This window comes from Cryptomeria japonica, chromosome 8, assembly GCF_030272615.1.
Source record: "Cryptomeria japonica chromosome 8, Sugi_1.0, whole genome shotgun sequence".
NCBI classification, from domain to species: Eukaryota; Viridiplantae; Streptophyta; class Pinopsida; order Cupressales; family Cupressaceae; genus Cryptomeria; species Cryptomeria japonica.
The window spans coordinates 549,023,287-549,074,521 of NC_081412.1; the positions used below are offsets into that span (position 1 = coordinate 549,023,287).

The 51,235-nt window shown below is 34.3% G+C and overlaps 2 protein-coding genes across 2 annotated transcripts; both read right to left on the reverse strand.

Annotated features, from left to right (window-relative positions):
- Positions 1-35,014: 35,014 nt before the first annotated feature.
- LOC131067032 (ABC transporter B family member 19-like) lies at positions 35,015-37,191 on the reverse strand. The gene is made up of 3 exons (XM_058001966.2): positions 36,780-37,191; positions 36,358-36,596; positions 35,015-36,262 (listed from the first exon to the last, which is right to left on the reverse strand). The coding sequence occupies exons 1-3, from the start codon at positions 37,189-37,191 to the stop codon at positions 35,015-35,017; spliced, it is 1,899 nt and encodes a 632-aa protein (XP_057857949.2).
- A 66-nt stretch (positions 37,192-37,257) lies between these two features.
- Positions 37,258-44,170, reverse strand: LOC131067031 (ABC transporter B family member 19-like). Its single transcript, XM_058001965.1, has 8 exons — positions 43,919-44,170; positions 43,675-43,729; positions 43,421-43,569; positions 42,584-42,784; positions 42,210-42,469; positions 41,689-42,005; positions 41,340-41,563; positions 37,258-37,656 (listed from the first exon to the last, which is right to left on the reverse strand). The coding sequence occupies exons 1-8, from the start codon at positions 44,168-44,170 to the stop codon at positions 37,258-37,260; spliced, it is 1,857 nt and encodes a 618-aa protein (XP_057857948.1).
- Positions 44,171-51,235: the final 7,065 nt, after the last annotated feature.

Sequence of the window (51,235 nt, forward strand, 5' to 3'; positions counted from 1 at the left end):
TGTAAAACTTTGGATAGAGCACTTGCATGAAGACAAAGACTTGACGATCCACTTCAACAAGATACATGGGCATTTGGTGGGAGGCTTCCACGTGTTGATAGAAAGTTGACTGACAATGTGAAGGAAGATATTCAACAATTTTGGCACTCTGATTCTAGAGTGTCACCCAATGTAAAGGACGTTTTGAAATTAAGAATCAGCAACTGAGACCGCACACTGCATCCCAAACATTTCTTGGAATCAAGCCAAACAATGTTGTACAAATTTTTTTGTGAATTACATCCAACTTTGCAAATATCACAAAGGGCTTTTGAATCTTTGAAACCATTTTATTGTGTTCCTCTTAAGATTTGCAATACCTGTTGTTGCAAGTACCATGAACTTTTATGTCATATTCGTTCTACAATGCATACTAATGAGATGTTGCAGGAGTGTGGTGCAATGTTATTTCCGAGATCATCAAGAGACTTGCAAGATATATTTTTATGCCCTAGAGATGATGGCTGCTATTTCTATAGAAATTATTGTTTGAATGAGAAGTGCTCAGAATGAAGTGGGTTGTCAAAGTTTGTTTCATGTTTTCATGAGGGCAACGAACACGAGTTTGGAAATAATTATGTTGAGAAAAAAAGATACGAGACAGTGAAATATACTGTGAAGAGTGGAGGTGAAGGTTCTAGATGCGAATTAGTCTCAAGAGAAGTGAGTATTGCTGATTTTATTTTGGATTTTAAGGAAAATCTTTTCTACAAGTATGCAAGGCACACCCATAGGTCTCAGTGGTTGAATCAACAGTTCAGGATGTGTAAGAACTCTTTCCCGATTGGCACTATTGTATCAGTGGTTGATTTTGCAGAGAACTATACATTGCAACCACAGAATGAGGTACAATCTTAGTACTACAATTTATTCTAGATTTCTATTTTTGTTCACATTACATATAGACATACTCCTGATAGTACAGAAGAGGATAGGAAGATAATCAGGGAGTATCATTTTTATATGAGCGATGATAGATCACACTCCTCTGAGTATGTGCAACATTCTTTCAAGAATTTTTTTTGACTTCTTGCATGAGAAAGATATTGCAATTGACCGACATATAATATGGTCAGATAACTGTACCAGTCAATTCAAGAATGCACATATGTTTTATTGGTTGAGTAGAATGCATGTGGAGAGGCATATACCTCATATTTTGTGTGTTTTTTTTAGGCGGGGCATGTGAAAGGAGAGCATGATGGAGCAGGTGCATGTTTGAAGAGAGCTCTAGTTAAGGAGCAATTGAGGATTTCAGGTGCAAATTTCTCTGATGCATGTTCTATTGTTGATTGGTGTAGTTCAGCATTGTCACATGGAGGTACTCTTGATTCAGCAGTGAGCAAATTCTTTTGGTTGGTTGAGGAGGGAATAGTGGGAGATAGATTGGATTGTCAAACAATTAAAGATTCTTCAAAGATGCATTCATTTCTTAGCTTAGATGCAAGTACATGGACCATTTGGACACGAGCGTTGGCTTGTTTTTGTCAGAGTTGTCTTCGGTATGATTGGGATTAGTGCGAGTCAAGTGAGTGGGTTGATACGTGGGTTCCCCACTATCTAACTCCTTTATCTCAAACAATATCCTTGTCAAATGATGACATGGAAAGTTCACTTGAGTATGATCATCTATCAGATCTTGTACAACCAGGACATGTTTTTGCAGTTGTTGCACCACAAGGGAATGAAGAGAGATCAGAATATTGGTTGGCATGATGTGTACAGGGAAAACAAAAGCTAACACAACCAGTGACAGATGATGATGGGCTCACATATCCTACAGGTTTAGTTGTTGTTGTGGGAATTTGGTTGTGAACATACATGATTAGAAAGAATGGCATAATGTATTCATGTATTCAAAACCATTATAATGTATTCATACCTTATTATAGCTACAAATGTCAAGTTGTTGAAGCATCAAGCAAAACCGAAGACCAAAGAGCTATGGACAGTGACTACTACTGATCATGAAGCAATACTGGATACTCTTAAACAAAGAGATGACCCTTTAGGCACACTTGAGTAGTAGGTCTTTAATGGTGCCCTATTTTTTTATCATGCATTTCATTTCAAACAATGATCATTAAACCTTAATGTTCAAGTTTTTTGCCTGTATATTAAGGATGTGTTCAAAATGCAAGTCTATTGATGAACATTTTTTTTTGGCAACACGATTTTTGCATGCACATAGGGAGTACACTCAATATAATTGGAAGGGACGTATTTTTGCAACACGACTTATTATCATGCATTTGATGAGCTTTACAATTTTTGTTATTAGAGAACACTATTTGATAATTTTTTATGATATAATTATCGCATAACCTTTATGCTCATGAAGATATTTTTTGATGATATACAACATTATCACATTACGATTTTTGCATCAACATAGTGGGTTATGTTGATATAATTCGAAGGGACGTATTTTTATGGTATATGATCCCACCTTTTCATTTATTATCATGCATTTCAGTTGAAGTGATTATCATAAATCTGTTATGTTCATCCATGCATTTTATGTGTAGACTAACAATTCTTAAAAATACAGGTTCATGCTAGATCATTCGTTGTTGACTAGACCCTCTCTTGGCGATGGTACATATTCCTTTGTGCATTAATGAGATTAAATTGTGGGTCTTGTTGTATTTATTATCATGAAGATGATTCAAATGCATGTGGCTAGGACACATCTGCAGTGGATCAAATTGTCATGACAGATGATCTATTGAATCAAACATTTGACATTGATAGTCAGGTAAATAGGTTAATGTTGGGCCTTCAACATCAACACCTACTAGTCAAAGTGGTCATCTAACTTTCACTCAGATAACCTTGTCTATTTTTATTCATTAATGGTTTATAAAATAAAGTCAGTTAGATTTTGGCAATTGAATAACATTGTTTCATTTTCAGATGCTGACATCAGATGCACCTAATATTCTCTCCACAATGGAGCATGGTGTTCTCTAGCAATAGCATCTTTGATGCTTTTGACAGTAGTATGAGTCAAATTAATAAATTTCTAATTTGATGCTTCCCACAGGGCTTTGCAACTTCAGATTGTGAGTGTGCCCCTGTTACAAATGAATTGTACTTTAATCGACATAGATGGTCTATGATGGATTTTTTGTAAGGCTATATGGTTTTATTACATATATTGTACTTTAATCAACATATAACAATATTGAAGTGGTGGTTGGCATGAGCTTGAATATGGTAAGTTGTATGCATCTTGAAGTTGAATATGATATGTTGTATACATCTTGAAGTTGAACTTTGATTAGACTTTGTCAGCATTTGATGAATCATAAATGTCATTTTATTATTAATCTTGTGAGTGTGAGGTGTAGGAATAAATATCAATTACTTTGAAAGTCATGGATGGTTGTCCTCATATGATAACCACCAGATGGTTGTGCCTTATGAAGAAAAGCTGAACAGATAATAACTAATTGAGAACATCAATTCAAATCCATAATCTAGAAGATACTAATAACAAATATTTGTATATTTATTTTTTCTAATAATGAAACAGGTACAACTGTATTGAGATAAAATGAAGCTTTTCTCTCATATGAAGATGTCACATTGGCAAATTGGTCTTTATTATAATACACAAGACATAAGTAAAATCAAAATGCTCTTAGGGTACAGTTTTGGACTTGAACCATATTGCATAAATCTCAAGGCTTCAACTTGATTATCGTTAAAGGTTTCTGATTGTTTACAAAATATCCCTTCATATCCCTTCATGGATGTCACATGCGTAGGGTATGACCCCGAGCATCGGATCGAGTGGGGGGGGGGGCAAAGCAGGAGCATGCGTAGGGTAATTATGCCTAATTGGACATGTCGGAGCTGATGATTCATCATCGCGATGAGCTGAACGAGAAATCAACCAGGCGACAACATTCCATTAAGTGAGACTAACGATTTTTTTGCCAACCAAAAAATTGCTGCCCTAATAAAACCGTAGGGCAACTTGAAATACCGAGATAGGCTTTTGTAGGGACCCCTCTCGTGGTCCTGTAGGTTCAAATGAATCATTTGTAGGTGCCACAGATTCCGAGTTAGGGCATGTAAAAGTTTGACAATTTTGAGCACTTAGGGTGCTCAAGGGACGACGCTGGTAGGGTATGACCCCAAGCGTTCGATCGAGTGGGGGGGCAAAATAGGAGCATGCGTAGGGTAATTATGCCTAACTGGACATGTCAGAGCTGACGGTTCATCATCATGACGAGCTGAACAAGAAATTGACCAGGCGACAACATTCCATTGAGTGAGACTGACGATTTTTTTGCCAACCAAAAAATTGCTGCCCTAATAAAACCGTAGGGCAACTTAAAATACCGAGATAGGCTTTTGTAGGGACCCCTCTCATGGCCCCGTAGGTTAAAACAGATTGTTTGTAGGTGCCACAGATTCTGAGTTAGGGCCCATCAAAGTTTGACAATTTTGAGCACATAGGGTGCTCAAGGGACGACACCCGTAGGGTATGACCCCGAGCGTTCGATCGAGTGGGGGGAAAAATAGCAGCATGCGTAGGGTAATTATACCTAACTAGACATGTCAGAGCTGACGGTTCATCATCGCGATGAGGTGAATGAGAAATCAACCAGGCGACAACATTCCATTGAGTGAGACTGACGATTTTTTCGCCAACCAAAAAATTGCTGCCCTAATAAAACCATAGGGAAACTTGAAATATCAAGATATGCTTTTGTAGGGACCCCTCTCATGGCCCTGTAGGTTCAAACGGATTGTTCACAGGTGCCACAAATTCTGAGTTATGGCCCATCAAAGTTTGACAATTTTGAGCACTTAGGGTGCTCAAGGGATGACACCAGTAGGGTATGACCCTGAGCGTTCGATCGAGTGGGGGGGCAAAACAGGTGCATGCGTACGGTAATTATGCCTAACTGGACATGTCAGAGCTGACGGTTCATCATTGCGACGAGCTGAACGAGAAATCGACCAGGTGACAACATTCCATTGAGTGAGACTGATGATTTTTTTGCCAACCAAAAAATTGCTGCCCTAATAAAACTGTAGGGAAAATTGAAATACCGAGATAGGCTTTTGTAGGGACCCCTCTCATGGCCCCGTAGGTTCAAATGGATCATTTGTAGGTGCCACAGATTCTGAGTTAGGGCCCGTCAAAGTTTGATAATTTTGAGCACTTAGGGCGCTCAAGGGACGACGCCGGTAGGGTATGACCCTGAGCATTCGATCGAGTGGGGGGGCAAAACAAGAGCATGCGTAGGGTAATTATGCCTAACTAGACATGTTGGAGCCGACGGTTCATCATCGCGACAAGTTGAACGAGAAATCGATCAGGCGACAACATTCCATTGAGTGAGACTGATGATTTTTTCGCCAATCAAAAAATTGCTGCCCTAATAAAACCATAGGACAACTTGAAATACCGAGATAGGCTTTTGTAGGGACCCCTCTCATGGCCCCGTAGGTTCAAACAGATCATTTGCAGGTGCCACAGATTCCAAGTTAGGGGCCGTCAAAGTTTGATAATTCTGAGCACTTAGGGCGCTCAAGGGACATCGTCGGTAGGGTATGACCTCGAGTGTTCGATCGAGTGGGGGGGAAAAATAGTAGCATGCATAGGGTAATTATGCCTAATTGGACATGTCAGAGCCAACAGTTCATCATCGCGATGAGCTGAATGAGAAATCGACCAGGCGACAACATTCCATTGAGTGAGACTGACGATTTTTTCGCTAACCAAAAAATTGCTGCCCTAATAAAACGGTAGGGAAACTTGAAATACCAAGATAGGATTTTGTAGGGACCCCTCTCATGGCCCCGTAGGTTCAAATGGATTGTTTACAGGTGCCATAGATTCCGAGTTAGGGCCCGTTAAAGTTTTACAATTTTGAGCACTTAGGGTGCTCAAGGGACAACGCTGGTAGGGTATGACCCCGACCGTTCGATCGAGTGGGGGGGCAAAATAGGAGCATGCGTAGGGTATTGTTCATTAAATGAATTGTATTTTTTATGAATTGTATTGTTCATTGAATGAATTTTATTGTATTGTTGATTAAATGAATTGTATCGTTCATTAAATAAATTGTATTGTATTGTTCATTAAATGAATTATATTGTTCATTAAATGAGTTATATTGTTCATTATAAAAACAACACTTACGATGAAATGAAATGAATTGTATTGTTCATTAAATAGCCATTGTTAACCATTGTTAATTATTGGAATGAAGATTAAATATTTCCATGATAACACCACACACAGATGAGCAACAATTTATATGATCGAATATCAACTTCTATATATATATAAATGTCAAATGATTACAAATGTATGTCCATACACAAATATGGCATAAACACCAACTGAAACAAAATGTATGTCTAAATACGTGAGTGTATGTCCATATACAAAATATACATGCTAACTAGACATGTAAGTATCCCAAAACTATCTATAACATCCTAAGCTGTTGATGGATCATCAAAATCGATCCTCTTCGCCGCACTGCTCGGCTCTGAAGGATCCTGCACAAGAAAAACAAACCACGATTAATATTAGTTATATTATATAATTCACATTCGAAAAGTTAACATAAAAATGAACTATTTAATTGAACTATTCATGTTTACCTCATCTCTACGTTTTCTCTTTAGCTTTGCAGGACTCTTGATGTATGTCTTCGGTAGAGGAGGTATGTTTTGAATATTTTCATAAACAACCTACATATGTTTAGAAACATGACATTGATACAAGTTAGCATATAATTGTCACTGATAATAACAAATTATATCTACTAATCAAAAAATAAAATAAACACACATCTACTCGAGGCATCTCTTCTTCTTCTTCAGGTATACTGGGTGTAATCATTAAGGATGTGAAGCCAAGGATTCTTTGTATATATACACAACAAGTATATGAAACTATCAATCTATGTCTAGACATGTATAATCACTATAAGTTATTTAAACTATTCATTCAATCATATTTGCATTCAATTACCTTTCCCTTGTCTCCAATTGCACTACCAGATCCTAGATCACACTGCACCGTACTCGTGCTGCTTGTTCCCTACAAGAGTAAAATAAGATATACATGCAAGTAACTACATAATCTAATTAATACAAATATAAATGATGAGCATGTATGTACAATTAAACACAAACGACTAGGTGCAATAATATATGTACCGTCAAGCTATCGAGGCCAAATGAAATGGCTAACAAGGTGCTCTCCTGAATCTGTCTCAACTCATCCTCGGTCATCAACTATTAAATAGACCATGTAAATAAAAATTAGTACTTAATATTATCTAATTTATAAATATTTAATTAGAATATAACATGAACTCTGAAAACACAAATCTTACCAATACATCATCAATGTATGATGATAGTACCTCCTTGCCTCTAGCATGTGAGGACTCCCCAGGGTATCCTCCAGTCTATGTAATAACCTCTAGTGCATCATGCATCTCTTGCACCTTGTAATCTGCACTGTCCACAACAGGATCAACGGGCTGTCCAACTGGACCCAAGCATACGTGCCCACACATGACACAACTATGTGGCCCGCATATGTGTGGAGCTGAGGATGACGTGTCAGCACCACCTAATGCACCGCTACCATCAAAAGTAGGCCGAGCTATAGACGCGGCCTGAGAAACCAAAAGGCTACTCAAAGAGTGAATAGTTGATATGGTCCGTGAAGCCACCTCACAAATGATATCAAGATGTTGAACTACAAGTGGGAGATCAATAGGAGGAGGGAGGACATATGGGCCCTGGACTACTCTGACTACCCCAGGTCTATTCTGGGGCATACCTAAACCTACACCCTGGAAAGGTTGGATGTCAAAGTAGTTCACATGTTTCTGTACCACAAACTCAGCATATAATTTTTTTATGAAATAGAAGGGGATATCAAGATTGTTGTTGGGTGGTTTGTCGAAAACCATCCACCAATGATCCCAAAAGTTTTTCACAATCCCATCATTTGTGCACCATTTGATAGAAAGTTTTTTTTTTTTTGGATCTACAGGCTGACCAGTACGGGGATTGACAAACAATGAGGCGATTTTGGCTTTGGATATCTCAAGATCCTTGATATCCTTATACGACAAGCCATCTGCATATTTTTCCTTCATAGAATCTCACCACAAAAGGGCAGCATCGTGCTCCTCAGTCATGGTTTCCATACTTTTTACGATCGACGTGAGAGGATCAAACAATGGGTTTAGACAAGGGATCCTACGATATACTTCTACAATCCCCCTCAATTCATTCAAATTTTGTGCAATCAAATCTTGAATTGAGGGGGGGTTTGGCAAATGAGGGTTTGGTTGTTGCAGTTGTGGTTGGTTAGTGTTTTCATTGTTATCTCCCATTTTTAACCTAATTGAATGTAAACAATTAAATTTAGTTAGCAAATTTAAACAATTAGGTATTTGATTTTAAAAAACCTAGTTCTCATGAAAAAAAACCATATTTTCAATGAAAAATCAAATAAACATTCACAAAAAATACAAAAAATGAATGAAAATGATTCAAAACGACAAAATTCTTACCTCTAAATCAAATTTTTAGCAATTTTTTGTCAAAAAACTAGATATCAGATGGAGCAGATATTGGATTTTGACAAATTCGCGTGACCCATGAGTTAAAAATGACTCATGGGACTGTTGTTGTCTAAATATAAAAGTCTCAGAAAATCAGATATCCGATTTCAACATTTAAATTATTTTTAAATAACATATATAATATAATAATATATTATATAATATAATAATATATTATATAATATATTATTATATTATATAATACGTATTGTATTATATTATATATATTATAATATAATATAATATAATATTATATTATATTATATTATATTATATATAATATAATACAATATTATATAATATATAATATAATACAATATTATATTATATAATATAATATTATGTTATATTATAATATAATATAATATAATATTATATTATATTATATTATAATACAATATTATATAATATATAATATAATTTAATATTATATTATATATTATAATATAATATTATATTATATATAATATAAAAGTGGCGATGTGAAAAAAATAGCCTTCCTCAGTCGCCTAAAAACGAGAAAATTCGTGTTGACTTTTTGCTTGGCCTGGGTGTCAGTACACCTTGGCCTGGTAATTACCTATGCAAATCGGTATTTGATATTTTAATTTAAATAATATATTATATGTTACGTATACACCTTGGCCTGGTAATTACCTATGCAAATCGGTATTTGATATTTTAATTTAAATAATATATTATATGTTACGTATTATATACGTAACATATAATATATTATTTAAATTAAAATATCAAATACCGATTTGCATAGGTAATTACCAGGCCAAGGTGTACTGACACCCAGGCCAAGCAAAAAGTCAACACGAATTTTCTCGTTTTTAGGCGACTGAGGAAGGCTATTTTTTTCACATCGCCACTTTTTGGCCCCCCTTGATCCTGCACTAACCCTGGTTGTTGTTATCTTTGTTTCTTGCATTATTTTTTATTTACCAGTATATAGTATTGATAAACTTTACATGTTTTAAATCTAGTAAATTCAATAACCGGTCAGATATTGATTCACCCCCCGCCCTCTTAGTATCTTTGGGAATCCTAACAACCACATGGTATCGTTATGGGTCATATGGTGTTCTAAGGGGTCATATAGTGTCGTGTAACCCCTTAGGACACCATATGACCCCTTGGGTGTCGAATTTTTTAAGAAGTATTGGCAATGATTTTTATATTGTAATAATGGTTCATCTTGCTACCTCAGGACACTGTATGACCCCTTAGGACATGATATTCTCCTAAAGGGTTATGTTGTGTTATTTGGGGTTCAGAGGGAGGGAGGGAGAGGGAGAGAGAGAGAGAGAGATGGGGGAGGAAGGGACGAAGGGAGAGAAAGTGGTGCATACATTATTAATCTTAATATAAAAAGGTTTTGTCATTTCAAAATATCTTTGAGAAATTCTTATTTGAGGAAAATTTTTCAAGGAATCTTTCATAAATTTTGTTTGAGTCATATCCAAATAATATTTGGCATGTGGCTTATGATTTGTAGACCCAATTGGCCTTCTAACAACATCTCTTTGGTTGGGAAAAACTCTTGTGTTGTCATGCCAAATTTTTTTAATTAATGTTCTTAGTGCATCAAACACAACCTTGTCTTTGCGTGGTAGTCTACCCGAGAATGCCCAGAGAGAATTATTGTTAGGTTCCTCTATTTTTCCCTGCCTTTGTAATGCTTTACTTAATGTTGTTCTACTAACATTTAATGACTTACTTGTTTTTCTTATCAAACGATATTTTTTTATTTTCTTGCTCATTATGTTTGATGTAATGACACGTCGAGTAACTTTAAAATCTTTAGTACATGATTTTGAACCAATAGCTTGATATGCATCAAATAGATTTCTCAAAATAGTTCTTTCGTTGTTACTTTTAGATGTTCTTACGCCTAGAATTTTCATTGACTCTCTAAAATTCAAATTTTTAATCATTTGAACAATTAATTGACATCTTTTGGTTTGATTTAATTTTTGAAAATACTTTTGCCATATTCTCTTAACCATTATCCTACAAGTTCGTTTATTCAATTTATCAGACATTGGAGCTTCAATATATTCTCATCAATGTCAATTAGATACTTTGGTTTCCTATGAATTATTCTAGGAGGTGTTAACATCGGTGCATTGTGTGCATTGTGTACATTCAATTCATAAAATAGAGCAAGTGTATGTTCATCATTTAAATAAATATTCAATGTGGTCTCTTCTTCAATTGCATTAGGTTCATACGGTAAACCAAATGTCTCTTTTTCAATTGCATTAGGTGAATTATGTTCGTTCGGTAAATCAAATTGAGATGTTGAGGGTGACATAACTTCTTGTCCCATTGTTCTTATGTCACGTAATTTCATCATACATTGCCTTTGTCTTTCCTTATCAGCCTCTCATTTTTTCATCGTTCCTCACTTCTTCTTTCCCATGGTTGATATCGGTTGTCCTAAATAAAGTCATATTACATATATATGTAAACAAAAGTTCATAAACAATCGAATAACCATAAATATGCATCTTCACATTATTTTTTTGAATCAAAACTATTGAACAATCACAATAACATTGACAAAACTGTTAAAGAATCACAACAACATTGACAAAACTAATAAGAACAACAATTAAATCATTTGAATTCATGCAAAAACAAAAAAATCACTTATTTCTATATTTAAAATAGTCATAGAATCCCAGACATAGCAGCAAGTGGGGCCTTCAATGACCTAAAAAATTTCTTTTGAGGCCATAAAGATAGTTGGCAAAGTAAAAGTATATGTCCTAGTATCACATATGCGGTCTTTTTAGAACCTCATACGTGTTATTAGGCCCAAAACTATTTGTAGACCAACATTAATATTTTTGGTACCCCGTGCACGCTATTAGGCCTTAAAAATATTTAACAGACTAGCGAATTAATAGTCCCAGTACCTTGTATGTGCTTTTTGTAGTAAATAAAATGTGAAGGAAAAGGTTGGGAGGCAGAGGGAGAGGGTCAGGGAGAGGGAGGGAGAGGGAGAGAGAAAGAGAGGGAGGGTGAGGGGGAGAGAGGGAGAGAGAAGGAGAGGGAGGGAGAGAGATAATAGAAAAGGGAGAGATAGGGCATAAAAGAGAGGGAGGGAGAGAGGGAGAGCAAGGTAGAGTGGGAGAGGGAGAGAGAGAGAGGGATAGAGGAAGAGTTGGAGAGAGGGAGAGGGAGGGTGAGAGAGTATGGAAAAGGGAGAGAGAGAGAAGGTGGAAAAGGGGAGGGAGAGGGGGAGAAAGGAAGAAAGGGAGAGAGGGAGAGAAAGGTAGAGGGGGAGAGAGGAGAGAGAGAGAGAGAGAGAGAGAGAGAGAGAGAGAGAGAGAGAGAGAGAGAGAGAGAGAGAGAGAGAGAGAGAGAGAGAGAGAGAGAGAGAGAGAGAGAATGGAAAGGGAGAAAGAGGGTGGAAATGGGAGGGAGGGAGAGGGGTAGAGAGGGTTGGAGAGAGAGAGAGAGAGAGAGAGAGAGAGAGAGAGAGAGAGAGAGAAGGGAGGGAGGGAGATGGGGAGAGAGGAAATATCACATGATGTGATTAGGGGTCACATGGGGTCCTAATTGAGCCAGACTTATGTTACAACACCATATGACCCCTTGAGACACCATTTGACTTCTTGAGATATCATACATGGTTCAAAGAGGTCATAAGGTGTTATGTGGGGTCTTGAGAGAGAGTGAGAGAGAGAGAGGAATACAATACAATACAATACAATACAATACAATACAATAAGATATCAATATACATAAGTACACATATACGTATAATACAAAATAAAATATCAAAAGGCAATACATATACATACATACATACATACATATGTGTATGTATATATACATACTATATTATAAATTACTATATAATATATAATATATTATATATATTATATACATATATAATATATAATATATATTATATATTATATATATACACACATATTATATATACATATATACATGAAATATCATTTTTTACATATTGTACATGTATACATATATCTATGCACACACCCACATTGTAAACACATGCAGAAGCATGTACGCATTGTTTCTAGCTTTAACAATACATACACACTTCTTATTGTAAAGAAATCATGTACTAGGTTTTTTTTTTAAACTACCCTGTACGCATTGTTTATAGTATAGGGAGCCCATACGCGCTTTTGATAGTTTAGACTTGTGAATAGGCCTAGGTGACAAAGCTGCAGGTTGGAAGTTTGATTTCCCTCCATTTCCCGCCTTTTTGACATGTTTTGTTTTATCAACTTGGTTTCTCAAATTTATCATCATCAGGTTTACACTTCATCAAGTGGGTATTTCTAAAATTGGCACCATATTTTCACCCATCTTCTGAGCTTTCTAACCATATAATTTATTTTAAATTAGAACAACAATAAAATTATTATTGAATTTCTTTTACCGGTGTCTCCATAGCTCTCAGAGACATACGTGTACCATTTTCTTAATAACTTTTAATCTACTTATCGAAATTAAAAAGTTTATATATTATTGTAGTGCACTTGATACTTTACAATTTAAATAAGAAAATTGTATTTTTGATTGTTTTGGTGCAAGTTATGCTTCTTGCACGAACAAGTACATGATTTTTAGGATGTGCTCGATTGGAAAAATCATAACAGAAAAAAAACTCAGCAAGAAATAACAAACGTTACACAACTTTTAGTGCTCACTCGTGACTATCTTTCTACCAAAGGATTTGTAAAAATACTAAATCCAACTATGACTTTTTTGATGCGCATGTCAAACACTATGTTATGTTTTTCAAAAAAAATCAGGGTCTATTTTTCATTCATGAAGGATTTGACCCCCTTAATCTTATCCAATTTTGAAAAAAATTAGTAGTTTGGAAACTAAATTTAGAGTACTAAAATCTTTGTTTTCTTTTATTATCTTCATATCTTGAGTGGATGGCTCTCAACTTTCTCCTCCAAGTTCAGCTTTACTTGATTTTAGAAAACAAGTGTCCACTTATACCCTCTTTTTTGCACACCATCTTGGTGCACTTACCTGAGAGAGAAATGGGAAGAAAGGTAGGTAGATACCTTGAAAGTGGAGGAAGGGAGAAGAAAATAGAAAAAAAGATTAAAGAGATAGTAGGGTAAGAAGGGATGGAGAGAGAGGTAGAAATGGAGGGAGTGAGAGACCTAGTGAAGCAAGAGATAAAGAGGTGAAGAGAGAGAGAGAGAGAGAGAGAGAGAGAGAGAGAGAGAGAGAGAGAGAGAGAGAGAGAGAGAGAGAGAGAGAGATTTTATAAAGGGAGAGGAGTAGGGGTAGATGGAGAGAGAGGTACAGTTAGAGAGAGATAAATAACTAGAGAGGACATATAGAGAGATCTGAGAGACCTAGAGGGGGAGAGATAGAGGGGGATACAGAGGGGTGGGTAATGTGGCATGAATGAAGAGGTAGATAGCTGAAGAGGGAGCTCTATATAAACCTAGAGAGAGAGAGAGAGAGAGAGAGAGAGAGAGAGAGAGAGAGAGAGAGAGAGAGAGAATTGTGAAATAGAGACAAATAGACTAAGAGAGAGGGGGAAGGATGTTGGATATTGTTGTTGCTATGATATGTTGTTCTCATTGACATGTCAATGTATTCATGCTCTGGTGATTGCAGATTAGTTTATTGGGATCATGGTTTTGTGTATGGAGTATTTATAGTATCATTATAGTCTTCTGTATTGGTTTGGGTGATCTGGAAAGATTAATTGATCATATCAGATGATCTGGTTTTGCAATTTGTTTATTCGATCAACGCTTTGCAGAGTTCAGTATTTCCTTTGGTATATTCTGATCTGATTAGATCTTCAGCTATTTTTTTTGAGATATTGTTTGGGATGGTCTTCTTTATCTTCATTTCAGATGGTTCGTGATTTGGTGCTCTGCAAGTTATATTTTATTCGTGACAGTCATTGTTGTTTGCGTATACTTGAGGTGCAGATGTTGATCAATAAAGATTTGATAAGTGGTGTTGGTGCAGCTATTGATGATGACTCTAACATGCTTGTTGTTGTTTCATAATTGTGTCTTTTGTGTTTTTGTGATCCACATTGATTGTTGTGAAGGTTCTTGGTGATTTTCTTGAACCCATGATGTTCTTCATGTTATGTAGTTTTTCTGGTGGTGTAGCATGTTGTGGTTGATCTTGGCCTAATTACCGGTGATGATGAGAATTTAGGAATTTGATTTAGGTCCATGTTATATCATTTATATTATTATATTGGTCCGCTGGTTGATCTTTGTATCATTTGATGTAATTTTGTAATTGTGAGTAGAGGGTTTAGCTGACCTTGTTGTCAAGGTTGATGAATTGTATAAATAGGTGATGTTGTCATGTAAATTAGAAAAAGAGGTTGTGTCTGAATTATGAGAGAGTAGTATATGTACAAACAATGATTCATCTTTCATTATGATGTATTTATCAGAGATTAATGTTGCAGAGAAGACAATCATGCTTAATCGGAACTGTGTTCAAGCATTTGGAGATTCTATTCTTTCAGTTCACTCATTTTGAATTGTAGTCTGAATCTTGTTGTAAGTCAGTGAGACATCCCTAAGAGTTGTAGCCTTCTGAGTCATTATCTTTTGAAAAGTGAGGTCTAGGAAGTGTGCATGAATGCATGTGCATTCCCCATTGTAATATTTTCACATACTACTACAAAGTATTATCTTATTGTGGGTAGGTTCCCACCATGGTTTTTCCCTTAACCAGGATTTCCACGTCAAAATATTGGTGTTTTGTGTTGTGCTTTCAATTTTCTTATCTTGGTTATTGTTATATTTTGTCAGATTTGTTTTGTGGTTAGGTTTGTAGATCCGGTGAATTCTAGTTCACCCCCTCTCTCAGTTTTTCTTCATTGATATTGCCAACAATTAGTATCAGATATAGATCCTCCGAAAGAAGCTTAATCACTTAAGGAGGTCTGAGATGGAAGGTGTTATCTTTAAGAAGGAAAGTCTAAGATTTGATGGTAGTAACTATGGAATTTGGAAAAAATGGATTGAGGTACACTTGAGGTGCCTTGGAGAAGATTACTGGAAGATTACAAAGAATGCCTATTTTTTTCCTCAGAATGGACAAGTTACCCTTGATGAGATAAAGGAAGCCAAAAATAAATCTAGAGAAAAGGAAGCATTGATGAGTGCCCTAAATGATTCAGAGATGAAAAATGTAATATAAATTCAGACCACACATGAGATCTGGGAGAAGCTTGAAACCCTATATGAAGGAGACAAACAAGTGAAAGTTGCTAAGTTGTAGAGATTGAAAAGAAAATATGAGATGCTGGAGATGGGAGAAGATGAGAACATAAACACTTTCATGGCTAAGGTGAACAATCTTGTCCTAGGTATTAGATGTGCTAGTGGAGCCCTTGAAGAAGATGAAATTGTTGCTAAGGTGTTGAGATCTTTTCCTTTTGCTCACAAACATAAGGTAGTTTCTATTGATGAGATCTGGAGTGTGACTACTATAACAAGAGATATGCTAGTTAGAAATAATTGTTGCATTTGGTCTGAGCGAGCTTGGTGAATCAAATGGAAAATCATAGACAACATCCAGAGTATCTATATCCAGAAAACAAAAGTATGATCCTGATAAATGCAGAATATCCAGATATGAAAGAGAGAAGAGAAATGGAAGAACAAGAAAGAGAACTAGATGATCTTGAAGCATTTATTTCTTAGAGATTTCCTAAAGGAGCTAGTAAGTATGATGGAAAATTTCCTTTGAAATCTCTCTTGCAATAAGGTGGGACATTTTTCTTATAGATGCCTGAAGAGAATGACTAAGTATGATAGGCATGATAAATTTGATAAGAATAATATAAATGATAGATATGAGAAGCATGAGAAGTATGATAAGCCTTACAAGTCTAACTAGAAGTATAAGCATCAGAAGAACTACTACTATGTTTTTGATGAAGGTGTTATAGATGAGGAATTAGAAGGAGATGAATTTCTATTTATTCCTATCAAAGAAGATGGACCGGTGCCTATTGATTCCACAAGCTGCACTTTTGAGGAGAAAGCTTTGGCTGCTAAAGTTGAAGAAAAAGATTAATGGGTTATTGACAGTGGTTGTTCACATCATATGACTAGTGATAAAAGGAAATTTGTGAGTATGGAAAGGTATGATGGTGGGATAGTGATATTTGGAGATAACAAAACCTGTGTGCTCTGTGGTATAGGTTCTATTTCCTTTGATGGTAAGTATAACATTGATGATGTCTTGTATGTTGAAGGTTTAAAGCATAACATTTTGATTGTTGGATAGATGGTTGACAAAAGTTATAATTTACGATTCAAGAATGGTAGACGCAAGATCCTAAATGCCTCTAGTATAAAATTTGCATCTAGAACTAAGACTGAAGGTAATATCTTCCATTTGAATGCTGGTGAGAAAAGTTGCTTAATTGCTCAGATTGATGAAAGTTCGTTGTGGCATAGGGGAATGTGTCATGTTAACTTTGATTCAATGAGTAAGATCAGTTCTACTCGAGTTGTTAGAGATTTTCTTAATATTGTTAAGCCTACTAATCCGATATGTAAGGAATGTCAATTGGGTAAGCAAACAAGAATTTATTTCAAGAGAAAACAATATACATTTTATGGATTTCTAGATCTTATGCATACTAACCTATGTGGACCTACAAATGTTAGAAGTGTGCAAGGTGATGAATATTTTATGCTACTAATTGATGATTATTTTAGGATAATGTGGGTTGTCTTTTTGAAGGAAAGTTTGAAGCGTTAGACAAGTTCAAGATATTCAAAGAAAAGGTTGAGACTGAGTCAGGATTGAAGGTGAAATGTTTGAGATCTGACAGAGGGGGAGAATTTTATTCTAGTCAGTTTAATTCATTCTGTGAGAAGTATGGGATAAGAAGACAATTATCTTCTCCTAGAACCCCTCTACAGAATGGAGTTGTTGAAAGGAAGAACAAGACTATCTTGGATGTTGCAAGGACTATGTTGATTGAAGGGAATGTTCTGAAGATCTACTGGAGAGAAGCTATTAGCACTTTTGTTCACACATTCAACCAAGTACATATAAAAGGTGATACCGGTAAGAATCCTTATGAGCTATGGTTTGTTCATGTTCATGTTGTGAGATACCTCAAAATTTTTGGTAGCAAGTGTTATATCAAGAGAGATGAGGATATACAAAAGTTTGATGCAAGAAGTGATGAAAGAATTTTCTTGGGATATTCAACAAATAGAAAAGCCCACCGGGGCTACAATAAGAGATTGAGAAAGATAGTAGAAAATGAAAATGTGAAATTTGATGAGAACCTTGGAAAAGAGATTAGAGCATGTGGATATGATGATGGTCAACATGTTGTTATAACGCCTATTCAGACTGAAGAATTGAAGTAGACTGATCCAGTAGAGACTATTAATCTGGATATTTCTACTACTGGTGATGAGATGTTGGATCTTGAAAATCAGAATAATCAGAAGACTCTGAGGTATGTAAGACTGAATCACTCAGAAAATCAGATTATTGACAATAAAAATAAAAGTGTGATGACTAGAAGAAGGCTACCTATTGAAGAGGTATGTTTGATTTCTACAATTGAACCTAAAGATGTTGAAGCTTGAAAACATGAAAATTGGACGAGAGTTATGGAAGAAGAATTATATCAGATTGAGAAGAATAACACATGGGATCTTGTGCCTAGACCTAAAGATAAGAATGTTATTGGTACTAAATGGCTATTCAGGAATAAATTGAATGAAGTCGGTGAAGTTGTTAGAAATAAAGAAAGACTGGTATGCAAAGGATATTCATAGAAAGAAGGGATTGATTATGATGAGACTTTTGCTAAGGTAGCTAGACTTGAAGTTATTAGATTTTTGCTTGCATATTTTTCTTATAAATATTTTAAGCTATATTAGATATATGTCAAATCTATTGATATGTGATGATAGATCAAGAAAGTATTGAACACTCATCATGTATCCTCGCCTGGGTTTGGGATTTTTTTGGCATTTTTTTGTTGAAAAAACTGACTTTGTAAGAAAACCCTAAAAATAATTGACTTTGAGTGTTTCCCTAAAAATCACTTCTTATAAGTGGTTGGAATGTAAAGGCATTGTAACGATGTTGTATTGATTTACTAGATAATAAGAAAGATTGGATGACTATGTTTGGTGGATGTATCCCATCTTGGGTGAAGCACATTAAATCTCTGTGTTATCAGTGTTATGCATTTTTCTTCATCTTTTGTGTTTGTATCTGCATATAATTGTTAATTTGTATTTGCTCTGGATCTACCTAAACCCTAACAAAAGCTACCTTTTTGAATGGTGATCTTGAGGAAGAAGTCTATATTGAGCAACCTGATGGATTTTCATTATCAAATGATGGAGACATGGTATTAAAATTAAGAAAGCACTTTATAGATTGAAACAATCCCCTGGACTTAATAAAGGTACTTTTGATAGTAATCTGTATTTCAAGATTGAGAATGATAACATCTTAATTGTTGAAGTCTTTGTTGATGATATTATCCTTGGAGGAGATGATAACTTGAGCATGAAGTTTTTTAGTGATATGCAGAAAGAATTTGAGAGGTCTATGATAGGAGAGATGAATTTTTTCTTAGGATTGGAGATTTCATAGACTGGAAAAGGTATTTTTATATCTTAAACTAAATATGTGAAGGAATTATTGAAGAAGTTTGGGTTGGATGACTCCAAACCGGTTGGAACTCCTATAGTGACTGGCTACAAACTGTCTAAAAATGATGAATCTCCAAAAGATAATCAGAGTTTGTACAGATCTATGGTTGGTGGACTGCTATAATTTACTTAGACTAGACCTTACATTATGCATGTTGTGTGCATGGATGCCAAATATCAAGCTCATCCAAAAGAGAGTCATGTCATTGTTGTTAAGAGGATATTCAAATGTTTGAAGGGGACTGTGGATTTCATGTTATGTTCTTACACTGATATTGATTGGGCTGGAAATGTTGATGACCAAAAGAGTACCTTTGGTCATACATTCTTTTTGGGTAAGAAATTGCTTTCATTGGCTAGCAAGAAATAAAATTCAGTATCCTTATCTATTGTTGAAGTTAAGTACATTGTTGTTGCTTGTAGCTGCACTCAAGTAGTATGGATGAAGCAAATGTTGAAGGATATCAAAGTTGTCTATGATGAGCCTACTGTCATATATTGTGATAATTCTAGTACTATTAATATGTCAAAGATTCCGGTGCAACATTCAAAAGCTAAAAATGTTCCAATCAAATATCATTTCCTAAGAGAAAAAATTAGTGAAGAGGAAGTTAAGTTGGAATATGTATCTACGGAGGAAAAAATTTATAATATTTTAACTAAGCCTTTTCCTATCGATACATTTGTCTATTTGAGAGACAAGCTAGGGGTATCCACCCCTCCTGATGAGAACTAGATGCGTTGAGTTGCATCAATTTGGTGGATTTCAGAGCCTTATCCTTCTACCTAGATAGATGAGTTGATGTTGCTACTCACCCAGAGTAGTCAGTATGTGTTTCAAGTGATTAGTTTTGAGTTTATCCTAAGGGGGAGATTGTCCATCTTAGACAATAATTTTTTGGGAGAGAAGCATAATCCACATTTTGTCTTTGGCATTGCTATAAAAGGAGGAGAGAAGCATATGAAAAACCGTTTTATCTACTTGATCTTAAGGGGAGTCTATTGGAGATGGTTTATTTTTTTCCATTCATTTTTTTCACATCTGTATGTTGCCATCAATGCCAAAGAGGGAGATTGTTGGACATTGTTGCTGCTAGGATATGTTGTTGTCATTGATGTCAACATATTCCTGCTCAAGTGATTGCAGATTGGTTTATTGGGATCATGGTTTGGTGTATGGAGTATTTATAGTATTATTATATTCTTTTGTATTAGTTTTGGTGATCTAGAAAGATTAAATGATCATATCAGATGATCCACTTTTGCACTTTGTTTATATGATCATTGCTTTGTAGAGTTTAGTATTTCCTCTGGAATATTTTGGTGTGATCAGATATTGAGCAACATTTTTGGGATATTATTTGGGATGGTCTTGTGTATCTTCATTTTAGATGGTTCTTGATTTGGTGCTCCAAAAGTTACTTTTCTTCTTGACAGTCATTATTATTTGGGTAATTTTGAGGTTCATCTGTTGATCGATGAAGATTTGATAAGTGGTGTTAGTGCAGTTATTGTTGATGACTCTAACATGTTTTTTTGTGTTTCCTAAATGTGTCCTATTTATTTTAGTGATCGGTGTTAATCATTGTACATGTTCTTAGAGATTTTGCTGAACTGGTGATGTTATTCATGTTATACAGTTTTTCTAGTGGTGTAGCGTGTTGTGGTTGATCTTGGCATGATTACCGGTGATGATGAGTGTTTGGTAATTTGATTTAGGTCCATTTTATGTCATGTATATCATTATATTGGTCTATTGGTCGATCTTTGTATGATTTGATTGAATTTTGTAATTGTGAGTTGAGGGTTTAGCCGACCTTGTTGTCAAAGTTGATGAATTGTATAAATAGGTGATATTGTCATGTAATTTAGAAAAATAGGTTGTGTCTGCATTATAAAATAGTAGTATATGTGTGAACAAGGATTCATCTTTCAGTATGATGTATTGAGTAGAGATTCATGTTGCAGAGCAGACAATTGTGCTTAACCAGAAATGTGATTAGGAATTTAGAGATGCTATTCTTTCAGTTCACTCCTTTTGGATTGTAGTTTGAATCTTGTTGTAACTCACCCAGACTTCCCTAAGGGTTGTAGCCTTCCAAGTCATTATTGTTTGAGCAATGAGCTCTAGCCAGTGTGCCTAAATGCATGTGCATTCCCCATTATAATATTTTCACATACTACTGCATAGTATCATATTATTTTGGGTAGGTTCCCATCGTGTTTCTTCCCTTAACTAGGTTTTCCTCATTAAAATCTTGGTGTTGTGTGTTGTGCTTTAAATTTTCTTATCTTGGTTATTGCTGCAATTTTTCAGATCTATTTTGTAGTTAATTTTGTACATCCGGTAAAAACTGATTCACCCCCTCTCAACTTTCCTTCATTCATATTTCCAACAAGGGATAGAGAAATGGGGGTGATGAGGGAGGGAAATAGAGAGGGGAGGGGAATTAAGTGAGGAGGGACATACAAAAGAGATGGAGGGATAAAATTAGAGACAAAGAGAAAGAGAGGAGTAAGAAGGGATGAAAGGAGGTAGACATGGAGGGAGTGAGAGACTAATGGAAGGATGAGATAGAGAAGTGAGGGGAGAGATAGAAGAGAATGGGAGGTTTCATAAAGGGATAGGGGTAAGGAGGAGGGAGAGAGAAGTGGAAAAGTAGGGAGAAAACTAGATAGGGGATAATTAGTTCAAGGTGAGAGACATAAAGAGGGATTGAGAGGTGAGAAACATAGAAGGGGAAAGAAACATGTGAGATATGTAAAGGGGGGTAGAGAGAAATGGTTAATGAGACATGGATGGAGAGTTAAAGAGGTGGAGGGGGGGTGGAGGGAGAAACCTAAATAGGGGAGAGAGGGTGGGATGAAGAGGTGATGACCTAGAAAATGGAGAGAGAGAGAGATAGGGAGAGAGAGAGAGAGAGAGAGAGAGAGAGAGAGAGAGAGAGAGAGAGAGAGAGAGAGAGAGAGAGAGAGAGAGAGAGAGAGGTAAGGATAAAATGGGTAATAGAGATAGAGAGGGGAAGAAAGGGAGGAAGAGACATAAAGAGGGGAAGGAATAATAATAGGGAAAATAGAAGAACAAAGTGAGAGAGGAGTAAGAAGGGATGGAGGGAGATGTAGACAAGGAGGGAGTGATAGACCTAGGGAAGTAGGAGATGGAGAGGTGAGGAGAGAGAGAGGACAAATGAAGATATTTAATTAAAGGAGAGGTTTAAGGGGTGAGGGATAAAGGTGGAGAGGGAATGACAAAACAATACATACAAAGGTGGGAAACCTAGAGTGTGAAAGATAGCCAAGAGACCTATATGGGAAGAGATAGTGGTGAGATAGATAAAGGGGGATAGAGAGAGGTGGGTAAGGATACATTGATGGAAAGGGAGGGGGAAATAAACCTAGAAAGGGGAAAGAGAGAGGGTGGGAGGGAAAAGTGATGACCTAAATATTAGAGAGATAATAAGAGATTATTGGGGATAGAGGTAGAGATAGGGTGAAGAGTAAGATGAAGATATGGAGGAAGAGTAGAAGAAACGAAGAGAGAGAGACCTAGAGATGGGAGAGAGGGACAAGGAGATAAAGAAAAGAATGTAGAGAGAGTAAGAAGGGATAGAAGAAGTGGTAGACATGGAGGGAGTGAGAGACCTATAGAAGGAGGAGATAGAAAGGTGAGGGTAGATAGGGAATATAAGGAGAGAATAAATAAAGGTAGAGAGGTAAAGGGAGAAGAGTTGGAGAGGGAGGGAGATTATTAGATAGGTGATATATAGAGAGGTGAGAGGCCTAAATGGGGAGAGGTATGGGTGTCAGATAATTAGAATTTAAAGGTTTTATGATGAGAATTGAAGAAAAAGAATTCTGAAATAAACTAGACAAAGATAAGAGGGATGTTGACCTATCTCAATATGAGTAGGTGACTGCCAAAGTTTTGAAGAAAATTGATTTTGATACTAAGATCATCACTCTTGAAGAAGGTAGGAGAATGGTAAGAGAAAGTTTTGTTCTCTTTATCTCTAATTGGGATATAGTCTCTTCTTTGGCCTTGGATTCCGTTAGAAGACAAGAAGATGAAAATTTTGATACAAAGGAAGAGGAAAAAGGATAATATGTAGGTTTGGCTTCAAAACAAAAATGGAAACCTTGGTTATGTGAGCAATATCCCCCTCTAATAATAATAAACAAATGGTAAATATTTTGGATATGCCATTAACTCATGGGTACCTTTTAAATTTGAAATGAAGAAATTAAAATATAATTTAAAATGAAATGAAATAAATGTAGGTTTGATTTACATATGAATTTCTCATCACAAAAGATATTCCTTGCCAAATCATCACAGTGGTGAGTAAAATTTGCCTCATGGAAATTACTACATCATGAAGATAAATCAAATATCTTTTGAGGTGGTTTATCTTCACGTTTCAAGGGTGCAATAACACCATTAAAATCTCTAACACTATTTTGCAATGAAGAAAATCTTTTTGTCATATTGTGCATCAAATATGCCTTTGGCATGTTATGTTATTTCAAGCGATTCTCAAATTAATGTCTTACACTTGATCATGGTCCTAAGCTTGCCTCTCCCTTATTTTATAAAAGGAAATTCTAATCCATTTTCAAGGACTATAAGTTTGAAGTCTTAGGGGTCAAGTATAGTCCTATAGGGTGTCATTTTCAGGTATTAATAGAAGTATTAGTCTATCATGTAATTTATTGTATAGAAAATATTCTATCAAAAATAACAATGAATCCTAATACATCTATTTTAGCTATCTCCATGGATATTGTTCCCAATATATTTTGAAATTAATAAACATGTATTTTTAATTTAATCTTTGTGTCATTTTCATGGTGTGTATCTCATTTTTTGCATCTTTTTAAGAAAAGGATTAAATTTCCTAAAATAAAATATGATGATTTTAGTAGGATGCCATGGATCTAAATGAAGAACTATAAATAAATATAAGTTGAGGGTATTGGTGTAAGGCACTAAAATTGTGAACTCTATGATTGATTTTTTTTTAATATGTGTGTTGCATGCTTTCTAATGTGGATTTTGTAACCCTGGATAGGCACCAGTAAAAAACCCTTGTCTCCATCAAATATAATTATGTTAAAATCGGAACAATATTTATCTAATTCAAGTATTTCTCTTTTGTTTTAAAATAGTTATATGTTTTCTCAAGTTCAGTAATGAGTATTCTCAAGAATTGAGCCACAATTGTTGAATAAAATGTAATTTCTTGGTCTATATGAATGTGAGCATTTCTGTTGCAGCAATTCATCATTTTTTAGGTGAAATATAATATTAGATAAGATCAGTAAGGATTATTCTCAATAGTTGAGCTACAATTGTTGAATAAACTATAATTTCTTGGTTTATGTGAATGTGAACTTTTCTGTTAAAGTAATGACTCATTTGTTAGGTGAAACATGTTAGTAGGTTTTGTATAGGATCACCCTCCTTGGTCTTTCAAAATTAAAAGTGTAGGCAAATTTAATCTTATATCAATGATTTCTATTCGTTTTCCAAGGCCTTGAAATCATTGGCTCTAAGAAGTTGACAAATTTTTTAGAGAGATTCAAGAAATCAGTTAAAAGGACCCACACAAAATTTTCTTTAAAGAATATGAAGACAATCCTTAATAAAGATTACATCCTCTAAAAGTAGACTAAAAGTGGACTTGGTTGTTTTATCCATATATCATGTATTTTATGTATTATCCAAACAACTTATAGATAAACATGAAAATTATATTTAAACAAAAATTCTTACAGTAAAATTATGCACGGAAATCAAGGTGAATTGCATGGTGGTGAGGCTCATGCATCACTTTTCCACATACTCTCCTTTCATGCTAAGACTAACAATATGATCTCAAATCTTTGAAAACTAAAATTGTGCAACTTTTTATGCAACATTGCCATCACTCTAGTATTATAGACTAACATAGTAAGCTTCTTGTAGAAATAATCACCCATTTATTCATATCTCTCCCTCATGAGAGATCACAAGGTTTTCTTCTTCTTTTTCCAACATCGAGAAGGCTCATAGTCTTTCAAATTACATGAAACCTTTCAATGTGCTAATCACAACAAATAGAAGCCAATAACTTGACTTAAATATTCAAACTATTTTTTAACAAGTTATCTCTTTTTACATGGAAATACTTAGGCTTATACAATCATTCAAACATATTTGTAACATTTTCCCAACTGGATCCATCAATCCATCCATAATCAATCTGCATACAATATTTCATAGATTTTTCTTTCTACTTTCTATGCCAACATTATTTTTTAGAGTGATTCTTCTACCCACAAATTGTACAAGGATGAAGATCCCAACACTTGTTTTCTTCACGTTCTTCTTTGTGACAATGTGAATACTAGATATATTTCATTCTTTGAGCTGATTTCCATGAACCTATGACATCTACAACATCATTTCCATCTTACCATATCCAAGGTCTTCATTCTTTGGCCTCATAATTGACTGAATGGGCTCTCCTATTCCTTGCTAATAATTTCCCTAACCTTTCCTTCATAACCCATTTTCTTCATGATCTTTAAGCCAACATTCTTGTCATCACAACCTACAAATTTTGTAGTTTTAAACACATCTTTTCCTTTAGCCTCACTATCTTCGTTGGAACAAACTTTAGCTAGATCACCTATATCAATAGTTGTCACCCATATCAAAAAAAAAAAAATTATTCATATCATGTGAGGCATTACATATTAAATCCTTCAACCTTAAATTCTCATTTTCCTTCCTGCATGTAATTGATCTAATCGCATATTTTATTCTTTCAAGTTTTCAACTTGACCTTATGAAAACTATTTTCCTTTTTAACTTTCTCCAATTCCTTGTGAAGAGTATCATTTTCATGTGAATTTTCTTAGATATAATTTCTCAACTCCTTTATAACTTTTATCAATTCTAAATAAGACCATTTAATTTTCACCAATCCATCTTTCAAAAAATCCTTTTCCCAAATTAAAATTACATTTTCTTTCTTGATATTTTTACTATTTCTTCTCATTAACACAAATGATTTAAACTTACCTTGCTTATACACCTCTAGTCACATGATTATTATCAATCCACTTTGTAGTGGTTTCTATTAAGATGCAATGAACCTTCATATTTAGACTCAACAATATCTTCTCCCTTATTTCTACGCCTCTCCTTGTAGTGGCTAACCTCTTTAATTCTTTTGTGATTTTGATTTCAACCCTTTTCTTAGGATTAACACTTCACATGCCTTTCTTTCCTTATGAACCTATGACAACTACATCATCATTGAGTTTGAAGACCAAATTCCTAGTAGTGAAGATCATCCAATCCTTCAAGAATTCCAAGATGTCATCCTTGAGGATTTGCTAGGATTGCCTCCTAAGAGACAAATGGATTTCAGGTTTGGGCCTATCTCAAAAGCCCGCTATAAAATGAACACTGCCGAATTGAAAGAGTTGAAAATGCAACTGCAAGATCTAATGAAGAAGGGACTAATTTATCTTAGTGTGTCTCCATGGGGAGCTCCAGTGTTGTTCATCACGAAGAAGGATGGAACATTGAGGTTTTGAATAGATTATTGAATGCTGAATAAGGCGACCATTCAAAATAGCTATCGCCTACCAAAAATTGATGACTTGTTTGATCAGATGAAGAGAGAAACAATATTATCTAAAATTTATTGAAGGTCAGGATATCACTAGTTGAGAATTAGGGAAGAGCATATTCCAAAAATAGCTTTTTAGACTAGGTATAGATAGTATGAGTTTGTTGGTGGTGGCTTTTTGGCCTAACAAATGCCCCTCCCATCTTTATGAGCCTCAAAAATCATGTTTTCCATGTCTACCTAGAAAAAGTTGTGTTAGTATTCTTAGATGATATTCTAATCTACTCCTAAAATTTGCAAGAACACAAGGAAAATTTGAGAATAGTACTGCAAAGGCTAAGGGAGCACGAGTTATATGGGAAATTGTTCGCGTATTCCTTCTTCTAGCCTAAGGTGCACTATTTGGGATAATAGCAGCCTAGGGTATAGTAGTTGATCTGACCAAGATACAACCAATTGAAGATTGACCTATTCCTAAGAATCTGACTAAAGGAAGAAGAGTTATGGGTTTGACAGGGTATTTTTGAAGGTTCGTAGAGAACTTATCCAAGATAGCCAACCCCATTACCTATCTTCAATGAAAAGGTAAGAAGTTTGAATGGATAAATAAATGCAATGTCACCTTCCAATAGTTGAAGGAAGCTCTTACCACCACCCCTATATTGCAAGTGCCTAGCCTAGAAAAAGAATTTGTAGTTTGGATTGATGCTTCTTTGGAAAGGGATAGGAGGAGTTCTAATGCAAAATGGATGTGTGATCATTTTTTAGTCCAGAAAATTGAAGGATCACAGACTCAACTATCCCACCCATGACTTAGAGTTAGCTGCAATTGTGCATGCATTTAAGGTATAGAAACATTATTTATTTCGGAGACCCTTCAAGTTGAACATTGACCATAAATGACTCCAATATCTACTCACACAATCTAATTTGAATGCATGATAGAGAAAGTGGTTAGAATTCCCAAGCAACTAGATATTTCATATGTTAAGGGAAAATAAAATTAGGTAGCAGATGCCCTTAGTTGAAGGGCTAAATTAGCTGCAATCACTTATTAAGGTTTGAATTGCTAGAAAAGATCAAATGAATTGCAAGCTTTTGACCCCTTTTGTTAGCAACTAAGGTTGGAAATGCACCACTGAATTGATCCAGTCAAGTACAATTAAGGGAATGATAGTATCCATCATTAACTAAATTGAATTTATGTTAAGATTAAAAATTCTCATAGAAGGCCATAATGTGCCCTATCAAGCACATCCTAGGGTGGCTAAAATGTATGCAGAGTTAAAAACTCATTACTTTTGGTCACAAATGAAGAAAGAGATAGCAAATTATGTTTTCGAATGTATTGAATGTCAGTGTGTTAAAGAAAAACATTGTCATCTTGCAAGATACCTTATCCTCATGATTTACCTTGGCATAAATGGTCAATAATTTCTATGGATTTTGTGACGGGTTTGCCAAAAAATTTGGCAACAACATGAGAGTATTCTGGTAGTGGTTCATAAATTGACAAAAGTACTATTTTATTCTAGACAATGTGAAGGATGATGCCCCAGTATTGGCTAAAAGATTTATCAAGGAAACCATAAGATTGCATTGGATGCCTAAGGTAATCATTTTTTATAGAGGTAAGTTATTTACTTCTAGGTTTTGGACCTCTCTTATGACCACCTTGGGTACCAAACTAAATTTTAGCATTTCTTACTACCCAAAAACGAATGGTCAAACAAAAAGAGTTAATCAAATTATGGAAGATATGTTTTTAATTTCACGTTTTTAATTCATATGAACCTATGACAACTACAACATCATTTTCTTCTATCTTATCATATCCAAGGCCTTCATTCTTTTACCCCATAACTAGTTGAATGAGATCTCTTATCCCTTGCCAATAAGTTCCCAAACCTTTTCCTTCATAACCCATTTTCTTCATGATCTTTAAGCCAACATTCTTGTCATCACAACCTATAGATTTTGTAGTTTTAAACACATCCTTTCCTTAACCTCATCATCTTCGTTGGAAGAAATTTTAGCTACATCACCCATATCAAACAAAAAACACAAACTACTCATAGCACATTAGGTATTACATATTAAATCCTTTGACCTTAAATTCTCATTTTCCTTCCTGCATGCAATTAATCTAATTGCATATCTTTTTCTTTCAACTTTGCATTTTCATCTTTATGAAAATTGTTTTCCTATTTAACTTTCTCCAATTCCTTATAAAGAGTATCATTTTCACATGAATTTTCTTAGATATCTTTTCTCAACTCCTTTATAGTTTCTGTCAATTCTAAATATTACCTTCTAAGTACGATTTATCTTTCAAAAAAATCCTTTTCACGCATTAAACTTGCTTTTTCTTTCTTAACTTTTTTACCATTTCTCCCCATTGACACAAATGAATTAAACTTACCTTACTTATACACCCCAATCACATGATCCTTCAAAGATCAACTTTGCAGTGGTTTCTATTAACATGCAATGGACCTTCACATTTAGACCCATAATCACTTCACCCTTATTTATATGCCTCTGCGCTTGCAGCAGCTAACCTCTTTAATTCTTTTGTGTTCTCAGGATTGACGTTTCTCATTCTTTTCTTTTGCAATCAACATCTAACACACTTTTATACCTTTTGTGACTTTGCTTAGCTTTAAACTGCACACCCACAATCTCACAAACTCTCAAAAAAATGAACACTTCTCAAGATCTTCTCACTCTGATACCAATTATATTAATTGTTGTGTATTTTTTATTTCTACACAGCATAATAAGATGTAGTATCCTATTGTAGTTAGCTGTTCACATAATTAACATATTATTCTATAAACTCCGTTGTGTTTGCTGTTTCAATTCTTGTTTGTAAAAATCTGTCACGTTCTCATGGCAGGCAAAAGAATTTTCCGTCTCTGTAGATAAAATAAGATTTAATATAAACTATAACATATGGGCTAGATAAGTTTTAATAAAAACTGGACTGATTTAAAGTAGGCTAGGCGAAAGAATATCCCACCGTTTCGTTCAAGGCAACCAAAGTACAAGAAAAATATTATGATTACAAGAATGCTTCGTATTTACCGAATGAAGTTGTTGTACATTCCAAATTCAACGAGAACAACGTGACGACAGAAACGAAGAAGAGCTTGCTCTAAATTCAATTCATCTACCAATTCTAATAGCAAGGCGAATCACGAAAGAGATGAACAAGAAATTAAGAAAATATTGGAGTTAATATCGTGGTATTGAAATGAATTAGAGAAACGGAAATATGTTCAAAATTTGATAAATTTTGAGTTGTGGGAATATGCAGGAATCCTATGGAGGAAAGGCATTCTAATGTTGGCGATACTCTGTCTTCGATTTTAATATGCTTTTGGGAGTAGTGTATGATCTCTGTCTTCTCCACTTCCTATGAATCATATTTCTTATCTATTTTTTTATGATTTAGATTATCTTAAATTCCCATGCGTTAAGCTCTTCAGTCTTATAAGTCATATTTTGATCTTCCTCATTTTTTCTTTATATCTTTGGGCTCCTCTTATTTACTTTTTTTATGATTATAATTATCTGATATTCCAAGGCCTTAAGCCTTTGATTTGCCTAAAAGCTATATCAGCTTAATAACAAGAATTGTTGGTGACATGTTTCGTTGAATTTCAGATCCATAGGGTACCCGGTATCAAGCCTAACCTTCATAGCAAAAGAAGGGGTTTCTTATAACAAAATAATGGACATAATCAATCTTAAAAAGACAATTTGATTGATGGGCCTGAAGCAGATCAACTGGACGGCATCATCAAATTTTAATCTGCTGATACCTGCAAGGAAAACACTAGCTCTCGTTGGCGGCAGTGAATCCGGACAGAGCAATATAATTTCTCTTCTGGAAAGGTTTTATGAGCCTAGCCAAGGTACAATTTGTTCACTGCTATATGTGTCTTATGGCCCACAGCCCATCCTTTTGCCATTTCAACTAGTTCTCCTTGTTACTTCTAACATTTTTTTTAAATAAATAGCTTTTATTTAAAAAAAAATTAATGAGTTTGTTATTTTGCATATTTTTTTATAGTTTTTATGTCTTCCAAACATTACATAATCATAAATCTTGGAGTTAGGAGACTGAAAAAAAATAAGAGTATTTGAAATGTGCACAGATCTCCTTGTATATAGGAAAGGTAGATGAGGTAGGACTCAAACTACGATTAACCCTACAAAGATGGAAAACATGGGAGCTCACTTGACATTTGTGTGAGCAAGTGTCAAACATGCATGTCAGAGGTGTCTCAAGTGATGAGGACACATGTCTCAATGTTATGAACTAAGACAAAAGCATGGAATAGCCTATGTAAACTTAAGATAAGTGTGAACAGGTCACTCACTAGAAAGGTGATTAGCTTACTAATTTGGCAATGACTATTTACATTAATGTACTCATGTACAAATTCTGTATAACCAAAGCAAGTAACCTCAAAGAACTACTACTATTATAATGTACAGGAATACTTCCCCACATTAGAGAGAGAAAAGAGAGACTATGAATGCCACCCATATGATAATAGAACTTGTAGTGCTAAGTGATGGTCTAAGAAGAATGTAGAATGTAATCCTTGAAAGTCAAACAATATTTCTTTCTAATGGAAGAAGGAGAACCGTAGATAGGTGCATGGCATCTTCCTAGGTGAGAGGAATATAAGTCTCTGAATGACACAAAATATCAAAAGACAATAAAGAAAGCTTTGAAAGCTACTTAGTTGCTCTATGTGAAGGTTGAAGAAAATCATGAACAAAAGATGTAGATGTGTGGACAAGAGCATTAATGTAGCTATCATCACAATTCCTTGTGAATCTTATAAAATGGGATTCATTAAACAACTTTGATATGTCATATAAGTAATCTTCTCAATCAACTATAGTTGAAATAGAACTATGAAAACCTTGTTCCCCTAAATTATGAGAAACTAATGGTGTAGGAATATTCTACACTGGAGAAGTATGAGGTAGAGTAAATGTGATATCATTGAAAGCTATAGGAACCAATAGGGAGGATAAAACTCTGAAGTTCAAATAATCATATTATATCTCCTTATGCATGTTGAAGGTATTAGTGTTATCTGACTCAAAACATTAGCTAGTAGTCAAGACTTATCATCATGCATGTACAATATTCCCTAAATTGCACTTAACGGGGGTGTTAGTGTTAATTTAGTCATTGTAAAACTATTTGGTTTATCACCTTTCTAGTCCTAATAATAACATTGTCATCTTATTATATTGTAATCTTAAAAGTTTTAAAAGATGCATTTTGTTATAGCAATGTTCCTAACCTAGGATCACAACCTATATAGAAAATTTCACATGAGAACTAGATATATCACCAAATGAGATGAAATAGATTGATATTGAGATGATATACAAATGTATATGAGCCTCCTTATATAGGCAAAGGCTAGAATGCAAGCACAAATGAGGTGTAAGGGTAGGTACAACTAGCTACCAACTAATGGCACAAAATACAAAATGCAGGTAAATAATAAAATGTTTAAAGTTTACCTATAACCTAGGAATATGATATGTCTAAGTAAACTTAAGATTGTGACTAAATTATATTTATTCCAAAACCCTCACTTAAGTGCAACTTATGGAAAAAAATTAAATATTCAATATGATATGATGATGGATCTTGACAACTAGGCCATGTTCGCTACCATATACAGTTCAAATGATCTCTTACAAATGGAGAAATGGAGAAAACCTCATGGGATAAAAGTCCTCTCCAAAAAAGAGATACGCGAACAAACATAAGTGATAGGATGAATGATGAATAAAGGTCTAAACTGCACCAATAGCCTCTAAGAACTACATCCATTATTCTTAATTAATTCAAAATATTATAATTATTTCTATTGCATAATATTCTTAATATGATTTCAAACCAAAAAACCAAAGAAATTTTTTAATTTTTAACTAGTAGATTCCTCTCTATATTGGGTGGTCATATTTTGATTTCTAAAGTCATTTTAAAAAGTTAACCTCACTAAAGAATGTAAGTGCCTTTGGAATATACAAAATACCCATCTTTGAAAAATATTTTTTGAAAGCATATTTCTCATTATGAATGATATTCTAATGGCATTATTATCGGAGTTTCTTTTGTTATTTCTAAATCCCTTCTTTAGAGTTTTCTAAAATATTTTTTTGAGCATTATTCCAATCCAATGGTTTGGAAAAAAAATTCTCATGTGATGATTTAATTCAAGTGTCTTCTTTTTTTCTTTTATTTATTATATTTTTCTCATACATAGGTGTTTAATTCATGGTTATTTACAAAAATATTGTTCCTCTATCTATACTCCCTACACATTTTGTTTTTCAAGAATTTTCTTGTTTGGTTTTGATGATTGATATTAATAGATAAATTAACTTCCTACACAATATTTATGATTGATTCTTGGCTACAATAACATAATAAAAATATGAGAAATTTGATTGATTTGACACCCTTATACCTTCAACATCCCTCTTCATATTTAAGTATACTTGTCTTTTATGGACAAAGGGGTAGCTAGTTTTTTTTAGCTTTGTCATTGAACGTTTCAAATCTATCATTTTGTGAAAACATTGGGACAAAGGTTTCTTCTGAACACACAAAGTCATTTGGTTGAATTATATAACATTTAAGAAAGCTTCTTTATTTAGATTTTGTAATATAAATTGAATATTATAATTTTCTATAAATTACTAGTTTCAATTGTTGGATTTACTACTCTTTTGAATAGAATATAATTATATTATTTTTTATATTTTGTGTGTCCTTTCTATTAGAATTAAACTTATCATTAGTCATTTATCCTATTCGCATAATTTAGGCCTACCACATTTTTGTCTCCTTATCCACATGTGCACATACATGGCAATGAGATTCTCAAGTTTTAATAGTAATCTATGGATCAGATTGTTATAACTAGTAGCACTTTATTATCTTAGTCTATAAGAATTTAGGTTACATACACATGTCTAAACACACAAACAAATAGGCCTTAGTCGTAAAGATATATAGACTAAGTGTACACACTCTCAAAACTTCTTAATTTACTGAGTGAAAGCAAAAAAAATAGTTAGAGAGATTTAACATGAAGGCAAGTTCCCTAGTTGTTACACTATTCTCCTTTATCCCCCAACATAGATTGTAAATAGGAACATTTCGCAATATTCAAACATACAATCTATTTGTTCTTTGATTATAACATCTATGACTCTTCCTTGTACTATTCGCTTTTTATTTATGATTATTGTTTTCTAAATATTATGTTATATCCACATTATTTTACATTAGATAAACTAACACTTAATAGTCTCTTGTTATTTCAATCTTTATATTACTCTTCACTTCTTCACACATTTAGATTAATCATTTTTATTATATCATCTAAAATTTATAATTTATCTATATTTTTAACAACTTAATATCAATCCAAAGTTAAATTAAATTTCTCTTTAAAATAATTTTTGAATTTTTATACATTATAACTTTGATTACCAACAAAATTTATATACTTTATAAATGCTTTGCAAATTTTATTAAACTTAAACTTAAATAGACTAAAAATATGAAAAAACATATTTATGTCGAGAGCCATCTACAATGACATACAAATATCGGTAAATCAAAAAGTGGTTTTGAATAAATTTGATGTGTAGATGACAGATAAATGCATGCATGTTTCAGTTTGTCTATAAGTATTATTTTTGTACTCTCAATAAAATAGAATCATTGTCACGTGTCTCTAAGTATAAAACTGTTACATCTTTAATGAGAATGAAGGAATGCAGCATTATTCAGCTCCAAGACAATTATTTGATATCTCTCAACATTATTTTACGTATATTTCTTTTAAAATATAAATATACTAGATCTAACACAGCAATAATCAAATCCTTTGGTATAGATCCTCCTGAAGCAGGTGATATATGGTATTACTGTATTATCATTCACTTTAAACAGTAGTCAACCCGAAAGTGATATAAACTCTTGCTCAATTGACTCTGCTCGATGGCTGGCCTTCAGGTTGAGCAGTCTGTTGTATTCTCCATTAGGTGTGGCCATGAGCTCTGAATGAGATCCCTGTTCTGCAATCCTTCCCTCCTTCACCACTGCAATGGTGGCCACATTCTTTATAGTGGAGAGACGATGAGCAACAATAATAGATGTTCTGCCTTCCATCACCCTCTCCAAGGCTTCCTGAACAACCCTCTCTGACTCTGCATCCAATCCACTGGTAGCCTCATCCAATAGCAGGATTGCAGGATTCTTCAGTACTGCCCTTGCTATTGCCAATCTCTGCTTCTGCCCTCCTGACATTTCCACTCCTCTCTCGCCTACCAAAGTCCCATACCCATCAGGCAATTTGCTGATAAACTCATGAGCATTTGCAATTCTCGCAGCATTGATCACCTCTTCTTCTGATGCGTTCTTCTTTCCGTACAGAATGTTATCTCTGATAGAAGTAGCAAAAAGAGCAGGCTCCTGCTGCACCAGAGAAATGTTCAATCTCAGAGAGCGTAGATGATAACTCCTGATGTCCATTTCATCAATCAAAACAGTTCCTTCAGTTGGGTCATAAAATCTCTCGATCAGTGCAATGATGGAGCTCTTACCGCACCCACTAGATCCCACAAGGGCTAAGCTCTTTCCTGCTTCCAACTTCAGGTCCAGGTTTTCAAAAACAATAAATTGTGGTCGATTAGGATAACAAAATGTGACATTCCTGAACTCTATGTCTCCCTTCAAGTGTTCGACATTGAATGCTTCTGGATCTTCTGGCTCCATCCGTGTCTGCCTGTCCAGGATTTTGAACACCGACTTCACGGCTTCCCTGCTTTTAACGAAATTTGGAACCAAAGTCATCGTCTCCGAGAGTGTAGAAGAAGCAAAAAACATTACAGTAGATGCCACAATAACTTCAGTAAAACTAGCCGTTCCATTACTGACAAGTCTCCAGGCATTCCAAAGAGCCAAAGCATAGGAGCAATACAGGCCCAGCTGAGAAAGCCCATATAACAACCCTGCGATTTGCCCTTTTCTGAAGCTGCGTCTCACCGGTTTAGCGAGCAATTTCTGAAATAAAGACAGAACTTTCTTCTCTGCGTTGAATGCTATAAGTGTTCTGATATTGCTCACTGCTTCGCCTGCCACAACGGTGGCTTCGTTGTGCGCCTTGGCTTGATCTCCACCGAATCCCTTATCTGACATTTTCTGCATTTAAATGAATCGCAAATCTTTGTAAGCTTAGGATTCTACCCATACATGTTAGAATGGTTTTAACCTAATTAATTTAAATCTGTACAGACCTGAGACATGTTTCCCAAAACAAGAATAGGGTATGCGGCGAAAAGGATTAAGCTGACTTGCCATTGGGCTGTAAAGCATATTATCAAGGAAGCAACAATATTGGTGAGGTTCTGGGCAATAAGAAATACTTGTTCAATTACACTCTTTACGTGAGTCCCGTCGGAAGAAATGCGGGAGGAGATTTTAAGGCTGCCATTCTCATCTTTATCGAACCAAGATATCTCATTACGCAAAATGGCTGCAAGATTCAGGGCAAAATCATTCCATTCTATAAGTTATTCTCATCCTTTATGTAATAATGTATGAATTGAATGCAAGAAAGCTCAAATGGATGACATAAGTCCCCGAATTGTCCATGCAGCACGTCCTATCCAAAAAAACTATATAAAGAATAAAATATGTATCAGTTTAACCCCTTTACCTGCAAGCATCTTCTCTCGAACTTTTTCGCTTAAATTTCCTCCGATTATCCCAAGGCAAAACTGCTGCAACGCGTTGCCTAGCAATGCAGCGAGAGCAATACCAATATACACGAAGGCAGCTATCCTAATCTTGCGCTCCATTTCAGAATGATTCTGTATGAAGAAGTTGGTTATAGATATAGCCATAAATAGACCAACTATCGGGACTAGACAACCCTGTATAATTGACCCAAATGTGCCCATGATTGCATATGGCCAATCTGTTGCACTCATTTTCAACAATCTCATGGCAGAACCCTTGGATGTCATATCTTCTGAATCTATCTTTGAAACTGTCACTTTTTCATTCTCATTGCTTTCATATATTTGTGCATCTACAATTGGAATCTGTGTCTCATTGCTTTCGGGCATGGCATCAATGAAATGAATTAGAACAGCAACCACACTAAGTAGTCAAATACAAAAAATAGGGCTCTCCTATTTATATATATACCTTAAATTTGGCATTACTTGTAACGTCTGCTCTGTGTCATTATTAGAGTAATCTGGTGCCTGCAAATTTATTAGAGAAAAATATGCGCCTCCATCCTCTTTGGCCATTAGTTGATCATGGCTTCCCATTTCAACAATACACCCATCTTTCATAACAGCTATGGTATCGACCTTCTTAATAGTAGATAAGCGGTGTGCTATCACCACCGTTGTTCTGCCAATCATAAGCTCATTGAGAGTCAGCTGAATAAGACGCTCAGAAGCAGAATCGAGGGCACTGGTGGCCTCATCCAAAAGTAATATCTTTGGATTCTTCAAAATTGCTCTTGCCAGTGCAATTCTTTGTTTCTGCCCCCCAGAAAGTTGTGCTCCTCTTTCCCCTACCTGCATCATTCACACAACAACTTATCCATCACCTGTTGCAAATAAATGGCTCAACTCAACTATCTGATTGTATTAATAAGTGTATTTTTGAAAGAAATATCAGCACTGTTAGTCCATGCTTTTTACCACCGCTTTTCATATTGATGACTGATATTGATCATCCAGTTCTACCATCGGCCATCTAGTTTTGCGTACCCTTCATTACCTTATGTTGTTTAGATGGTCAGTTTTAATTGTAGTTTGTTTTTGTTTCAGTCCAGTTAAGAAGCTCTGTTTTTCCTTTGCCAGCGAATAAATCATGATAATGCATGTTGTTGTTAGTGCATAATCAGTTCCTTCTGCTTTGTCATGAACTACTCTTTTGAAGTCTAGTTGTATTCAAGTCGAGGGTAGTTTTTAATCAAGCTGGAATAAAACTGTTGTGTATAAAAAAAAATATAGTTCACTAATAAAAAAAGAGAGGGTTCTGCCATTGCTGAAATGTATGAATAATCAGTTTCTTTTTTATGTCCGATAAGAGGTATTCATTTTATCACTAATAAAAACAGAGAGGGTTCTGCCATTGTTGAAATGTATGAATGATCAGTTTCTTTTTTATGTCCGATAAGAGGTATTCATTTTATCACAGATTTTTATTGCTGTTATTTTTTTTCTCTGCTCTCATATTCATTGAATTAGCCTGGTTTAGGGATAAGGGCTGCTTTCGAAAACTATAATTTGGTATCAAAGTAGGTAATTGATATATTTATTGGTGTATTAAGATGATGTCATTTTTTATAGTAAAAGATTTGTAGGAGAATTTGAATTAGGTTATGAGGAGTTAGGTGATTAAAATACACTTACAACAAATGATAAAATAGTTAAGGAGGCTAAGAAGAAAAATGTCCAAGCCTTATTTCATATTCGCATAGCTTTAAATAAGATTTTTCTTTTGAGAATTGTAGGAGTAAAAATAATTGAGGATGCTTGGAAGACTCTACAAGAAGCTTAACAAGGGAGTTCAAAGTTGTCAAGCTATAAAGATTAAAAAGAGAATTTGAGAAATTGAAGATGCAAGAAGCTAAAAGTGTGAGTGACTATTGTGTGAGAGTTAAAGATGTGGTCAATAAGATGCCTATTGTTGGAAAAATAGTGAACAATGAAGTTTCTGTCAAAAATGTGTCAACGAATCTCACACCAAGGTCAAAACCATGTTGGTCATAATCATTGAAGAAAGAAAGGATTTGTCTACCCTTCAATTTGATTGCCTAATTCAATCTCTAATGTCTCATGAAGAAAGATTGAGAGATTCATTTGAAGAAAGTGATGAAACCCAAAAGCTTCAAGAGATTGAACAAACTTATTTTTCTTGAATTGTCAAATGTTCTCTCACCATATTCTTTTTGTGAAGTAAAATCAATCTTTAAAAAATTAAAAAGTTCACGGTGTTGGTGCCATAACCCTAAATATTCTTTGATATTTTTGTCGGTGTGCATTTTATTCAAAAAAAAATCAAAATTAAATAACCTATTCTTTTTTTATTAAATATTCCTTTACAAGTTATGAATAGATTAAACCGATTAGAGGCTCAATCATATTTTTCTACAAGTGAATAAATAGTTTGTTTATCCAATATTTTGTAGTAGTTACCTTCCAAAATAGCCTTATATTTTTTGTGACAATCTACCCACATTTATTATGATGGATATAGGTAATTTCCCTTAATATTTACTATATCCAAAATTTATTGGGCTAGTCACTAAGTCATCTAATTTTCAATAAAGAGGTTAAAATTTCTTATCATTTGGTTTCAATAGCTACCATCTAGGAACCATACATCTTTTTCATTTTCTTTTTCCAAATTACGTGTGAATAATGTGGAGTGTTACATATAATCAAAAGACTCTTCAATATAATTGTCTCTCTTATTTTTCAAATCAGATTTATTATTTCTACATTCAAAGTCATTGTGTCCATAATGTTCATAATGCATGCACTTGATTCTTCCATGATCCATAGAATTTCATCCTCTTCCTTTGTGATTTCCCCTTTCTTTTCCATTTTGTCAACCACATGGACTCTACTAGTTAAAGGACCCCCTTAAGGTTTAACTTATTAAGAATGAGTAGTACAATATGTTTGATTCTTATAGTAGAATGGAAAGGTTGCATTGAATTTTTTTATAGAATGTTGTGTACACTCTTTTATAAGGTTGTAAAGAACCTACCAAATCTACCATTAAAAATATGATTAAATCTTTTATTTTTTCAATTAGTATGATCATTGGATCAAATTTAGGAAGAAGAGATCTCATAATCTTTTTCAGAAATTCTGACTATGTTGTAGCTTTTCCTCAAGCCTCAAGTTAGTTTAGAATCATTTCAATCCTTGATATAAAATCTTATGTTGATTAAGCTTTTTTATCCTCAAATTTATAATATCTCTTCCAATGGTCTAAGTTCTAATAATCTAACTTTATCAAATTCTTGGAATGTAATTTGTAACATTGCCCTTTCTATCATCCTTCAACTAAGATCATTGATTTGTTGCAAAAAAATTTAATGCATTCTAATCTCTCATTTCATTCTACCTTACTTTAAATTGTTTCTAGAGATCTTGCAAAAATAGTAGAATATTTGTTTTAATATTTTCTATTGTAAATAAGAGAAGTTAGAATTATGACTTTCTACCATTAACCATTCTCATAATGATTTGAAAAAAACTACTAAACTATAAAATCATCTACACAATAACATTTCTACAACCTGTTGTAATACTAATTGAATTTTTTTTATTAATACTAGTACTAATTAAAAATAATAACTACAAAAGTACAAACTTTTACATTTTACAAATCATTTATGGTGATGTTTAGTTTATTTTCTCTGTTTATAAGGGTTTTAATTCTAATAATTTAATGGACACTCTTGTCTTTTTGTATGATGTTCGGCAATGCTCTACTCTTGGGTGGTGCAATATTATATGTGAAGAATGGAGATGTTAATTGGCATTTGGCATCAGTTATTAGGCAGATTCTTCAGGTGTGCAGTTCCTTGGATTCAATTATTTTCACACACATTCCTAGAGAGTGGAATGGTGTTGTTGTCTATTTAGCCAAATGGGCCTCAGATCAGATGTAGGGATGGAATATATTGGATAGGGGGCAATTGGCTCCTAATATGGTTCTTAGGCTAGATCAACTAGTGGACAATGATAGGGCTTTCTAGTTCTTTCTTCTCATCTTTCTATTTGTATCTCTTTTGTGATTGAATAAATTTTTACTCCTCTTTTAATCATCATAAACATGAAAGAAAAAAAATACTCAATTAAATCTGAAGTAAAATACTCTATTAAATCTGAAGTAACTATCTATCTAAAATAACAAACATTTAGCAAAACAAGAGACTGAACTTAAAGTTTTCAGGAATCCTAAACATAACCCTAAAAAATCATCCAAAATTATCACTCTTGATGCATCCTATTTTAAAAATGCTTGCGGTGAAAAGAAGCCTAAAAATAAATTGTCTTGAACATGCAAACTGAAGGCTGCCAAAAAACTATTAACAAAATTTTAAATATTTAATAATTCTTACTAGGAAGAATATTACCTCTGAATATTTCACCTGTATTAAAGAATTATCTACAAAATCCTACCCTAGAGAAAAATATATAAAGAGAAATAGAGCATTTCCAAACATTCACACCTTGGTATTATACCCTTCAGGGAAGTTGGTAATAAAATCATGTGCATTGGAAGCCTTTGCAGCCGCCATCACTTCTTCTTCATTAGCATCCTCCTTTCCATACAGTATGTTTTCCTTTATGCTTATTGAAAAGAGAACAGGCTCTTGACTTACCAGCCCTATCTGTTGCCTTAGCCACTTTGTATTGAGTCTTTTAATGTCAAGCTCATCTACTAGTATTTGTCCTGAATTTTTGTTTCAACCAAGGAAACTATAAGAACTTCTGGTTAAGAGAAATTTTAGTAATTTGAAGGAGGAAAATAAATGAACAAACAAACATAGGCATGAACTAAACATGAAAAAATTATACCTTGAGTAGGTTCATAAAACCTTTCTAGAAGAGAAATTACAGTGGTCTTTCCCGAGCCACTGCCACCAACAAGAGCTAGTGTTTTTCTTGCTGGTATTAGCAAGTTAAAATCGTGTAAAACAATGGCATCTGGACGTGAAGAATAGCTGAAGCAAACGTTCTTAAATTTGATGATGCCTTCCAGTTGATCTGCTTCAGGCCCATCAATCATATTGTCTTTTAAGATTGGTGTCTGGTTAATGATCTCCATTATTTTTTTATAAGCAGCCACTCCCTTTACTATGAAAGTTAGGCTTGATACCGCGTACCCTATGGCTCTGAAATTCAACCAGACATGTAACCAATAATTTTAGGTACTAAGCTCATATATTGTTTGGCCCAATTGAAAACTCAATGCATGGGAATTTACTGTAATTTTAACCATAAAGAAAGCAAATAAGAGGAACCCAAAGAAATAAAGGACAGCTGAGGAAGATCAATGTATGACTCATAAGAAGAAGATGAGAAGAGAGAGATCTTACACTACTCCAAAAAGCATATTTAAAAGCGAAGACAAAATATCTGCAGGTTTATAAATGCCTTTCCTCGTTAGGATTCCTCCATACCAGCAAAGCAGAGCCCACGAACTATAAGATATGGCCATTACAGCACCCATTCCAACACCCTTAACCAGTCCTTCTTGGTACTCCAACTTAACTGTAGATTTTAACATCTTTGAATAAGATGCCATGGCCTTAGACTCCCCAACATAGGAATAAACAGTTCGAATTTGTGAAAGCACCTGTTTGAACAATATTTCAAATTTCAAAGAACCCAAGATTTAAATTATAAATATCCCTTATATATGTTATGTTTAATAACAAATTATTATCAGCATATGAATTTAGATTCTCACTTCTTCAGTAATGGTTGCCGCGACTCCGGATGCTGTTTGAGCTTTATAAGTCACCTTGGAGAGAAGAGATGCATAGGAAGCCCCTACTGCGACGACCAGTGGTACAATGGCAAGGACAACTAGACCCACAGGCCATGCATATCTCAGTGATAAAGCAAGCCCAGCAACTACTGTTGTTAGATGGGACATAAAGCTGGCCATCTGTCATTTTATGATTGAAATCAGATAGGCGAAAGCCATCCAATTTATATTTCATTGGTCAAGTATTACAAATATTTTTTTCAATCTCAAGAATGTAATAATAATATTTGGTTTGGGGGCATTTGTTTTATTTATTTATAAAGAATCCTCTCATCTCAGATTTGGAGTAGAAAAGGGAGTTTTGCATGTGTCTAATACTTCTATAGAATGAAGTAATTGTAATGCATTCGTTATCCCTCAGCATGTGATCCGTTGATCAAAGAATGTAATGAATGTTGTAGCATGCATTGTGTTTTGTTTCTTTCCCTTCTTTCATGCAAATGAGTCTGAATTTTAATTAAATTGGGAACATCAATCTCATCAGTTCAAATTTTAATGATGCATTCCAGGTTTTTCTATAGAAATATTTCTGCATAATTTTTTTATATAAATTTTCTTAAGACAAGTACTAATGTTATGATTGTAATTAGATAGGAGAAAGCCATTTCATTGACCAAAAATTATGAATGATGATTAATTACAGACATAAGAAAGTATTAGTGGCCTCTCTATCACTATGTATTATTGTCTTAATGGCCTTTCTATCATTATGTAGTGATGGAGATCAGTTTCAAACATGGGTAAAATTTCAAATACCTTATCACCAAGAGACTCTTGGATAAGAAGAAAATCGGTAGAAAAGCTATCCAGAATAGCTCCAGTCCTTATCTGTGTATCGAACACTGCCACATCCTGCTTCAATATGGCTTCTAGATATTTGTATCTCATCCTTGTAGTCTGTCTCTCTGCAGTATATATCCAACACGATATCTCTGCCACAGTTCAAAACTTATCAGATTAACAACATATTTCCATTTCTTCGATTCATTTCGTTACCAATAGTATCTTACCTGCCCATCCAACTGCAAAAGCCGCAATAGCAAGGTAAACTGTATACAAGGCATACTGAAACAACGGATTACAATACATTAGTCATCAGTAGGAATGCATTGAAAAGGACTAGACAGTGAACAGCCTGTTTGTTGTATCCCATATAAACAAGTTCATTGACACCCAATTACAAATTATTGAATCCCAAGTGATGTTTCATAACATTATGAATTTTGAAGCCAAAAGCCTGTAAATAGAACAAACCTCAGGTTTACCAGTACTTGAACCTATTTCGTACAGAGTTTCAGAGAAGACTAAAGCGTAGATGGGAAGGACAAGACCAGTTCCAACTGCTCCAAGTGTTCCCACAAGTATGAGAAGGCAATCAAGGGAATCTGCAAAAGAGAAAATACTGTAGAGTGGAACAGAGAAAGCTTTTTGATTCCCCTTCATAGCTTTTTCTGTTTCTTTTTCATCTCTTTCGGGACTGACCTTTCTATCAGAATCTCCTTCCATTTTAAGGATTTGGGTACAGACTTCTTTAAACTGATTTTCCAGCAAGTTACTTATGGCTGAAGAATTTGTAGATGAGTTAAAGTTAGAACAATGTCTTCTTAGTTTATGTCGTCAAGTCGTTATCAAAACATATTTTTCTCGTTCGTTGAGTGACATTAGAGAAACTCGCCTCGTACCCCTTTATTTTAATATAGTCTATATTAAATCTCATCTAACCCGTATGTTAAAATTGATTGATTGCATTAACAACTGAATTGGTGAAATGGTCAAGAGCATCAGATCATAGGAATCTTTATTTTTGTCGCCCGGCATGAGCCGGCATGACAAAGTGATTACAACGTTTTCGTTGTGTGTTTGTGTTTTTCCTCAGCAGTTGTTTGTTTTCGCATGTCTGTTTCTAAATGGGAAGATTCAGTATCGAATCGAAATTGGAAGATTCTGTTTTGACATTATTCTATGGGAGACTTGATCTTAAAATAATATAGAGTACATATCAAAACAAGGATCACGTAGTCTTAATAGCTATTAAGTAACAAGAGCAATAATGATACATATATCAATATTATATTTTTAAAATTTAATTGTATGTTTAATAGATTGAGCTTAATTTGTTAAATTTTATTGGATTCTCAATGTGCAACCTAGGTTCAAATCTTAAGAGGATATCTGGTGTGGAATTCTACGTTTTATTTTGGTCTTTCATAATTGATTTTTAATATAGATTTTTAAATAAATGAATTTGGAAGTTGTGGTTCTTAGTTTCCTATAGATGTTTCTTGGTTTCTTATAGATGGTTTCTAGTGTGGTTGCTTGAAAGGAGCTAGTATTAGTCTCATGATTGTGCTCACATGAACAAAATAATTGTAAATATATGTATAATCAGAATAAAGTAATTTTGAAATAATAAGACTAAGAATAATAATAATATAAAAAAATATTATTTATTATATAATATATATAAAGATGTAATTTTAGAATTGCATATTTGTAAATATTAGTATTAAATTCTTGAATATAGAAATAAATGTGTTTATTTTAAAATTCTAAAATTTTGTTTAAAATTGAAAGTATGATTAAAATATTGAAACTTTGTCTTGGTTGTTAAGCTGCTTAAAAAGTTTCATATTTTAAGATTCTAATTTAAGAGTATTTTAAATTTCTTGTTAGCACTTTAGACATGAACAAAAATCTTATCAAGATTTGTGATGAGTTAGGAAAATTTGACAAGATTTATAATTATTATTGAATATAATAAAAATATCATTATTTATCATTATTTGTATGTTGTAAATGTATGGAAATATTTTAGACTTTAACTAATCAATAATAAAATATTCAAATCAAAATCAATCATAGAATTTATTGCAATGATAATCAAAATAAAATTTCAAAAAAATAGAAAACAATAGCAATTAAATAATAATGGCAATAATAGTGATTTTTCCCAATTCTTTGTCAGAATACTTGTTTTCCCTTTCGCTACCTTAGTTCTCATGAGGTGATCTCTTTTCTTCACTTTTATTTTAAAAAAATAAAAAAATTATGTAAGTCAAAGATTTTAAGAAGTTTTAAAAGCTCCATTGGAAAGTGAATTCACTGTGAGAACCTCTTAAAAATTAGACATATTACTTAAAAATAACTTAGAGCTCATAATTTGTAATGTTTTTTTTTTTTAAGATTTTAGAATATTTGAACTAAACATAGTCTTTTTCATAGTATTTTAAGTTTGTTGCTTCGATGGAACCATAGTTTTGTTAACCTTCATTTGGGTCAAATATATTTTATTCCTCCTTATGTTGACCAATTGTTCTTATGTTTTGTTTTTTGTCTTTTCCTTTTTTAGTGATACTTTTATTTTCCTAGATATATCATTCATCAAAAAGACTTTACTTTGAGAATTGTCTCCTTAAGTATAGAATGAAAGGAAATGGGATCCTAGCCTCGAGACATAAACTAAGATCCCAAATCGATATCATTCATAAGAGAAAATAGGTAACAAGATCCATCTAGAGATTTAGATGTTGTGAATGAAATTCCCCTTTTTGATTTAATTTGATTTCATTTGAAGATGCAAGAACTGGGTAAAATTATGCAAAATTAACAAGAATTAGCATAAACAAGTAAATGTAAACTAATAAATTAAAATGTAAGCTTAGATCTAGAAGTGTGATACAAAGAGGAACCTATGATTGAAATTTGAGGCTAAAATTAATAAACTATGAAGCTATCTGCCCTAGTATTGTTGGAAACTTAAGTTGTTAAGGTTTGTTGTCATTGATATCAACTTGTCTAATGTTGTGGATGGTCTGGAAGTGAGTGTTTTGATATTATTGTGTATTTTGGTGGTGATGTTGAAAATAGTATTTATGTACAAGAAATAATATTTAATGTGCTAGCGGAATAATTCTTTGCATTCCTCTAGTTTGTGAAAATTATGTATTGCATTTTTGGATAAATGTTTATCATTTGTGTATATTGTAATATCACATTTTTAGGTGCTTTGTTGCTCAAATGGTAGAGTTGATTGTTGTTGTTTCCAATAGTGAATTGTTTGTCAAAACAAGTCCAAAGAATGCTTGGTAGTTCTCTGAAGTGTGGATTCATGTGTTGTGGCTTGGAGGACATGTTTTTTAGTTTTGTCAATGTTCAAGTTCATTTTTCTTATGTTAGTTTGGTCAACAAGTGACGTTATATTGTTTTGAGTTTGGTGTTGTCAGTGGTTTTGGTTTCTAATTTATTCAAGTGATGTATCTTATTTGGATCATGCGCTTTTGGTTTGGATGTGCATTAGAGGTTGTATTTGGATTTTTATATGGATCTCACCATGGCATATGTAGATCTGCATTGGAGGATGTGTTATCATGTGCAACTTATTGGAATCGACATAGAAGCATATGTTATGATGTTTTTGGGTCCCCTCTATCTCCTGTATTTGATCACATTTGGTATTATTAGTCCAAGTGACCTAATTTATATAATATTCTATATTTTGTCTATAGTCAACCTAGTTGAGAGTTTTAATGAATTATAGTGTATACATAGATGTGTGGTTGTATGGGTTGATGCATGGAATGTGTGTGAAGTCATATACAAGTATATTTAATGCAAAAGTCAGTTTGTGGAGAGCTTTGATGATGATATCAATGTGACAGTGTTCTGGGATAGTGGTTGTATTATTTTTTTTATGATATTGGTCGCTTGACACATTGGTTCAAGGATAATTTCATAATCACGAGATGGTGTTCATATAAATTCATTGATTATGTACACCTACTAGAACAAGGTGTGTTCCTTTTAGTAGTTTGTGCAACCATATGCACCTTGCCCTAAGATAGTGAGTCTCAATATTGCAACTCATTTGTACCTTTCCCTAAGGTTGTGTGCCTTAGAATTACAAGTCCTATCAAGTTTCGTGAATTCCTTGGCCTTGAGCATAAGGCATTGTAATCATTTTGTAGTATTTTGAATTGCATCCCTATTCAATTTCTTTCTTATCTAGGCCTTATTTTATCATTTGTGGCCTTTTGTCCCTAACATGGTTGATCCAACCCAATTTAGCATCTCATTCTAGTTTCCGGGGCCACTTTATAGGGAGCATGCTAATAAGGTTGACAAGCTTTGATGATTTGACCCAAATTTGGACCACATAATGGTTAACATAGTTAAGCATGGAATCTTTTTACATGTCAGCCTACTCTAATTTTTGCACCTAAAATGCTTGGGAGAGATGTATAAGTAGGGTATCCACCCTCATTTTACATAGAATGGAAGTAAGACAAAGATATTATACCAAATTCACACCTCAAGTCCTCGAGAGCAAGAGATCAAGCATCAAGAGATTGAATTTTAGGATTAATTTACAGATCTATGCATTTATAATGGCATCCATGATCTTACATTCCTAAAGTCAACTACATTTGAGTCAAAATCAACATCTTCATGAGAATTTCAATACCAAGTAGGTTTATGAAGGTATAAGCATTCCATTTTTAGTTTTATCCTTAGCTAGCTAACAACACGCTTCCAATTTAAGTTGATTTTAATTCAATTTCAAAGGTTTAATCATAAAGACAGGGTTTGACTTAGGCACACCTCTTTCTACCCAATATTTTCTCTCTTTTGTGTGTGTAGGAACAAGTGATGGACCTACAAAAATAGGTATATAACAAGAAGGAGGAGATCTACAATCTAGAATTTTTTTTAGTTGAAACTATCAAGAGCATGTCAAGCAAATCACCATAGCCCCTCCACTTTTGCCTGAAATTCAGACTATAGATTAGTCACAATCTACTTTGTTAGTCATTTTTCTCAAATTGGTTTGTTAGTTCTCTATCTTTCTATGTATGTTGAAAACTATTATTTAAACCTATTTGATCCTAGTTCTTACATTCTTTAATGATAATTTGCATGGTCATCTTCCATTATAGTGAAGGAGCAAGAATCCATTTTTTTCTTAAGCTACCTTAAGCCTAGTGGATCATTCTCCTACCAATATGACTAGTAGGTTGAAAATAGATTCCTTGTTTTTCACTTATAGACTTGTGAATCCTATTTTTCTAATGCATCCATAACCAATAAAACTATCAAAAGAGTCAACCAACTTATGTAGCAAGAGAGACACAATGGGAGCAGCAATAAAGCACTACAAATTCACATAAATGGATCATAATAAAGCTTTATAACTTCTGAAAATAATCATATTATTATCAATCAACATCCGGTAATAAATCGGTTACATGCAAGCTTCAAGATAGATACAATCCAATCAGGACTCTAAGAATCAACCGGATCACAATATGCGCATCTCAATCCTTATTCTTAGTTATACTTCCTTTTCCCCTACAAATTATTACATAACATCATATTTATACCCACCGAAACATATCTGGGTCATCCTCATAAGATTACATTCACCAATGTAGGAAAATGAAATGTGTAATTAGGTCGGCCCTAAGATTTAAGAAATATTTCCGAAAAATAACAACCAAGTGATGTGGTTCAACAAGAAGGTTGACCACACACCAAAGAACATAAAACAAGACCCAAGATGGATCCACATGCCAATAATCACATGTATAATGAAGTAAAACCAACCAGTAAGCACAAGAACTGTCCTGGAATCCAGAAACAGTCAATCGGAAGTGATAACTGACCGAAAAAGAACCCAAACAAACTGGAAATCTGGAATCAAGTACATGAAACCATCTAGAAAATGGAAATAAGATCTTCCATGAAGAACAAGCAACTATGGGTAAACAAGAACAAAATTGAAAAGAAATATTTTTGGTTGATGCAAGATTGCTCATCGACCGAGGATGCTCCTGCATCATTTCCCTACCTGAAATTTTGGTCAACTTGATGTTCTTTATTATTATTTATTATTTTCATTTCCATCTCTAATTAATGTACTTTTCATTCATGCATATTTACAATCATTTTGGAGATACACCATTACATACATTTTGAGTTCTAGTTCACCAAATCTTACTGTAGCATCGTAAATTGTAGGCACTTACTAGGGTGGTACAATTTCACACCTAGTTTAGCACCCGCCTTGGCGCATTTTTCATTTCGCATTGCATTTCCCCTTTAGCACTTAATTAATTAAAGTAATTAGGTCTAAGGTTCTATTTTATCATCTCCCATATCATAAAGTTGGGCCCTTTTCATTAAAGTGTGCCCCTTTCATTTTATTCCTCCAATACATCATTTAATCAAAAACCCTAATTAGGTCCTATTTTGAACTTGGTGGCTTGATTTCGGGGGTCAAAACATCTCGAAATCAGCTGTAACTTCGGGATTCTCTCTAAAATCATCATATCCGACGGCCCTGAAAATTTGGTGAAAAGTTGTCGGGACCATGTCGCCCGGAGAGGACCATGGCGCCCGGCGTGCACATGGTCTCGGACATTTTTCTCGAAATTTTAGGAGCACGATCCAATCATAAAATAAAGTTTAACCCTAAGAAATTGGCGGGAGATTCAATCTCTAGGTCGGCCAAAAGTTGAAATTAAGACCTAGGGTTTCATATATAAGAGCTCTCTTTCTTCATTTGAAAGGATCCAGATTTTTTGTTTCAAGGGCCTTCTATGCAGCGAAAGAGTAGATCTTTGAAGACTTCAACAACATTCAACATCCATCCATCAAGCATTCATCAATTTCATTCATCCATTTAGGGCTTTGAAGACATTGAAGAGCAATAAGAGATCACCGACTGAAGATTGGCTTGTACCCCTCCCTTGGGTTTGGGTATGATTTCATGTTGTTTTCATGTCTTTGTATAAGCCTCACTATATCATTTGTATTCATGCTTTAGATCACTTTGCATCTTGATTTGGAGCATTTACATTATCATTTGCAAGCAATTAGGGTTTACTTTCTAGGTTGCTCTAATTTGCTTACTTGCATTTTAGGATCTTGCACACACACAAGGTCTGTACACACACTACTTTTACAATACAACTTGGCTATTCATGGAGGTGGAAATCACCAAAGCAGGGGTTTGACTAAGGTAAAACCCTATATAGCCGCCCACCATACCTTTTCAGATATAAGTGTAGGTTTCGGGATTCGGACGATGCCGCAAGTTGCAGATCCGATGGAAGTGGACCGAGACAGAACTACACACCAAATTTCAGAGCAAAAGACTAGGACAGGGGCATGGGGCACCCTGGTCCTGCCAGGACAGGGGCACTGGGTGCCCTGGTCCCTCTGTCAGATAGCAAGTTTCAGCATTTTTGACAGCTTTTCAGGTTGCAAAACAACAGTTTCAGGAGAAGTTTCAGGGGCAGAATCAGGACAGTGGTGCCCGTGCCCCCGTCCCGAACATTTCCACTCAAATTTTAACCCCAGGTACACATCTGCATTCTCCTTTTATCCTTGTGTTTACATCTTTTCATCACTTAATCTCAATCTTGCAATCTTGTTACTAGTTCATACTTGCACTCTAGGGCTAGTAGTTGAACTTGCATCATTTTATCTATCATTTACAACAAAGGAATAGAAATCCTAATAGGTAGCCCGTGGCTCTCTCTTCTACAAAAAGAAGTAGCCAATTGTGTGATA

Excerpts from the sequence above, each read along its gene's own strand:
- LOC131067032 (XM_058001966.2), bottom strand. The coding sequence starts at position 37,191 with ATGCCCGAAAGCAATGAGACACAGATTCCAATTGTAGATGCACAAATA. Across the intron at positions 36,597-36,779 it reads TCGAGAGAAGATGCTTGCAG|CCATTTTGCGTAATGAGATA; the intron begins GTAAAGGGGTTA and ends TGAATCTTGCAG. Across the intron at positions 36,263-36,357 it reads TTTTGGGAAACATGTCTCAG|AAAATGTCAGATAAGGGATT; the intron begins GTCTGTACAGAT and ends ATTTAAATGCAG.
- LOC131067031 (XM_058001965.1), bottom strand. The coding sequence starts at position 44,170 with ATGGAAGGAGATTCTGATAGAAAGGTCAGTCCCGAAAGAGATGAAAAA. Across the intron at positions 42,785-43,420 it reads AAGAGTCTCTTGGTGATAAG|ATGGCCAGCTTTATGTCCCA; the intron begins GTATTTGAAATT and ends ATAAAATGACAG. Across the intron at positions 42,470-42,583 it reads CGGCAACCATTACTGAAGAA|GTGCTTTCACAAATTCGAAC; the intron begins GTGAGAATCTAA and ends TTGTTCAAACAG.